We start from the raw sequence: 72,089 nt of genomic DNA, 5'->3' as shown, positions 1-72,089 counted from the left end.
TTCTTTGAGCGATAGTATGTACCACACCGATTCGGGTGGGAGGTACCTCTCATGTCGACTCAAAACCCTAAACCATTTTCAGTTGATTAGAGCGATGTCTCATTGACCACTGAGCACTAGTATGTACCACATCAATTTAGGTGGGAGGTAACTCTCATGTCGACTTAGAACTATAAACAAAGTATAAGTCGATTGGAGCGATGTCTTATCGACCACTGAGCAATAGTATGTACCACACCGATTCGGGTGGGAGGTACCTCTCATGTCGATTAAGAACCAAAAACGTATAATTGATTCCCTGAGCGATAGCATGTACTACACCGATTCGGGTGGGAGGTACCTTTCATGTTAATTTAGAACTATAAATGGAGTAAGTAAAATTCTACGGATTTAATTACCTACCCGAGGTGACGGAGTGTCAGCATAAGGAGGTATTGGATTAAACTTTAGCAAAACAAATGGAAATTAGCTCTTGAGAGCTCCTGTATCCTATTCAAGTGTGTTTAATTGTTAATCGTAAATTACTTGAACTTCATAACTTTATTTATTGTACAAATGTTATTGTTATTTAAATTATTCGCTTGCGTGCCTTTCTTGACCTCACTGGACGTCGGTTCACCCTATTAGTTTTGTTTTTCTTAACAGGGTCGGATTGAAAGTTGAGGAGAAAAGCCTACTTGATTGCTTTTAGTTAGAATCATGGGATGTAATTGACTAGTTGAATTATAGTGACTGTATATTTTAGGAATGTTGATGTACTTTTGAATGTAAGACTTGAAAGTTTATTTAAAGAAGCGACATTTCTCTATTTGAACTTGTATTATTGAGTATTATCTTTAAGTTTGGATTTGAATTGTACCGAATCCTGGCGAGAACTAAGCAGGTGTCTCGTTGATATCTTTTGGTTCGCCTTAGGGAGAAGTGGAGGTATCACAATATGAAGTACATCTCAAGTTCCAAATATTTCTTTTGTTAGTTAATGAAAAAGATACTTTAAATTATGTTCTGCAAAATATAGTGCTCTTATCAGATAGGCTATCTCAATTAGTTAATTTGATATATGCAGCAAGGTTTAGATGAACTTTTTTAGGTGATATGATAGACCTCATTGGACATTTATTAGTCTATCAACCTTCAACCAAAAGTATATAGTTTTGATTGATGTAAACTTTTTGTGTTTACTAAATTTAAACATATATAAAATATGTTTTTGATACATCCATGCACGCATGTGCACACAGACACACATATATATGTGTATATATAATACTTGAAGGTGAGCTATATAGTAAACAAACTCTACTGAGATAAAATTAAATAAACAAGGATGTATTTGGATGGTTGGTTTTAGGAATGTTAATTTCAGAAATTCCAACACGTAGGCTATCTTAATAAGTTAACTTGGTATATGCAGTAATGTTTAGATCAACTTCTTTTTATCATATGATAGACCTCATTCAATATTTTAATTTAAACAAGAATCATTAGAACAACATTTTAAACATTATCCAGAAGATATTATAGAAGAACCTGATGGAAAAGTTTTACTAAGATTTTTTTCATTTAGAGAAAGATCCTCAACTTCAAGTCATTCATGGATACCAGTCATTCATTTGAAAATATCTTTGCATTATATAGTCTGTTTAATAAATCTTTTTTATTTGGAATTGGATAACTAATCCATTGTAATACTTTATTAACATTTTGCATTCTTCTAATTCTAAAACTCTTTTTTGCATTTTTGTTTCTTTTAATTGTTAAACAGACTATATAATGCAAAGATATTTTCAAAATATTCTACTCTTTATATTCTGCTCTTTCATCTATATTCCATTCATAAATTGAATCTCCATCGTATTTAGTAGTATGAAATTTTGATCTTTCTTCATATTGAATATCTGAAGGACTAGGTTTTGGATAATAATTTCTAGTACTTACTATTTGCCAATCTTTTTTATTACTTCTAAGAGGTTTTCTTCTTCTTATTTTATTTATTTGATTATCTGCTTTCTCTTTAAATTGATTTTCAATAGGTGAAATTATATTTTCATTACTTTCTGAATAACTTGATTCTCCTGATGATATATATTTATTTATTACATTATCTAATGTACTTATTCTAGAATTTGAGTTTGAGTTTCTGTTGTTAAACTTTGCAATGTCTGAGATATTGAATAAATGTAAATAAAGCATTTTTAACAAATTTAAGATGTCCAACATGCACATGCTTGCGCATACACACACACACACATATATATATATATATATGTATATATATATATATATATGTGTGTGTGTGTGTGTGTGTGTATGTATATAATATTTGAATGTGAGCTACATGGTAAAAAAATTCTACCGAGATGAATTTAAATAAAGAAGAATGGTATTTGGATGGTTCATTTTGAGAATGTTTTAGGAATTTTTGAAAATTTTTTCAATGAATATCTATAGAAAAATTCCAAAGATGCAAAATTTTATGAAAATTTACACCAAGCCTATTTATTAGAATTTTGATGTTGAATTTAGTCAAAACTTTTTAGATGGTGATGAAATATATTATGAACTAGAAAAGATAGACTAGAGAGGTGGAAGAAAGGCAATCGGTAGAATAGAACAAGTATGCAAATAGAAGAAATAGATAGAACTACAAGAGTAGGGAGGAGATAAAATTATTGAGTGGAAGAGGAGGATTGTGAGGCTTGCATGGTGAGAGTTAGGGGAAGGATTTTAAGGACGAGAAAGATAAGGTTGCTAGATAAGATCACGGAAGCAGAATGGAGGAGATGGAGCTAGGGGGTTCCTCCACTTCTAATAAAATAAAATAAAATAATATATATATAGAGTATATATTGGATATTGTGATATTTTGTTATGGGAAAATGATGAATTGATATTAGTAATTTATTATGTAAAATGGTTATTTATTGTGTTAGTTTACTTAATTTTTTCAAATATAGTACGTTATTTATATATAAAAAAATAGCAATTAGCTTAGTTTTTTATGTAATATCAAATACTGAGATGACTCACAAGAAAACTAGGAATGCATGTCACTGCCACATTGGTATACATTTTAACATTTAATCTAAATGAAATCAATGTCTCAACCAATTGGATAGAACTTAATAAAACATACTATAAGTACATAAATATCAAATCTCTTAAGGCATGACTCTTTTTTATTTTTTTTACCAATACATAAAGCACATTGTCATGACTCCTGGCCATGATCATCAGGTTATGATTGATCAAGTTTTAAAGGGAGCATCAAGAGTACTATTTCAGCACTAATGCCAGAGATAGTTATTATAGAGCTACTGCCTAGCTGGTAGAAGTAGTTTTGGGAAGGAATAATTCTGTTAGAGATGTAGTTACTTGCGCAATCAATAAGTCAAGTAATTGTATAAGTAGGCAAGTGAATGTAGGAAGATGTAGCTGAAGTTGATTGTAATTCTTTTTTTTTCAATAATATTTTACCTCTCTAGTATCTTCCTTCAAATCCTCTCGTATCTGTTCTTCTCTTCCTTTCCTTTGTTTCAATTTTCTATGATTCTTCCTTTAATAGTTACAGCCACTACATTTGATAACAAAGTTTCCGATCCTTGGACTGGGAATCTTGATCAAAAAACATGGCAAAAGGAACAAGGATGACATATTTTAAGGAGCAGCTACGCAAACAGGAATCAAGAATACAGGCGATTCTTGACTCAACTGTTGAGGACAAGCAAGCCTTGAAGGACAAAATGGAGACAAATTATCAAGACGTGAAGGCACTTATGGAGGCTAATCAATCAGAAATGAAGGCATTCATGGCTAATATGAACCTTTATGAGGAGCATGCATTGTGATGGTGGAATATTAGGAAATCTTGGCTCTTCTGTAGAAAGGACTTCAGCGAATTAAAGTCAAGGATATCTCCAAAGAAAGAATGGATAATTTAGAAATTCTCCTAAGGAGAGAAGCATCACTTATCAATGGCTAATTCTAAGCTCGATTTTCTAGGTTTCAATAGGAATAACCCCAAGGAGTAGGTATGAAAATGTGATAAGTTCTTTCAGTTGTTTCGGATTCTAAGGAAAATCGAATGAACTTGACTGAATTACATCTTGAGAAAGGGCTAATCTCTAGTATCGAAACTTCAAAAGGGATAAAGGGGTGGTTTCTTGGAAAGAGTTCAAGATAGAAATATGCAGGAGATTTCATGAAGTGGGAGAGGAAGATGCAGTTGAGAAATTTAGTTAATTGCATCAGTCTTCTTCTGTATTGGCTTACCAATAGAGATTTGGGGAGTTAAGAGCTTTGGTGATGTTAAAGTGCCAGAATTGTCAAAATCTTACCACATGTCTTGTTTCTTGAATGGATTAAAAATACATGGACGAGATACCTTGCAATCTGCCTTTGAGATGGCTAGATGGCAAGAACATCTCCTGGGTATAATGTCCAAACAAAGTAAATCTGCCTTCAAGAGCACATTGCCTTCATTTTCTAGGTCAACTTTTGGTGGGAGTATAAGGTGGGCATCTAGTAGTTAGGATATTGCCAAGAAACCAGTTGCTCAGACTTTAGGGGAGGAACAAGAAATCAAATTCTCAGCGGACCTTCAAGAAGATCACTCTTGAGGAATTTCAGTATAGAAAAGACCACAACTTGTGCTTCATGTTTGGAGACAAGTTCACACCTGGTCATGTCTACAATAATAAAGAACTTCACTTATTGTTGGTTGAGGAAGAAGAGGCTGTTGAGAGCCCATTGGAGACTGAGGAAGAGAATATCATAGAGTATAAGGGTAGCGGTGCAATTCATGATGTTATGTTGACTTTACATTCTGTATCTGGAGAGTTATCTACCAATATTATCAAGTTGCTAGGACTTTATAGGAAGCATTAGCTATAAGTCCTTCTTGATGGTGGTAGCACTAACTATTTTATCAAGCCTATAATTGCATAATTGTACCCTGAAAACATCAAGAAGCATAAGCCTTTCAAGGTTAAGATAGTGGATGGGGTGGTTCTGCAATATGATCAGTGGATATCTGGAATGCAATGGGAGATTCAAGGGCACAAGTTTACACACAATACATTCATTCTAGAATTGGAGCCCTATGATATGATCATTGGGGTTGACTAGACGAAATCTTAGTCCCTTGACCTTTGATTTCAAGAAATTGCACTTGTCTTTTGAGAAAACAGGTAAATGGATAGTGCTCAAAGGAGATTCCCACACTACTTCGGTAAAATTGAGGCAAGGATCAGTTGCTCAGATGTACATCAGACACATGGTCAGGGAAGCTTTGCAATAGTCTTGTATGGTGAAAGTTCACAACTCACATATAACTTCTGTGCCACATTCTATTATTTAGTTATTGGCCAAGTATGAAAGACTTTTTGCTGAACCTAAAATCTTACGCCCATCAAGAATTCAAGACCACCAAATTTCCCTTAAACTAGATGCCAAACCATTTAAAATTGCGCCATACAGATATCTTCACTTATAGAAGATAGAAATTCACAGACAAGCGAAAGAGATTGTCTTTTGAAATTATACAAAAAAGCCACAGTCTTTTGCATCACTAACTCTTTTAGTCGAAGAGAAAGATGGGAGTTAAAGACTTTGCATTGAACATCAAAGATAAATCTCCCATAAGATTTACTGGATGAACTAGATGGTACAAAAGTCTTTTAAAAAATAGACTTAAGGTCAAGACGCCACCAAATAAAAATGTATCTTATTGACATTCAAAATCTGCATCTAGAACTCATTTTGGTTTATATGAATTTCTTGTTATGCCCTTAGGCTTGATAAATGCACTGCCACCTTTTAAGCTTTTGATGAATTATGTATTTGAGCCATACATCAAAAAATTTGTTCTTGTATTTTTTGATGATATCTTGATCTATAGCTTGATTATCAAACTCATTTGCACCATTTATCCATTATCCTTGAAACTTTTAGAACCCATTCTTTGTAAGCAAAGATGTTCATGTGGTCAAGACAAGGTAGAGCATTTGGGGCATAGAGTTACCAGTGCAAGTGTGTGTGCTGATCCAAATACGACTAATGCAATGATGACTTGGCCTTCTCCTACAAGTATAAAAACTCTTAGAGGTCTTCTTGGGTTGACTAGTTATTGTAGGAGGTTTGTGAAGCGGCATGGTGTATGTCAAAAACACTTACTGATTTATTGAAAAAGAGGCAATTCAGTTGCGTTTTTGCAGCAGAGATAGCATTTGAGAAACTTAAAGTTACTGATTTACTTAAAGTATGAGGACCAAAAAATGATTCTGTTAAAAAAGTTGAAGGACTATTTCAATCATTTCTTCTTTTGTTTCTTTCTTTAAATGTTATATCAATGAAAAAACAATGTTCTTGTGAACTATAGTTCGAAAAGATGAATACCTAACTCCCAACTAATCAAATGGTTGTAGAGATACATAGGGCTATTAAACATAACAAGTAGCTTAAAAGCTTGTTAGAACTCGACTCGATAAGGCTCGAGTTCGGCTCATTAGTTGTGGTAAATGAGCCTAGCTTAAGCTAGAAATGTGCTCGTTTAATTAACGAGCCGAGTTGGTATCTGGGTAGCGTGTTAGAACTCGTTAATAAAGGGCATATTTGTCATATTAGAAGTCAAAATATAACACTTGTGATTAGGGTTCTCACTTCTCACTTCTCCGCCTCTGTATAATTTTTCTTCTTCTTCTTTGATTTCGTGGTTTCGCCTCTGTGCCTCTCCATCACAACCAAATGGAGGTTCATTTCGTGGCTTCAATCTCATGATCCACCATCTCCTCCTCTCTGCCTCTCCGCCACACCCTACCTATCCATTAGCAATTTAGCACCATAAAGGCATTCATTTTTCATTATTGCATCTTTAGCTCAGTCTATTTGGTTACCTCCAGCTCCAGCCATCTCTGCTCCAGTCATCTCCAACAAAAATCGCCGCAAGCATTCAAGCAACCACTGACCAGTCCAATTTGACTGGTTTCTTCAAACCATCGTGAATTTTGGCAAGTAAAAATACCTATTATTACTTTGTTGGCAAATTGCTTTAATTCTTGATGAATTTCCAAAATCCAATGAAGCAGGTTGGATGGTACTTGCTTAACATATATATATATATATTTTATCTATAACAACCCCACCACCCACCAAAATTGAAAAACAAAAACACTCCCCTTCTTTCTCACTGTTGTCTACTCGTCTGGTTCAAAGGCTCATTTATTAGGATTTCTGAATTCTTCAACTTTGTTTCTTTATCTTAACATCAAAAATCCATTTCTGCTCTTCAGATAACTGATGCTGTAGTTGTTGCATGGATTCTTAATGCTACTTTATTTGTACTAAAATTGGATCATCAATCTTTTTGGAAGAATGATAGGTAAGCTGAGATTTCAATTAAATACCATGGCGGGAGGATATATAATCTAGTTCTTTAGGGGATTTCCACATGTTTGAATTGCATTGATATTAGTCATGTGAGTATGCTTGTGGTAATGTGTTTATTTGTTAATTGACTTAACATGCAGTGACTTAAACATTTTCGATGTTGACTGGTTCATCTCTTACCTTAGGAATGACACCAGCCACCTAAACTCAACACGAGGGCACAGAGAGATCTGCAAAACTCAACATCCCCGATTTTTATATGTAGCCATAGGAAGCAAGAATAATAGTAGTGATCAAATTCAATGTCAATAAAAAAAACACAAACTTGAAATTATTATAAAAACAATACGGTAGTTGCCAATATAGTAATGTAATGCTTTCTTTACTAGACTAGTAAATTTCTGATATGGTAATGTTTTGCTTTAGTCATCTAGTTTAGCTTTTTGTAGTACCCTTGATATATATTTTTTAGTGTCTAAGTAGCAATATCAATATACCATACCTTTGTTGTTATGTTCTTCTTTCTATCCTTTTTGTTAGACATCACGGATATTGTTAGACTTTATAGATATTGAAGTTTTGTTGATGTCTTCTTCTTTGAACTTCAAATTTTGGGGCACATGAACTTATCTAAGTTTTAAGGCTATGGCTAGTTAATTAAGTTTTTAAATTTTAATATAGAAAGACATAAATAAAGTTATTAATTAAGTTTTAAATTCATATAGTGTATACTCAACTACTGACACTATTAACAATATTTGTGATAGGCTGTTTGACATATATGAGTGCAATTAAACACCTATTTTATCTGTCTTCTTTTTCATTCTTTTTCTGCCATTTTTTCTTTCTATTTTGGATCATGCTAACAGCAACATTGATTGGTTTTTTTCCCTTTCAAAAAACAAGCACGTACAGTCCTCCATTTCATTCATACCAAGGATCATCATCAAGTCCTATTATGGAGGTTGAAAATGAAGTTGTCAATCAAGAACTTGAGATGGAGGAAAATACTGACAAGATGAGCTAAGAAGAGCTGGATTTAGATATGTTAGAGCAGCCGAATGAAGGAGCAGAAACAGGGCAAAAAGGTGATAATGAACGAGCAAAACCGTTTAAAAAAAAAACAAAAGAAAAAGAAGTCAACAATATGGGAGGATATGAAAATGGTAAAGCAGGCCGATGAAACAATGAAAGTGCCATGCAATCACTGCAAAGAATCATTTGCCAAAAGTGCATCTGGAGCCACTTCTTCACACAAGCGTCACCAAAAAATTGTCTACAAAAGATGTTAGCTCTTGGGGAAGAAAATAGAAAAAGGCAGCAAGTCTTATCCTTCACCGAAAGACCCTCGGATGATATAACTTCTATAAATAATTTTTTCTATGATCATGCCAAGGTCCGAGAGTTACCAGCTCATATGGTTCTTGTGCATGAATATCCTTTCTCTATGTTGGATCATGTTGTTTTTAACAAATTTATGAAAGCTGCATACCCTTTTTATAAAAAGATTAACCGACAAACAATAGAGGAAGATTGTGTGACTGCTTACATGCTTGAAATGAGACAGCTGAGAAATACATTAAAAGGTCAACATGGTTAGTATAACTACAAATTTGTGAAAATCTGATCAAAAAGTTTAATACATGGTTGTGACGGGGCATTTTGTTGATAGTGATTGGTATTACAAAAACGGGTTTTAAATTTTTATAATGTCCCACCTCTTCACACAGGAGTAATTATTGCTGATTCTTTAAGTAAGTGTTTTCTTGAGTGGGGGATTGAGAATAAGGTTTCTACTATAACCGTAGACAATGCTTCTTACAATGATGTATGCATTAGGAGAGTTAAAGAGGATTTTTCTCTTAGAAAAAGGTTAAGCATTGAAGGAAAAATTTTTCATGTTAGGTGTTGTGCATATACATTTAATTTGCTTATTCAAGATGGGCTGAATCAAATTATTGATGTGATTGATGTTGTTCGAGAGGGGATTAAGTATTTGAAAAATGCAGAGTCTCGCTTCAATGACTTTGCCAAAATAAAAAAAAAACAGCTTTAATTGCATTCTAAAAAACTTATTTTGGATTGCCCAACTAGGTGGAACAACACCTATTTGATGTTGGCTTCGGCTCTAGAGTTTAGAGATGTATTTCCAAGATATGGGGACATTGATCCGGGGTTTCACTATGTCCTAACTGAGTATGAGTGGATGAAAGTTGAAGAAATTTGTAAATTTTTGGGTATTTTTTATGAGATCATTAATATCATTTCTGGATCAGATTACCCAACTGTTAACCTTTTTCTTGTTGAGTTGTATAGGATTAAGGAACTATTAAATGAAAAAACTCTTGATTTTTCTGATCATATTAGATCTATGGCTGAAAGTATGGCACAAAAATTTGACAAGTATTGAGGAAAAAGTATTGTTTTGATGTCTTTGGGTGCTATTCTTGATCCGTGATATAAAATAGTCCTTGTTAATCATACTTTTCGAGTAATTTATGGCAAGGATACAACCCCTAGGTATATTGATGAAATTAGGCGCATTTTTTATGAACTCTATAATGAATATGTGGATGCTTACATCTCATCTCATGGTGAGGAACTACAAAGGGAAGTTGAAAAACGAAAACATGCAGAAATTACAAGTAAATCTACACAAGGGGCTGCTAAAAATCTTGGATTTAATGTTCTAATTGAAAAAGAAAAATTTCAAATGATTGTTAGTGAAATTGACAAGACTCCACTTGAAAAATCAGATTTAAATGTCTATTTGGAAGAGGGCAGGCATGTTTGTAATGCAAATGCAAATCTTGAAGTCTTGAATTGGTGGAAAGGGGAAAGGTGGAGGTTTCCTGTAATGTCAAGGATGGCAAGTGATGTACTCGCTATTCCAGTTACAACCACGGCCTCCGAATCTACTTTCAGTGCTGGTAGTAGAATAATCGATGATCGGCGTGCTTCTATGTCAGTTGAAATGGTGCAAATGTTGCTTTGTGGCAATGATTGGATCCTCAATTTTCATGGATAAAAAAAAAGTCTCGTGTAAATAAAATATATCTTTTACTACCGGTTTATTTGGTACCTCATTTTACTTTGTTAGGAGTTGTAACTTTCTTGTTTTCGTTTTGTAGGAACCACTTGATGTTCCCGAATCATCTACAATTGAAGAAATTGCTCTTCCAGACATCTGAAGGCTCTTTTCTGGGATATGTAATACTGTTTGTTGTTGAATTTTTTTGTGTAAAGATTAAACTTTCTTGTGATTGATTATGGAGCTGGATTTGTGAAGCTGGACCTTTCTACAAGTTTGTGAAGCTAGATAAATTTTTAGTTATCTAGCATTGTTTTATATAGTTATTTGGCTTTTGTTTATGTATTTGTTCGGTTGAATCAAATCCTTGGTCTTATGGATGTTGTCTCCGATGGAATTTGGTTGGAGTTTGTGTAGTTGTTTATTTTGATTCTTGGAGTTTGTGTTTTATGGATGTTATGGCCTTGTATGTTTGTCTCGGATGGAATTGGCATTGCATTTGGCATTCTTAGATGTCATGGCATTGTATTTGGCTTATATATTGTCTTAGACTCTCAGTTGAATCACTGTGAATTTGGTTAAGTTTTGTTGAGTCAAGTTTTGTTGAATTCTGGTTCTAGATAGGGTGTAGCATTTGTTTGCATTTGTTCACTATTTGACAGAAATTTCGAGTTCAAATTCGAACTCGTGTGAGTTAGATCTCGAGCTCGCTCGTTTGTGGTAAACGAGTCGAGTACGAGCTCGATCTCGAGTCCCATATCCCCTTGACGAGTCGTTCGAGTCCAATTTAAGGCTCGTTTTTGTAGTTGAGTGAGCTTAAGCTAGAATCGAGCTAAGTTCGAGTCGAGTTCACCAGCCCAATACTTGGCTCGACTCGACTTGATTAATAGCTCTAGAAATACAAAATCCATGAACAATTGTTTCATATTTTTAATTATTATTAAGTTTTGTCAAATATCTCACAACCCAAATTTAAACCAAAAACCTATAAACACTTCATGACAAGCATGAGTTTACAATAAATTACAATTTTGTTTAACAGTGTTATCGTTACTGTCCTATCTAGTAAGGGAAAGGGTAGGAATGGTTATGGTTCTAAAGAGTATAACATGTTACATTAATAACTTGTTTTGGTGGCTTTCATGACCACATAAATGTAATACACAAGCAAATCTAACATTGTATATTTCATCTCGCATGTGCGAGAGGACAAATTAAGTACATGTATGCATAGTCGTGTACCTAATTAATGAATTATATATAATCAAAGTTATCAATCTAAATTAAGTGATTAATGAACTTATCTTTTACATATATGGAAAAATTCACATAAATAAAGTATATACATTTTTTATACTATTTACATTTTTGAAACAAGTAATTCATGATAAGATTTATCTTATCAAGAAGAAAGATTCAATGAGTTTTTATCAATAATTAATGATGGGAAAGGTCACTTAAACCTCTATAAATAGGCTTTTAGTTCCTCTCTTCACAAGTTTATGCATTATTTCATGATTAGAACAAGCGTAAGTGAGAGTAGAAGAGAGCATAAGGTCTGTTTCAATTACGTATTCATGGTTGAAAATCTTAACCTTATACGCAGCATTGTTTTAATGAATTGTGATATTTTATCACTATTTATATCCATCTCAGCATAATAAATACATCTTCTTTATGAGATTTTACAAGTAGTTAACCATAAATTAGAACTTATATCGTAAATAGGGGTGTGCATTCGGTGCAAAATCGGTAATTCGGTGCACTGAATTCGGTGAATTCGGTTATTCTACCTATAGAAATCTAAACCGTTTTCAATTCCGAATTAGCCATAACCGAATTCATACCGTAACCGATTTCAAATTCGAAAACGGTAATGAATTCGGTTTAACAGAATTCATCTATTAAAAAAAGTAATAATTTATCTATTAATTTAAACTAGAATAAACCTTAGACTATACAATGATTGGTGATAATTTATGAATTTATAATTTATAATGATTAATAATAAGTAATATTAGTTAGTAGTTACAATGAATTTATAATTTACAGTGATTAATAATAAATAATATTAGTTACAAACTTACAAATTACAATAATTAGTGATAAGTTATATTAGTTACAAACTTATAATTTATTTCAAATCAAAATAAAAACTTATTTACTTACACATGTTATTGTGAAAGTCAATACATTAATACATTGATTTGCAATTCACATGCATTCACTTATACTGTTTAGTTGTCTTGTCTATACTTAAAACCTTAAGATTAGTAAATAGATAATATGAATTTTAACTTATTTGATAACTTATACCTAGAATCCTTAGTCTATGATTTAAGGAACACAATGATTAGTGATAATTTATGAATTCATAATTTACAATGATTAATAATAAGTAATATTAGTTACAAACTTACAAATTACAATGATTAGTGATAAGTTATATTAGTTACAAACTTATAATTTATTTCAAATCAAAATAAAACTTATTTACTTATATATGTTATTGTGAAAGTCAATAAACTAATACATTGATTTGCAATTTATATGCATTCACTTACATTGCTAACTGTTTAGTTGTCTTATCTATACTTAAAGGCTAAAGCCTTAAGAATTAAGATTAGTGAATAGATAATATGAATTTTTATGTTAAATATGTAGAGTACACACTAATACTTGCAAGTTACAGATTACGCATTCAAATATTCAATAATTCAAACATGAATGATATATCAAATTACCAATATCTAAATTCTAATTATGAATTATGTTTATTGTTTAATATTTAGTATTATACATATATGTATTAATTATTATCTAATTCTAGTCATGTTACTCATGTATAAAATAATAAGTATTATAGTTATCTTATATTGTTATGTATTACTATATATTTGTATTATTATAGTCATATGACAATTAACAAATACTAAAAGAATATATTGTACATTATTAAATATTATTATTATTATAAGTACATGATATGATGATAATACCATATACTAATTATTATTAATAGCATTTACCTATATAATATAATAAAGTATTAGTAGTATATACTAATACTAAATAGCATTTATCTATATATTATATAATTTTATATATCAATTTGGTAATTCGAATGCGGTAATGCGGTACCTGATTTCAATTACCGAATTTGAATGTGAAATCGATTATTATTAAATTCATTATCTCATTACCTATTTTATACCATATTAGAATTCGATGAATTCAGCATGTACTGAATTTGTACCAAATTACCAAATACTCGATTTCAAATTACCGAATTAAATTTAAAATCGATTATGAATTCGATAAGAACCGAATTTACTTACCCTAATCGTCGATGGTATGCCCTGTCCCTTCCGGAAACTGGACCTTACCACTTCCATAGCACTTTTTAGCATTTTTGCCTTATTCCCTCATTTATTGTCCATTCTAAACTTTCCCTCACCCGTATATTTCTCTACACCTCCACGCGTCGCACAAGCCATTATCAGTCCCACAAGAAGTCTGCACTTTTTAGAACCAGAAAGAAAGAGTAGTTACTTTCCCTCCCTTGTCTTGATGTCTGCAGAGTTCTCAAACAGGGGGACTCTTTCTCAAACGCTCTTGACTTGCCCAACCAAAGATGTACTTACAATCATAATGGTTGATAAAAATGTTATCTTTCCGCGCGTAGCTCCACTCGCTGTAACAACCAGCAAGAATCTTTAAACCCGACAAAACATTATGGTACTACTAATTAGTCCATTATCAATTTAAGAAGTTTGCCCCTTAGCTATTAATCTTTGTGAATTAATTATTATACAGAGTGTAATTATTTATTGGGGAATAAATCCCAGATGGAAAAAGGACTTCTTTTTTTAGTACTAAAGCAAGTAGGCCATTGTTCTTGTCCCAAAAAAATCAGTACACTTGTGGGCTCTCTACTGCATGTAGTTGGAGTCCCAATGCAAGAATCTTAAATGGGTCACTGAGGAAACCCAACTTCTTGCGCTGCTTCCACCTAGGCATCTTCTCAAACTCAAACAGGTTAGTTGTTCCCATAAAATTTGATGCCGATTCGTCAGTTCCATAACATGAATCTAGTTGATTTCAGTTTAATTATATGCATCTAAGTTTGTTAAATGGATAGTTGCTTTTTTTATTTTTATACCCTTAAATTTCTTGGAAATTCGTAGACTCAGATGGATTTGGTTGATGGACTAAACTCATGGACTAAACTCTTAGTACTTGAATGTGTGAATGAATTAATTTTGGATCATTATTCTTGTGCAAGTGTTTCAACATTTAGATACTTTTAAGTTCACCTGTTTATTTTATGTTGGATTGATCAGGTACAAGTAAACTGATCCTGGTCATGATTTGAGGGTAATCATGTCAAGTACTTTGAATTGATTTTAACTTCTCTAATTTGGTCAATCACAGTAAGGGATTTTGAATTTGAATTCTTTGGCCTCTAAAAAGGGAGTAAGGTGTTGTAATATTTCACAAATTGCAAGACATCGGCATCGAGTAAGCGCTCGGGCTTAAGTAAAGATGAGCAGCTCTCCTTTAATGAAGTCTCAGATTCTACTGCAAATTTCTTCTGCATGCAATTGATAAAATGCAATCCTTTGTCCTGTGGTATTCATGTAATCATTATATAAGTCATCATTTTCTGTTTTAATGATTGGTAATCAGTTTCCCATGATGAGAAGGTTTGATCTAATGATGAAATCTCTTGTTTTAATGATATTTTAGCCATTTGTCAAAGTTTTCCTGGAAATATGTTCTGATATTATCTCATGGAATGTAGAAAAAAGGGTGAAAATAAGAGATTTTTTGGTGCAATCTTAGTTTACTCTCAGATGGCTGGATGTGAGCGGACAGCAGTGACTGGTGATATGAGATCAGGGAATATGATTTTTGAGCCTATCCTGGAGGATGGAGTTTTCCGTTTCGATTGTTCCACAGATGACAGAAATGCTGCATTTCCAAGTGTTTCTTTTGTCAACCCTGTGGATAGAGAGACACCAATATCTAGTGATCATAGAGTTCCATCATATATTCCTACTTTTGTTTGTGTTCTTGGACAGCAGATTGTTAAGATTGAGGTAAGTTACGTATTGCAAATCTTCTGTAAGTTTGCCTTTCCATCCGTGCTCTTTCATTTGATAATTACGTCATTATCCAAAAAAATCAAGAATGACCTAAGTGAATCTTTTCATGATTTAGTTTCCATATGGTACATCTTTCTACGGAACAGGAGAGGTTAGTGGTCAGCTTGAACGAACAGGAAAGCGGGTATGTCAATTTATTTGGTTTTCTTCAGGCTATATTTTTAAATGCACCCTAGATGAAAATTAATCCATGACTTCTAGGTATTTTCGTGGAACACTGATGCATGGGGTTATGGAGCTGGAACCACCTCCTTGTACCAATCACATCCTTGGGTGCTTGCTGTCCTTCCCGATGGAGGGGCAATTGGGGTACTTGCAGATACGACAAGGCGTTGTGAGGTAGTTTCCATTTCTGATGTACTTTCTATATCTATTAATGGATCTCAATTTGATGGCATAGACCTGTTGTTTTAACAGATTGATTTGCGCAAAGAATCTAATGTGAAGTTTATCGCTCAACCCTCTTATCCCATTATCACATTCGGACCATTTGCTTCACCAATTGATGTTCTGATATCCTTCTCCCATGCAATTGGTATTTTTTCTCACTTATCTCACTTTTGTCTTTCTTGCTTAACTCAAAATTTAGGTGGCAATTAATGCTGAATCAATCAACTTGTTTTCCCTTTATCATAATGGATGACGTCAGGAGAGGGATTAATGGATGACCATGCAATAAAAAAAAAGCAATACTCCAAATTTTGTCCAATTTATGATCACCTTACATCCCTCGTGTAGCGCTTCTTTCCTGTAAATTAGTATTTAGGACTGCATTGCCAGATCAGGAACAAATCTGATGCTTAAAATGGCATACCTTAATGTGCTGCGGCCAACTTGAAGTTTTTAAGCATTAGTAGATAGCACCAATATGATTACCAATACATCAGATTTATCTGGTCACAAAACAAAGATTAAAATATGGGGATGAACTTGACACTCCTAGTTGACTAGAATTCGAAAAAGTTCCTCCTTTTTACTAGAGAAATTGCATCAATTTTTTAGTACACTTTCAAATTTATCTTGGTCTTCCTTCTCATGCTCTCTTTTGTTTCTAGACTTGTAGACATTTTTCCATGAATATAATTAAATCTTTCTATCTGATACCTGTGATCTGTGTTCCTTCTTTTAATCTCTTTGTGTTGCAAAATCTTGATATCTGTAATCTGCACTGCATCACTGTGGTTCAGTGACAATGCAACTGAAGCTATAAAATGATAGTGTGTTAGGTGCAATTTGAGGGCCTATTGTAGAATTAACTATGTTGTCCCACCTGATTGATGTTCAGCTGTTGAAGGAGTGATTATCATAGAAAGTTCTGTAGTAATATTTAGCTCTAAAATCTTTTAGTGAATGGTTTGTGATGCTTTCCATCATATAGGAGTTCCTTGGATTTATAATGTGTTACTATTTCTAAATCTCCTGTAAATGCCACCTTTGGATTTGCCTTAACATGCCTAGACTTTTTTCATGATTCCACTTTATTTATCTTATCATATTCTCCTTCTTATTCCTGAAGTATTAGTAATTCAAGTATGCATTTTGCTCATAGGCACTGTATTTATGCCCCCAAAATGGTCGTTGGGTTATCACCAATGCCGTTGGAGCTATGCCTCAGATGCAAGAGTTCGTGAGGTTTGTTTATTTTACTCTTTCCTAAACTACATGGTTTACCTGTTTGTTGTTGTACAATGTTCTTATTTAGCACTTTCATATACATCTATTTATGTTTGTTTTAGGTATTTAATCAGTGGTTTCCTTATGAAGCTTTATAATCAGTGCAGTGCAAGTTCACATCTGCAGATTTCTTTGCTTTAATCAAATTGGAAGTTGTTATTATTGTGCGAGTTAAATAGTTGCAGACAGCTTCTGAACTCTACGGTCCTGTCCTCCTGAACTTTGTGCTCCTTGTTTTTTTCCCTTTACAATACACTGCAGATCGCAAGGACATTCCGGGAGAAAAATATTCCTTGTGACGTAATTTGGATGGATATAGACTATATGGATGGTTTTCGCTGTTTCACTTTTGACAAGGCAAGTCCTCCTTCTTTGCTTGTTACAAACGATGGATTCACTGTTTGTTGTTTACATTCCTTCTTGGTCAACTATAACTTTCTAATGCTGCTGTGACTCTGAGATCTATAACTTTCTGGACAGTGGATTATAAGATATTCATTAGTGATAAATCTTATGCTGCGTCACTTTTTTCTTTCGCCTTCAGCTTTGCTAAATTTCTTTGTTGTTCTGGGGATTTAATAAACACAGAGTTGGCAATATTTGTAGAACTTCCGCAGTCTAAAGATAGCCAAAACACAGATACCTATGGGCAGATGGACTTGTATCTTCTGTGATCTTACAGAAGAGAATAAAAACATAGAAATGAGTAATGCAAACAGTTGTAATTATGCTTCATCATCCTGACATGCATAGGCTCATTATTTTGTTATCAAATTTTATTGGAGTCTACCTCGTCCTGCTTCCTAAGTTTGAATTATGTGGACTATTTTTATTTTGGTTCAGGAGCAATTCCCTGATCCCAAATGTCTGGTTGACAGTCTTCATCAGAATGGTTTCAAAGCGATCTGGATGCTTGATCCAGGGATTAAATTTGAAAAAGGTTATTTTGTCTATGATAGTGGTTCAGAAAAAGATATTTGGATTCAGACTGCAGATGGGAAGCCTTTTGTAGGTAAATATATGAATTTCACCTTTGTTCTTCTTGAAGCTTTTGTGCCTTTGTTTGGTCTTCCGACTATTTTATATTTTTACATGCTACATCTGCTTTTAGGTGAAGTATGGCCTGGCCCTTGTGTATTTCCAGATTTCACTCAGTCAAAAGCCCGCTCATGGTGGGCTAATCTTGTTAGAGATTTCACCGCCAATGGTGTAGATGGTATTTGGAATGATATGAATGAACCAGCTATTTTCAAGGTGAGGTTTGTGATCTCTCAGTATGTCCTCTCATCTTTTGCTTGCCTAATAATTTCTCATTGCAGACTGTAACAAAGACAATGCCTGAGAACAACATTCACAGGGGAGATGATGAACTCGGAGGTTGCCAGATTCACTCACATTATCACAATGTATGATTCCTCGTTCTCCTTATTTTGCTCTATGTTACATGAGAGAACTATGCTTCAGAGTCTTATTTAATGTGCTACAGCTGACATATTTTAACAGTTGGATAATCTTTTGAATCTGTTTGCTTTTTGTTGTCGGCTACTGGTTATTCTGATGTGTTTGGTTATACTTGTCATGCATTTTAGGTTTATGGCATGCTGATGGCAAGGTCCACATATGAAGGCATGAAATTAGCTGATCAAAATAGACGTCCATTTGTTCTTACCAGAGCTGGATTTGTAGGTAGTCAAAGATATGCTGCTACATGGACAGGAGACAATGTTTCCACCTGGGAACACCTTGACATGAGCATCTCCATGGTTCTTCAATTGGTAATTGACAGAAAAATAATCAGGCTTTGGATTCTATGTCTGATAAATTTATTCCACACGCCTGTTTCTTTGTTTGTAAGCACTGTCTGGCTATTGATACATATTTAACCTGTCAACAAAAAAGAAACATAGCATTTATCTTAGTAAACATTCTAAATGACATTTTCTGAATCAATTCTTGTCATGCATTCGATCCACTCGATAGCCCATCTCTTAGCAGGGTTTGGCTGGTCACTGATCTCCCTAGAAATATCAAGCTGCCTAGAGATTTCATGGTGGCAAAATGCATTGCACTTTGCTTTGCCTTCTGAGTAAAGGTTTTCGAGTTTTTGCTTAAAAGGAATCCAATAACCCAACTAAAGAGCTGGTAAACTTGTACATTTGATGCCAGGGTAATAGATCTTAATATATGGAAATTCATTGTCTCACCCTACCATTCTATTTTCATACTAGCTAAGTAGAATTAGACTTATGCATGCACATATGCATAATCTTGCAACTTATTGGTCAACTTAATCCATTCGCCTAGAATATGTGTTCTTATATTTCATTTCCAGTTTAGTGTGAGCTGCATTCTGATTTTTAAAATATATAAACCATCTAAGCCAGACAACCTTTAGATCTGCCCCAAGATGTCACTTCTACTAGTTATAATTTCAAATGACCTTGTATGTTGGAGATTTAACATAAGTTTGTTATTCTTCTAAATGATACTGTTCCATTTCTTTTTATTAGATGAAAGCTCATCTTTTTTTTTTTAAACTTGTGTCATGGAGTAGTTCTATCTTCAAATGTTCTCTTGTTCGCTATAGATAAGAAAATATGTACCATTCAATGCTGCTGCTCTTATGAATACTCATCCTTGAAATAATAACATGCGTTCAATACAGATACTATGTTAAATAATTCATCAATAGCTGGCTTTATGAATGTATAGGTAATACTTAGTTCCCTTCTCAAACTCAGACTATTGTTTTCTCCTTTCTGATTATGGAGTAAAGTTCAAAAAATGTACTGCCTTTCTCTTTGTTCTGAATTACCTGATGTTGATTGAAGTTAGATTTTATGGTTTTGCATATCTGTTTAAACCCATTGTGTTTTTATATTTCTTTTCGGTCAAAAGTGGTGATGTTTACTTGTCTTATCATGTTTAACTGCTATACCTAAGGCAACTTAAAATACAGGGGCTCAGTGGTCAGCCACTTTCAGGGCCAGATATTGGTGGATTTGCTGGTAATGCAACGCCGAAACTCTTTGGAAGGTGGATGGGTATTGGGTCCTTGTTTCCATTCTGTCGTGGGCATTCTGAGGCTGATACCAACGATCACGAACCTTGGTCTTTTGGTGAGGAGGTTTGTCCTTGCTTGATATCTCCAGAACTCTAGTTACTTTAGCAAGGTTTATGTGTGAGTATTCATTCAATTTTTAGGGCATTTGTGCATTTTTCAGTGCCCTTTGGTCTTTTGGTGAAGTTTGTCCTTGCTTGATATCTTCAGTACTCAATTTACCTTGGCAAGGTTTAGTGTGAGTCTTCATTCAATTTTTAGGGCATTTTATGCATTTTTCAGTGCCCTATGAATGAATATGTTGTCAAATTTACCATTATTTTCTTCTCATTTGAAGCAGCCGCCTTGCTTCTTAGAATGATACTATTGAATCTCTGCCAAAATAAGAATTTTCCTTTATTCTGTTGTGAAATAATGGCTCCATTTACTCTTTTAAGACTTCAAGACCATGATTTATTCATTCTGGTATACTTAGATCTTTCTACAGGGCATTTTTTAATATTTGTTGGATTAGCCCAGGCCCAATTTCTTATATTTATTACTGAAAGCACTGATCTTTTCCATATGGTTGTAGACACTTTGAATAGGTGTTGTTCCAAAACTGTAAGAATCTTATCATTTTTCAATTGGACATGGATTGCTACCCTGGCTGCAGTAAATATACTAAGCATATATTGTGTAAGAAAAAGATGAAAGATAACCAGCATGATAAAAGTAGAAGCTGATTAATGACAGACCTGGTGGTGACCGTGTGAAGTTATATTGAAGACATGATAGAGTCTTATTCTTTTGAGGAGTATCCTTCTGTATTCTGGCGGGAGGTGAAATATATTGGGAGCAAAGACCCGATTAGAAAAGAAAAAGGATGCATATACTCAATCTGTTTCTCAGTCCAGTTAGGTTTTGACTCTTTTTTACCGAGGAGTTAAACTTACATGCGGAGAATGGGTTTTGAACCTATACAAACACTACTTGCTTGCCAATCCTGAATTCAGTTTGTTTTTGTGATCTTGAGTTTCGGAATCTCTAATACTTACCGTGTATTCTGGTGAACTTTTTACTCTCACAGTGTGAAGAAGTTTGCCGTCTAGCACTAAAGAGAAGATACCGCCTTTTGCCACACATATACACCTTGTTTTATGTGGCTCATACAAAGGGTGTACCTGTGGCAACTCCCATTCTTTTTGCCGGTAAATTCTTGTTATCATCAGTTATTTCGTCCTCATGTTAGTAAAATATTTATTCTCCAAAGTCTTCTGAATCATAAATTCTTGCATTCTATGTGCAGATCCAGAAGACCCCAAGCTAAGAACCCGTGAAGATTCATTTATGCTGGGGCCTCTTCTCATATTAGCCAGGTTTTCTTTTAATCTTCAGAGTTGCTGTACCATGTGGTTGTACAATTGTCTTTACTTTCTGCTAGTCATTGTGTTTCTCGTACTTGGCTTAGTGTATAATTGTATATCCAGAACTCTGGAAATTAGTGACTGAAGGGACTTATTGGGTGTGTGGAGCTAAGAACTACGAAAACTTCTAATGCTTTCATATCATGCATAAGAGCTTGCTTAGTCAAAAAGAAGAAACGGATTGGGAATTATGGGAAAATAGGTTTTGCCTTTGGTAAGGTTGTAAATTAAGCATGCGGTCAGTGAAATAAGGATAAGAGCTGCAACCAGCCTTGGCAATGCTAGAGTTTAAAGGTGGACTTGACTGGTCAGGAAATTAAAATGGAACTACTAATGAATTTGTTACCACTTGGGTTAGGTTGACCCTTCAGGTTTCTTCTTTTTGGAAATCCTGTTTAATTATGCTTATCCCTCTAATAATATCTAGCTGAGGCATGCCTTTCTTTCAGTACTCAAAGTTTACTTTTCTAGGAGGACTGCACTAATATTAATTGTCGATTATTTATCATCCTTTATCTTCTCTTCTTTAATTGTTTGTCTTTATTTGTAATGTTGATCAATTACACTGTTCTTTAGCTTAATTGTAAAAAAATTTGTAACGTTGAAGTTGATCGTATGCAGCACTCAGCGTGACCAGGAATTGGATCAAACACAGCTGAGGTTGCCTAAAGGCATTTGGTTGAGTTTTGACTTCGAAGATTCACATCCGGTATTTGTTGTTTATCATCTGAAACATGTCTGGCCTTTTTGATAGTCTGTGATGCTTTGACTCACCACTTGTTTCATTACTTTATGATTTTATTAGGACTTACCAGCGTTGTATCTAAAAGGTGGATCAATCATCCCTGTTGGTCCTCCATATCAACATGTTGGCGAAGCTAATCTTACAGATGACTTGTGCCTTCTTGTCGCCTTAGATGAACATGGTAATTTGCAATTCGTGAAAAAGATTTTGCAAAATACAAATATTAAGAAGTAATTATTTGATTGGTCTATTTTGTTATGCTTTTGTATATAGTGGTATGCTTGAGATTCAAACTTCTCTTGATTTACCACCTCAAACAAGAGATGCCTCAACATGGATTTTTAATACTGTCCATGCCTAAGTTTCATGTTCTTTATGGAGTTGGAAACTTTGTGAAGTTGAGCAATTTTCTCATTTTGTATCTCCATGTTGGGTGTCCTGCCAGACTATCCAGCTATTTAGTTGATCCTTGAAGCAGCTTAGATTTTTTTCTCCCTGTTCCTTGGATAAGATAGTTCTTTTAATTGCAGAGCATTGACTTTTCAAAACCTGGGTTTTTGGAACATATAAAAATTTGGAGATGGATTTATTTCAGGGTTACCTGTGGCAAATGCAGTTGTTTATGTATTGCTTCCATTACAAATTCTTAAGAGTGCATAAAATTTGGTTATGCTAAGTAGTTTTATGTCCCCCAGGTTTGTCAAAAAAGTAATATAAAGTAGTTTAGCTCAATTGTAAGGGAGGCAATACTTCGGTTCACTTAATTTTGTAGACAATGACTGAACACTGTTCAAATGGATTGTATTTCCATCCGCTATAGAACAGTCAAGATTTTACCTTTCTCCCATAAAGATTTTTTTTGACAATTTTTATTCTTATGCAAGAGATCATTGGCAAATAACATGTGGTTGTTTCTTTGCATTGTTACATGCACTTGCAGTCCCCACAATAATAAGAGAACTTTTATGGTCTGATTATCCTTTGATCTGATTTTCTTTCTCTTTGAAGTTTCTTATCCTATCCTCCGAAATTTTTGATGGAGAAAGAAATATCATGTTTTACTAGTGAGAAAGGCACACCCTCTGTGTTAAAACTAAAGGAAAAATTTGATTAAAAAAAAGTATAGAAGTTATTGGGAATTATAATGAGTTAATGGTTTATCCTTGGTAGATTTTTAGTAATAAACATTTAATGAGGCATAAATGAAAGTTTAATACTCAAATCCCCTTACTCTAGCTTTATTTAAAGATATTGCACTTCATTACTACTTTAATAAAGCATGAAAATCACTCCCAGTGTAGCACTTTTTATACTTTTTTCCAATGCCCTTTTGGCTAGTATAACTTCCCACAACTTCCTAATGTCAAATTGGTCATTCTGTCATTTTCTTCTCAATTTTGGTTTTTAATTGTCTCTCCAAATCGCAGACACTTAGGTTGTGCATGTATTCTTGGCACTAAAATATGGAAATTTATTGAATCTGATGGTAATGTGGATTTCTCCTATGAAGGAAGTAAACTGTTGCTCCTCTAATGAAACTGAGAATTGACATTGAAGCAGAAGTTGATGAAAACTTGACAAGCCTAGAATATTTAAAATATGAAACTAGCACATAAAGGATTGGTGAAGGATGATTTGCCAACCATGCAACAAGGAATTGAATTCCACTAGTGCTTTTCTGAAGGTTTTATTGAAAGAATCTGAAATTTGAGGTTTTGTGGCTTAAGCATTATATGTGGTGGCAATCTTTCAGGAGCTATATCTTCTTCTGGTCAACCTTATAAATCTTCTTAGGTTAATAGAATATAACTCTCTCTTAATATTGGATGCTATGACAAGTGGAATATGCAGCATCCACGTGGTACTAAGATCTAGTTTTTGAAACTTTCAGGTAAAGCTGAAGGTGTCCTTTTTGAGGATGCTGGAGATGGCTATGAGTATAGTAGAGGGGAATATCTTTTAACAACATATGTTGCCGAACTCCAGTCATCAGTTGTCACAGTTAGTGTTTCCAAAACTGATGGCTTGTGGAAAAGGCCAAATCGTCACTTACAAGTGAAGTTATTGCTTGGCAGAGGTTCTATGGTGTGTATCCTGCCTGTTGAACTCAATGTTACTATGTCATGTTGCTAGGATCTCTTCAATCTGGAATGCTTTTAGAAAATTTATTGTGTATTTGCACGTTCAAGCAGCTTGAAGCGTGGGGCACCGATGGAGAAACTATGCAAATTATGTTGCCTTCAGAAAATGAAGTGTCAAATATGGTGTTAGCAAGTGAAAAACGGCACAAAAGTCACATGGGTAATGTTTTAATTTTTCGTACAAAATGCACAAGTTTGGTGTTCTTTTTTCTTTATATTTATTCATTCATATTGAGGAGTAGTTTTATGGCTTGGACTGCTTGTTTATGTTGTATGATGGATGCATGTAATTCTGTTTATACATTACCAAGCTATTTTACAACCTTAGTCTTATATTTCATAAAAGAATTAAAGCAGATTAAAATGACCAAATGTACCACAATAGTCATATTAGCTTGTCACTGACACTCATGCTGGTGCTTATACATCATTCCAAGCTTTTGATGACTGGATAGCTGCTAGCATGGCCAAAAAATTATGATTCTGCTAATTGCAAGCCTATTTTGACATTTGATGTTATTATGATTGCTGAGCTTAGGTTTTGAAATTTACGATCCCCTATAATGAGTGCAATTAACACCTTTACCATTAAGACAACCTTTTTGGTCTCCTCCACCTCTACACTCTTGTCCTTTTTGAAACCGCCTCCTTTAGTGTAAGAATCTTTGACTAAGTATGACTTGAATATCTGGCTGACATCATCCACCATGGAAAATGCTCAAATGGAAGGCACTTGAAACACAAAAAAGTGCCTCCTCAAAAGCTGGCAGCTTTGCACCACCTTAACCGTGAGTTCATACTTTGTCTGTAGGAAATACAAGAAATCAAATGCTTGACATTTTTCATTTTTTTTCCTTTTGGCATCATTTTCAGACATAGATGAATAAGCATGACAACCTTTAATTCTGTATGGACCTTCTTAAAGACCATGCAGTACTCTGTCTGATGTTACTGTCTGTAAAAACAGACACATGGGAAACTTTTTAACCTTTGAATACTTCAGTCAGGAAGTTCTACATAACTTTTGCACCATCACCCTTCCCCCCCTCCCTCCTGGGCGGGGCCAAAAAAAAAAAGAAGCATGCAAACAAATATGAAAATTCTTAAGTTGATACGTATGTGCAGTAACGCACTTGCACATCTATATGACAAAGGTAATCAAGATGTATACATATCATGACCAAATCATTACAAGTAATTGTGCATTTGTTAATTACTTTCTGTGATGAAGTGGGTTGTCAGGGTATTGTCATATCTGATGTGTCTCTTTCATTTAACATAATAACAATGAGATATCTTATGCCACTTTTCCATTTTGTGGTCTGAGAAGCTGAAATTAATGTTTGCTACACTCTGATTGGCCTGATAGGTGTTGACGCGTAAATTTAAAAATGTTGTGAATATCTTCCACTGCCATGTGATTTCTGAATTGGTTGTTAAATTTGCAGAGAGTGCTAAAAGGATACCAGATGCGGATAATGTTCCTGGCCACAAAGGTGCAGAGCTATCAAGGACTCCTATTGTTCTGCAAAGTGGAGACTGGGTTCTTAAAGTTGTTCCTTGGATTGGTGGTAGAATTATTTCAATGGAGCATGGTCCTTCAGGTAGGAATGCCATAGCTTCTTGTATTGCAAAAACAGTAAGTGTTAGAAGCCAGGTAGGAAACAACTCTATTAACTCGGATCTGCCGTGCCTATCCATATTGCTCGACTTCAGAGATAATATCCATGAGTTGTTAGGGTGTAAAAATTCAGCCATCTTATTTTGCTTGGGCTTCATGACAGGAACTCAGTGGCTTCACAGTAGGGTTGAGATTAGTGGCTATGAAGAGTATAGTGGCACTGAATACCGATCTGCTGGATGTACTGAGGAGTACTCTGTCATTGAGTGAGTTAATGAATAATTGTGCAACTGCATTTATAGTTGTACATGCTGTCATCTATAAAGGTTGTTTCTAGTTTTCCAGTATAATTAAATCCAACAAACTCCATTAGGATGTGATGAAGATTAGGTTATGTGGCAAAGCCTTTTTACAGTTTGATCGCACAGCAAACAACTGGCTTGAATTGAATCAATCATGTAGGTCAATTTGGTAAAAGCAGAACATAGTAGCCAATGATAATCATTTGCTTTCTTAAGAGAGTAAAAATATAGCTTTATTGGAAACGACAGTTTGACCATTTGCTGATTAAAGAGCCAAAGTTGTCATTGACATGTTGATGATGCAAGAAAAAGGAAACATTGTCTCAAGGGGAATGACATTGCTGCTAGTGTTGTATTCGCTCCAAGTTTACCTCAAAGCTGAACTCTAAGATAATTATTTCTCCTCCTGATTTGCAGTTTTGTGTGAATTTGTTTGGTAGTTTAGTTTGAATACAAATTCATGATAGTATCTTTTGTGAGGTATTACTTGAATCTCATGTTACATAAGAAATTGCAAAGATTCTATGACGCTTTGTACTTTATCCTATTCAAAGTTTGTGTTTGTACTGGAAACTGTTTTTGCAAAGCATAGTTTACACCGTATCAATGAATGCTATGCAATACTGGAGTCATGTTATTTTATGTAGTTATTTTCAAAAATGAATTGAACTACCAGTTATTGCATAAATGATTTATGGAAATATTGTTCTTTTACAGGCGGGATCTGGAGCAGTCTGGGGAAATTGAATCTCTTAAGCTAGAAGGTGACATCGGTGGTGGATTAGTTCTTCAGAGGGAGATATCCTTCTCAAAAGATGACCCTAAAGTTTTCCGAATTGAGTCTGGAATTGTAGCTCGGAAAGTTGGTGCTGGATCGGGAGGATACTCAAGGTTAGATCTGCTTCACCTATTATTGCTGGGAAGGTGTCCTTTAATTGCATGAGATGAACCTCTTGATGAAATTTACAAAATTTCTTCTGGTCTAATTCTTTAGATAACTTATCTAAAAATAAAAAATTCTACCCATCTATAAAATAGATGGGGTATATCTCGCTGAAGTGGAAAACAATGTATTTATTATGATCTAAACTATAAATATGAATGTTGATTCATATCAATTAATTTATACAAGAGGGACTTGTGCAAATTAATCATGTGCCAGGAACCAGATTTGAACTGGTGACATGAGGATTTTCAGTCCTCTGCTCTACCAGCTGAGCTATCCCAACTAGTCCCAACGTAGCATCCTCATCTTATGAGAAAAAGGGGGGCTATATCAATTAAAAGAAGGAAAGGGGATTACAAAGTTTTGTCTACGTGAATTTGTCTTATTGTTAATAGTATCAATTGATTTTTTTAAAGTCGAAATAGAGTAAAGTATTTTATTTTTTTATTAATTCTTTCTTGATTTGCTTTATTAATGGATTTATCCATAATTTTTTTGTTGATTCAAAAAAATGTTGTGTATTGAGTCTGGTAATATTAATGATAAGTAAAAATATATCTATGTATGTTCTTTCAACAAAAATTTTCATAAAAGAATCGAATTTAGAGAATAGTCAGGCATTTCTTTTTTTTTTTTTAATATTTGCAAAATGTGTTTTGGCAATTCTAATCTTTTAGTATTACAATTTCTTTTATCAGGACTTATATATTCTTGGCGTTGGGGTTTTTTCTCTTTTATAATTCTTTCTATTTGATTTATGATTGTGCTTCAGGCTCCTTGAATGTAATAATATCTCGATTGTTAGGTTCTGAATAGAGAATACAAGGAAAGAAATTCTGTGCACAGCTTGGGGTGCTTAATAATGGTTTAAATAGACCACATCCAGATCTAGTTAATGACTACTTGGAACTTAGATCATTATGAAGACTTGATGGTATCCCTTAAATTGACTAATCTTTGAGAATTTAATTAATAACCAAAAGATCAGGGTTCAGTATGAGATTGACCGGAATTAAGGCCATGTAGACACCAAAGTTTAACAAAAAGATACACTTCAGATCTTGTAATGGAGTATGTAGTTTCGAATGCAAAGTGAATTACTTTATCAGGGCTTGGCTTGGCATGCTGCAAGCTCTATACAAAAGTGGGGATGCCTTTTGTAACTGAATTCCTAGAGGGAAGGGCAAAAGGGCACATGATGTGTATTGGCCTCTGAAGCTTCTTCTTGATATCTCTTTTCAAGAAGTGCTATGCAAAATGTCTGTCACTAATTGCATGCTAATTTGAGTATCCTTGAAGCATTGTGATTTGTGAGATGGTCATTAGTAATCTATTCTGATGGAAAATTTTGAAATGTGATTTAAGATAACCAAGCAGTTTCATGGAATGTGTTTACTACTGTTAATGTTTTGGATAGTGAGCAATAAACTTCAGTACTCTAAGCAGCCTCTAGTTTCATTTTTCAGGGGATGCATATAGGGGTAGTGATTGTCCTATTCTGGCAATTGTGTTCTCTGATACTGTTGATTTAACAAATTACCAATTCACCAAGCCAAAACCAATTTTAAACACCATAGTGCCTAGTTGTCTATGAACTTTTAATGCTTGTGGTGCATACTTTCTGCATTATGTGAGTTTTGTTGAAGTATTTGGCAATCTTCTTGTTTGATCGACTTAAAAAGCAATCCAAAATGAAACTTGAAGCTCTCAACCTTTTAGCTTTCACAATGCATTTTTCTTTCTCTTTGTTTTCTAAAATTGTTTGGGCACTGGGGAAGGGTGGTACAGGTGCACTGTGTTTCAGTAGTTTAAAAGTGCTATTTTCGTGCTTGCAACTTTCTTTCCTTTCCCTCTGTCTCCTCTTTGTGCTTACCTTTTCGTATTCTTTTCCAATCACTTATAGCATCTGCAATTACTTTTCTGTAGGCTTGTATGCTTGCGAGTGCATCCTAGCTTTTCATTGTTCCATCCAACTGAATCATATGTGGAGTTTACCTCCATCGATGGGTCCAAGCATGAAATCTGGCCAGAGTCTGGGGAGCAGTATTTTGAGGGGGATCTTCTCCCAAATGGTAAGAACTTCTGTCCTCTCTGTTACATTCAATGCTTAAATATCAAAAAGGTCAAAATATACAGCTTCGTAGTAGCAATACCAAAAGTATCCATGTGACTTTTCATGTGGATCTTTTTCTTCTTGTTTCATTGTTGCTTGTATCTTCAAAACTTAGATTTGCATTCTTTGATACTGAGTTGCCTGATTTACACTCTCCAAGATTTCCTTCTTTCACGCCAGCCAACTTTTGCTCATCAACACATGCAAATCGAACTAGAAAATGAACCATCTCAAGTTTAGATGGTGTTATGATTGTTTATCAGTGGATAGAATTGGTAAACGTGAGACGCCTTTAGGTGGCTGTTCACGTATCAACATACAAAATCTCAAAGCAAGTTTTCACCAAGGAATAAATGTTGAGACTTTCATGTCATTTTGGTTATCATTACACATAGTGGTATTGGTTCAAGTTTCTTCTGTTCCCTTTTTGTATTCTGATCATTTATCATCTCAAGTCAAAGAAGTAATTCTTACCAAGTGAAGACCAGGGAAAGTAGAGAATAGGGGAAACTCTATGTCAGGATGATCCGAGGTCTGACTGGGTATTTAGTTGTGTTTTCATTTGGCTAATTTGTGTGTCAGGAAAGAAATATGTCTGCATTCTAATGAACTTACTGATAAAGGAGCTGAATTTTCAATTTTAATATCATTCTGAATGGGGCTTCAAAGGTGTTATTTCTTGATTAAAGTTATACAGGAAGTTTCACTTTGATTAATACGAGGATCTTATACAATTTCTTCATCAAAAGAAGCATGCTCTTTGAGTGAGCAACTGTAGCTAGATTGATTAGGCTATTCAGTTTAGTGGAAATACAATATCAGAGCTGCATCTATAGCTATCGAAATTCCTGTAATACTGCTTATAAATCAAGTTTTTCATCAAACCATTTTGGACCAATTTTGCAGGAGAAACCTGTAGAGAAAATATCAAGCTTCTTCTGACCTGTATTCTGTCACGCTTGGTCTATGTCTGATCTGTCTCTATATCATGGTGTGCAGGAGAATGGATGCTTGTAGATAAATGCCTCCGCTTGGCATTAGTCAACCGGTTCAACAAGAATGAAGTCTTCAAGTGTCTCGTACATTGGGGTACTGGAACTGTTAATCTAGAGCTTTGGTCTGAGCAAAGGCCTGTTTCAAATCAATCACCTCTTCAAATAGCTCATGAATACGAGGTGATAAGCATATCCTAAGCGTGAATTGGAACTGGAAAGCCGTCGAGAATTATTAACCTATGTCTCCAATTGTGCACCGTTGTTGTTGTCTTCAAGCTCTACTTGGTCCTCCTTGTAATATAGAGGTCACTTTTCGTGGGTTGAGAATTGGGAATTTTCTCCCCTCAGCATTCAGCTGTTGGCTGGAATGATCAGTAGCCTTAAAACATGTAGGATGCAACAATAAGTCCAGTTTATCAATCATTCAGTTGAGGAAATAATTGTGAGAATCTAATCAAATTGAAATGCATTGGACAGATTCAGATACAATCTTCAATCCCTAGTCCCTACCTAAGGTAGAAATTGCCCGCGTTGGAGGTCTTGCAAGTGCCTGATATTACGATTAACGTGAAGCGCGCAAATTAAGTTAAAAACAACTTTGGTTAGATCTGATTAGTTAAATGATTGCGTTTGAGTCTGCAAGAAATGGAGTCAATGATAGGTATTTTTTTTTTTTTTTAAAGGGATAGCTTTTGCGTATAATTGTTTACTCAATTAAATGGCAAACGAGCAAGCAATTTGTGAGTAGTTCAATCACAATTCTATTGGAGCTCAAGCTACTCAAATATGGTCATCAAATCGAGCTCGAGCCTTTAAGTATTTGGTGCCCAAAGTTTGGGTTGGCTAACATGACATTTATATTTATGACTTTTGATGTAAAAGATATTTTTATTTGTAAAGTGCATTCAGGATGTATTATATTTATTGATAAGGTACTAAACAGGTTTGACGTATCTTCCATAAATAAAATTTACTAGAGAATAGAGCGCATATCACGTCTAAATTAACAATTTCTTATTAACAAAAAAAAAGAGTTCAACACACTTTCATATGTTAAATCTGATTTTTGACCGACAAAATTCTGGCTACCTCCCCGAGGACTTCTTACTTGGGCATTGCAGCCTCCAACCACCACCAGGGTGACTTCCTTTAAGGGCCGTTTCAGAGTTTTGCAACACAGTTTAGTTTCGTTTCTTATCTCTAAGCGTACTCAGATGAAAAGTATGAAAAGTTATGAAAAAAACTTCTTCTTCTATTAATGAAGAGATTGTTGTACAAGATAAGTTTGGCACATTACTCTCTCTCTCTCTCTCTTCATTCACTAGACATGAGAGAAAATTTTACAAGACAATTGGTTTCTTCGATAAGTTGAGTTGCCAAAGTTGAATTGAAAGTTGAAAGTTGAATTCCCTACCTATTTATATAGGTTGGCGGACTTCAATACCGGACTTTACTTGGTGTTTTCCACGGACGGACTTGTTCTAGCTTTAATCCCGCGGACCTAAACAAAATATTTTGGATTTCGGGAGTGACGTAAGTACTTACGTCTTATTCCATACTTTAACCGCTTAAGACCGTGTCCTTATTTTCTTTTTTCTCCTTGGTACAAGCTGAATATGTGTTATTTTTTTGCTTTCTCGTCCTGCATAAAGTTTTGATAGCTTTGTTGTTGGATTTTATTCAACAGCTTTCAGGCAAGTACATGATATTACAACTAACATGGAGCGCGAAATTAAGTTAAAAACAACTTTGGTTAGATCTGATTAGTTAAATCATTGCATTTGAGTTTGCAAGAAATAGAGTCAATGATAGATTTTTTTTCCCCCTAAAGGATAGCTTTTGCGTATAATTGTTTATTCAATTAAAAGGGGTGACAAACGAGCAAGTAATTTGGGAGCAACAATTGGATTCATGCTTGAGCTGCTTGAATATGGTCATCGAATTGAACTCGAGTCTTAAGGTATCCTGCATGAAAGCTCGTCGAGCTTTTCAAGTTTCATATTCTATTATTTTTTCATAATTGTTAAATTACTTAAAAATCTATTTTTTTAAAAAAAAATTATGTCTTACTATTCGAACTTGAGCATAAACTCAATCTCAATTTGCTTCTTGAGCGCATTCGAGTTTGAATTTGAGCTCCCTATACTTTACACGAGCCCAAGTTCGTCTTTCGATATTGAAAATTGATTGACTGCCTAAGGTACCCATTGGATGTACCCTTACAATGAGAAGAGGGAGAGGGGGTATCATAAGCAAGGTGTCTTCAAACCAGTCTCGAGCATGAAAGTCTTATGTTTGATAACACTTTTATTTTTTACAACACTGAAAATTGTCTCTAGTTATATCCATATCTTACATATATAAAGCACGAATAGCTTGTGAACAGTGCCGATGGACCGGTTATGCCGTTATTTGTGCGATCTTGAGGGGCGTTTTGGTCTTTTGTTGATGGGTGTCAGTGGCTCTGCTGGCATTTTGCTTCCGTCCGCTGGCTCTCTTCGATTGTAACTTTGCAGGTCCACGTGGCTTTCAATTTTGGTAGTCAACAATTGCTATTAGTTAGTGGGCGGTTGCGTCAGCAATATTCTTTCTTTTCTCTTAGCTTCTATTCTTCTTCTTAGTTTCTTTGGCAGCTTAAGAAATGTCTTGAAAAGTTTCTTTCTTAAAAAAAAATGCAATTTAAGAAATGGATTATAATTTTTGAACTTTTACAGTAGGTCCAATTTTTTTTCTTTTGAGCATGAAAAAAATGATTCAATAAATACAAATTATCAAAACCAAAATCATCAAAATCTCCAAAAAAAAAAAAAATAGACAGCCTAAAAAAGGGAAGAAAGAAAGAAAAATAAGAAAATATGTATATTCACCCTTGCAAGTTAAACTTGTTCAATATTGAGACTTAAGAAATGGATTATAATTTTTGAACTTTTACAGTAGGTCCAATTTTTTTTCTTTTGAGTATGAAAAAAGATTCAATAAATACAAATTATCAAAACCAAAATCATCAAAATCTCAAAAAAAAAAAAAAGGAAACAGACAGCCTAAAAAAGGGAAGAAAGAAGGAAAATAAGAAAATATGTATATTCACCCTTGCAAGTTAAACTTGTTCAATATTGAGAGTCCTATGCTCATTTTCAATAGATGATATCTTGTCCAAAAAAACCACTGTCGCTCCCTCCACTCTTGAACACTTTTAATCTATCAATCAAATAATCATCTGAATTGCAACAAAAAGAATAGGATCCAATATGAAACCCTGATTAGGAGACATGGTAGTATATATAAACCGAGGTCATGGAGGGATAGAGTTGAATAAAAATTATGTGTCATGAATATAGACCTATTAGTGTAAAACAAAAAAGCCACTGAATATACAAAAAATATTAATTCAATTTTACATTGGTTTGAAAATATTTTTAAATATGTTTGAATGCTCATTCAAGTCTAGCAAACAAAAGAAAATGACAAACCCGTTTTATAATTGCTTTTCTTTATTTCTTTCTTCTAAAAGATTGTTAAATGTGAAGTACTAGCAAATAGAAAGTGTCAAAAAAAATGGAAATTGTCAAATTGCTTGTCTTAGAGAAGCAACGCAACTAATAAGCAAGGCTACACATTACATGTATAGTCATATGCCTTTTAGTTCTACCTAATATTAGGTACTACTTACTGATTAATGCTATATTAAGAATGTAAGATAACCTGATTTCAAAACCATATTTATTTGTGTAATTAGGAAAAAACATACACTCACACACATGACTATTATATCTAACAAATAAAAAAAAAACACACAAACATAACAGCAAAATAATTAATGAGTCTCAGCTACCTGACGCCATGCGTCAGGGCTAAAAAACTAGTGTTATATGAAAACGACTTGATCTGCAATAGATTGGGACTTTAACTAAATTTGATTATGTGGTTGTAAATTGCCAATGAAATCAGACTTGCATATAGGCTTACTCAACATCTATAACAATACGAAAACATGGGAATCTCACGTATCAAATAATTGATGCTTGCACGAAATTAAAGATGAAGTGCATGAGCATTAAGTAGAGAACCAAATAATTGATGACTACCCAAAATTGAAGAAGAAATGTGACAGGTGCCGAACCTGTGCAATAATAATAAATAAAGCCTAACTACCACCTAAAGCAGTCAATAGTCAATTCGAGTACTGGAGCAGGGACTCTAGGTGTGCAATGGGTTACTTGATTCACCCTGTTCCCGAAGAGTTTGCTTAATCCGATATACCTGAATTAATTATTTAACTGAAGTCCCTAACTAGTAGACAGTGGTAAGCAGGGTCGTCTCCTCAGGGACTGGAGAGATATTTGTTTCCTTTTGAAGTCAAGATTAATGGGGGGTTTTGGTATCGAATGCCAACTAAACAAATTAACTGCAGAAAAGAATTAATTAAAAGAAATAAATGAGAGAAACTCTAGCCAAGGGTATACTTCAGAAATGGTTCATGCACTGATCATTGATTCATGGATAATTCCAACATTTACCAATAGATTGGTTATAGTTGTCTCGCACGCGCTAAACAACCAACCCTTCCGTAATTTATCGATAGCTAAGGTACGACCGTTAGCTATTTCTCTAACCCAAAAACAACCCTAGGTACGACCGTAGGATTCAATTTCCAGATTGCATTAATAATTAGAAAGACCCAATCCTAACCAATAAACACGCTACGAGGGTTTATCTAAGCTAAATCATATATTCCCCTGACATAAATCCAATTATATCAGTTGCTACTGGGATAGAGGTAACGAACAATTACGGATTCAATTACCCCTATATAGCAAAATAGCCTATATGAATAATTAACTATTGCGCACTAATCAATCATACACAAGGCTATAGCGATTAAAAGCAAGGAACATGTAAATACCAATAAATGAAGAAAATAATTAAAAACGGTTTAGATCTCACAGTAAACGTTGAACCAATTCGTCAGTTGATTCCTCGGCTAGAATTAGGGGTTTAGTTCCCCATTAGTGGAGAGTAGGCCGCGCGTGGAAAATCGGGCGAAGTCACCGTATCTGACCTTTTGGTCAAGAGCAAAAGACAAGAGCAAGGGATCCGAGTTTCCTGCAAATGTGCAGCCCAATCGTACAAGAGTCAACAACGGCGGCTTCCTTTTTGCTTTCTTTCTTTCCTCACAAAAACAACATACGAGAGGTTGCTTTGCTTGGTTTTGTTTCAATCAATTCACACAAGATAGAAAAAGCAAGATACAAAGTCAACAATTGCGGCCCTCTTGTCTCTTTTCCTGATTGCTAAGTAGAAGACATACGGGAGAAAAGGTTTCTCAATTGTTTTCTTCTACAATTCGGTCAAGGCTAATAGAAAAATTCACAGGAATCACCAAAGTCCACAAGAGTGGTTAATGTCTGCTGCTCTCTCTTCCCCTCTGCCAAGATGCGGCGCACAGTGTCCTTTCCCAAAAAAACAAAGAAAACTCTCCCTGGAACCTAAGCCGCGCGAGAGAGATAAAATACCATCCCCCCACAATAGTTGAAAAACTGTTACTTCTTCAAAATTGCAGCCAGACTCCCTAGAAAAATATTAAAACAAAATCTATTACAATTAGGTATCTTCAGCTTCTCAAACGGGCCCCACGTCCGAGGAATCTTCTAAAAGTTGGATTTAAGCACTTTTCAGCAACCGTTCCTGCAATTAGCACCAAAACAAAATATCAGTAGAATCCACCCAATTAACGAAAATACATAGTCAATAAACTATGCAATAATGCCCAAAATACCCACTAAAATGCAACCTATCAATCTCCCCACACCTGAACTATGCTTGCCCTCAAGCATAATTAACTCAGAAGTATAATCAAGATGCTAAGCGAATCACAGCAGTTCATACCAAGAATGCCATTCCAAGATCCCCAATAACCTTATCGAAATCAGAATATACCAAATCAGCACTACTCGCTTCACTCCAAAGTGTATATGAAATGTGCACAAGATGGCTCTTAAAACAACACAATAGAATGACACTACCATAAGCTTGCTCATATATCATATCTCCACCACTTACTCATGAATTTAAATGCAGCAATCAAGGGACTTCAAAAGGTTGTAATGGGGCTAGGGTGAGAAGGTAGGATAAAAAGGAGTAAAAAGGGTGCAAAAGTATAAAGAAAGTGCTCAGAAATTCATTACACAGATTCTTGCACATTGGGAACTTCAAGGCATCTCAACCATTACACAAGTGAAGCAAATTAGCACTTGCCCCAACCTTCGACTTTTCTTTTCATCTTTTGTTCATTCATCTACTTCCCTTTTGTCATCCTCCTTTTTTCTCTTTTTTTTTTCAACCAGCACCCCAGAAATCATTTGTACTTGTTGATTTCCTGCACTTTGTCTTCTTTTCACATTGTCCTCTTTTCTTCTCTTTTTTTTCCTTCTTTTTTTTTTTTTTGACAAACATAAATGAGTGTAATGCCCTTCGAATAATACTCCAAGAGTCTGTATAATGAAATCAAAGCACTTCTTCACACGAGGTTCAAAAAGAAAGTCTAACAAGAGGTTGCACGGCTAGGAGCTGGGGTTTCAAGCAAAGAATAGGATGTAAAGCTCAACTTGGCTCCCTAATGGTAATATAATCCAAGGGTGAGGTTTGAGAAAGTCCAAAACGGCTCATTCCTAGGTGCCCTATCATTTCAATGCATTAAATTCATTTAAATGTGATTTTGACATGCACAACCGAGCAAGTTCTAGAATGACAAACCATGTGCACTAACCACTCAAAGAAACGAAAAATTAGGCTCAAAAATCGCACGAGTGGTCAAATTTATGTCAAGTTCAGCATATTCATCAATCAATTCATTATCGAGGAAAATATAACACCCCATGGCATGAACTTGCTACGTACACTCATATCTTAATTGCATTCATCACAGTTTAAAGAAGGGACTACTAAGGCAAGGGAAAAAAAAATTTAAACAGACAACTAAAAACACAACCACAGCATAATTAACCCTCCCCCTCACCTAAACCTGACATTGCCCTCAATGTAAGCAAAGTAAGACCAAATTAGAGGTATTGGGGCAACAACACTTCCCTTAAAACGGAGGAGGGCAGAAATGAATCACGGCTGCGGAGGAAAAGGCGGGCGGAAGCCCACGTGATGGAGATACTGCGCTATATTCTGGGCCACCCCGCCCATTTGCCGCTCCATCCGATCCATACGAGTGTCCATGTGCTGCATCTGGAATCGGAGGGCTGCAAGCTGGCTATCGACGGAGGAAGATGGTGGAGGCGCCGAAGAGGATGGTCCGGGGGCACCCGTGGACGGACCACCGGCCTCCGGAGCAGCGGATTTGGAAGTTTTGCGCTTCGGAGGGACGGAGATTGGCCCCGGAGGAGCAAACTGGAAAGCACCATTCACCTGTCGCACAAGACCCATTTTCTCCAAACAAACCAAATCAAGAGGCTCCATAATACAAGCACGATGCAAGTTATGATTATTCAAGTCCAAAACCCCAAGATTTACAGCTAACTGAGTGATAAAGGAGCCTAAGATTAATGGTTTATTTTTCTTACTTAGCACAGTGCGGAGGTGGAGGGCAAACCAGCTACCTAGATTGACCCTAGTCCGAGTGACCATGCACCATACGAAAAAGAACTCGGGCTTAGTCAGAGTACCCGAGCTATCCTTCCTACCTGAGAAACTATAGGCCATGAATCTATGTAAATAGCGGTAGGCGGCACTCTTAAGATAAGAAGCCTTAGACTGACTGGGGTCATAGCATTGCTGGTCAACTGACAAGCCACTCCAATAATCGAGGTAATGAGAGAAAAATGGCTCTATATACTCGCACGCACTGTGCATATACTCCTCACTCTGGGAGTAAGGAATATCAATAAACCCAAGAGCCAAATTAAACTCAGTGATAGATTGGTTGAACTCTCTACCCATTAATCGATACCTCACAACCCCAGGAGTGGTAACGGAGAATTCCTCAGGAATATTAAATTCAAAGGTAGCATAGAATTCCTACGTGAGTTCAGTAAAAGCAGGTTGATTTATAGAAGCATAGCGGGCCCAACCTACATTAGTCAAGTACTGTGCGACCTCATCCCTCAGGTTTAGCAAATCAAGTGTAGGGCCATGAAGGTATTTACAAGGAATTATTTTCCTTGTGCAAGCCGAAGCATACCGCTCCTTGTCGGCAGCCCGGGTGAAGGTCAAATGACCGCCAAAATGGGTCGGAGAGGAGATATGAACCTCCCTATTCCGTCCAAGGCGGGTACGAGGCCCTCCAGGCCCAGTCGATGGGGCAGGTCCCTCTAAGGGGACCGTAGGCTGAGGAGATGAAGTGGAAGGCTTATTCTTGCTTTTGGTTTTCGGTTTAGTCATTGGGGGTTGGAAAAGAAGGCAAAGTCAAGGTGAAGTCGGATAAAACGGAGCGGTGGTTAATGAATAAAGCAAAGGGTCCCCAAACACAGCTCCAAGCCCCAACAATTGAACAAATAGCAACCAAATAGCCCAAGAATCAATTAAGTAGATAAACAATAAAAATTGCACCCAAAAACTAATTAAACACGGAAACCACGAAAACTTCCCCAAATTCTACCAAACAATCTCAAAAATTACTTAATTAAACAACCGCAGCAAAATTCCCCCAAAAACTATTAAAGAAACAACCAGAGTGAAAACTTTCCACCAACATCTCTGATTGAGCACCAAATTTTACCAATAGACCACAATCAACCACAGATATATCACAGCACCCAAAATCAAGCAAGAAATTGAAAATCTGGCCTCAGCTAAGAAATTAAAATCTGGCATCAGCTAAGAAAGTAAAAATCTGGCCTCAGCTAATTAGTGACAGAAAATTAAAGAAAGAAATCACCGGAGGTTTGGAGGAGGCAGTGGTTGCGAAGTAAAGAGTAGGGGAGATCCTGTGCTGCTGGCTCAGATGGGGCGCGCGGCAACCTCTCGTGTTGGAGTGGCTGCTCTGTACGCGCGGAGGAGGCAGCGGCCTTGGTCAGGTTGCGCGCTGGAGCGAGTCGCGCGCAGGGGCGGTGTCGCGCGAGGTTTTGGGCTGGAGATGCTGATGCTGCGCGCGGCAACTGCTGCTTCGCGCGCCTGCTGCTGGCTGGATCTGGACCAGCGCAGGGGGACGCGCGCGGTTTGGTTCTGGCTGCGCACTGGCGCGCGGCAGACGAGGCTGGGCTTCGCGCGGCGCTGGTGCTGTTGGGCAGCGCGCAGGTGCGGAAGCTGCTGGTGGCGCGAGACGCGGCTGGGCAGCGGCGTGGTGGGCGGCGATCCAGCAGCGTTCGAAGTGGCGGAAGGCGGCCAAGGAGAAAAGAAGAAAGAAGAAGAAGAGGAAAAAGAAAGAAAAAGAAGAAGAAAGAAGAAAGAAAGAAAAGAAAGGAAGAAAAGAAGAAGTAGGTCTACGGAAGTTTTTTTTTTTTTTTTTTTTAACGTGACCACCTGGCGTGGGCACGCTCAATTGCTATGAAGTCCGCAGAACCTGATCGAAAATTTCTTCTCCTCAGGCGTGACCACCTGGCGTGGGCACGCTCAATTGCTATGTAGTCCGCAAATTTTGAACGAAAATTTCCTCCGTCAGGCGTGACCACCTGGCGTGGGCACGTCTAACTACTATGGAGTTCGCAGAACCTGAGCGAAAATTCCTTTTCCTCAGGCGTGGCCACCTGGCGTGGGCACGCCTAACCACTAATCTCCTGCCGCAAAACATCAAACCATCAATTGACACTAATACATAACTAAAACTTCAAAAATGCATAAAAACTAAAACAAATAGTCTTGGGTTGCCTCCCAAGTAGTGCCTTTCTTTTATGTCTTTGGCTAGACATGGCCAAAACCCTCAAGCATAATAAAGTGGATCTTGGAGGTGTTCAACTTCCACTTCTTCAACATAGAAACCCTCATAATAAGGTTTGAGACGATGGCCATTCACCACGAACTTTTTCTCCGTTTTCAAACTTTGGATTTCTACTGCACCATAATGGAACACATTAGAAACGACAAATGGACCAATCCAACGAGAACGCAACTTACCGGGAAAAAGTTTAAGCCTTGAGTGATACAAGAGGACCTTTTGCCCCACTACAAAAGTTCTCCTAGAAACCTGCTGATCATGAAAGATTTTACTCTTTTCTTTATAGATCGTGGCATTCTCATACGCCTCATTTCTTATTTCTTCCAACTCTTGTAGCTGCAATTTCCTTTGGACCCCTGCTTCATCTACTCCCATGTTACATTGCTTCACTGTCCAAAACGCCTTGTGTTCGAACTCCACGGGGAGATGGCAAGCCTTACCGAAGACAAGTCTATACGGAGACATCCCAATCGGCGTCTTATACGCGGTTCTATAAGCCCATAGTGCGTCTTCTAACTTTAAACTCCAATCCTTCCTATCCGGGCGCACCATCTTCTCCAAGATCGACTTTATTTCCCTGTTTGACACTTCGGCCTGACCGTTCGCCTGCGGGTGATACGGTGTGGATACCTTATGCAGTACACCGTATTTTCGAAACAAAGCCGTGATAGTCTTGTTGCAAAAATGTGTCCCTCTATCACTAACCACAGCTCTTGGCATTTCAAAACGGACAAAGATATTAGATTTTAAGAAATCTGCAACCACTCTAGAATCGTTAGTACGGGTGGCTTTAGCTTCCACCCATTTAGAAACATAATCTACAGCGAGTAAAATGTATAGGAAACCAAAAGATGAGGGAAAAGGACCCATAAAATCTATCCCCCAAACATCAAAAATTTCAACAAATAACATGGGGGTTTGAAGCATTTGGTCCCTACGAAACATATTCCCTACCCTTTGACACCTATCACAGGATTTACAGAATAAATAAGCATCTTTGAACAGGGTAGGCCAATAAAAGCCACTCTCTAACACTTTGCGAGCTGTTCGCTTGGGCCCAAAATGCCCTCCACATGCAAATGAATGGCAAAAATTTAGAATGGAGTGAAATTCACCTGCACTTACACACCTCCTGAGCACTTGATCCGAACATTGCCTCCAAAGGTACGGGTCGTCCCAAATGTAATATTTGGCATCACTCTTTAACTTATCTCTCTTAGCCTTCGGCCACCCTGCAGGCAGTTGATTAGTCACTAAAAAGTTTACTAGATCGGCATACCAGGGTACAGACGCGTTCGCAGCAAGTAGTTGTTCCTCTGAAAATGCCTCCCTCAATGGTGGCTCCTCCTTATGAGCAAGTAGGCGGCTCAAGTGATCAGCAACCAAGTTTTCTGCCCCACTTTTATCTTTAATCTCCAAGTTAAACTCTTGAAGAAGCAGGATCCATCTGATGAGCCTTGGTTTAGCATCCTTCTTCGTCATCAAGTATCTCAAGGCTGCATGATCAGAGAAAACTGTTATTTTTGCACCTAACAAATAAGGTCTAAATTTTTCTAATGCAAAAACCACAGCTAGCAATTCTTTCTCTGTTGTAGAGTAGTTGAGCTGAGCTCCATTTAACGCCTTCGATGCATAGTAGATTGCATGTGCAGCTCTACCAATCCGTTGCCCCAGCACCGCCCCCACTGCGTAGTCACTTGCGTCACACATTATCTCAAACGGGAGGCTCCAGTCTGGAGTATAGCTGACACGTTTTCTCCCACCGCCACTCGTTCATCTCCCCTTAGCTTCCTCTTGTGGGTGCACAAGTCCTTCAAAAATTTGGCATATTTCGGTATCTGCTTGATTGCATCCAGTAGGGGGATGTTAATCTCTACTTTCCTGAATACATCCAAAAGTTCCTTTTCCTTCTCTACTTTCCTTGTCTTTTCCAACCTGCAAGGAAAAGGGGGTAAGTTAGAGCTAATAGTGACTGGAGAGGTGGAGGTTACCTTAGGATCTTCACGAACACGTCCTTCCTCCTCAATTTCCTTTTCTATATCCTCCTCGCTTTTGCTTTTTGAATTCTTCACTTTAGGTTCTTCCAGCTCCTTGCCACTCCTCAGCGTCATGGCACTTACATTCCTGGGATTTACCTCGGGTTGCGATGGCAGCTTCCCATAAACGTGAGATTCCAAGCGGTTGATGGTAGTTGCCAGTTGACTTATTCGAACATCTTGGTCCTTCTTGTCAGCTTTGGTGTCCTGCTGGAGCTGCTCGGTTTTCGCGGCCAAGGATCTGATCTCCTGTTGAAGCTGTGTAGTAGTTGCGGCCAGGTTGGTAGTAGTCGTGGCCAGGTTCTTGACTAGGTCCTCCAAGGAGCTTCCTGTATTGGAGGATGAGGGTTGAGGTTTTGGTTGCCAAGGCTGGTAGAATCCTGGTGGACGATTCGGGAATGAACCTTGTTGCCTGTTCCCATAACTGAGATTGGGATGGTCTCTCCAATCGGGGTTGTATGTGTTGGAATACGGGTCATACTGCCTGCGGGGCGCGGGCACGCCTCCGGCCATATTTACCTGTTCCGCCCCGTCCTCTTGCAGAATGGGGCACGAATCCGTGCAGTGGTCCATGCTAGTACAGATTCCACACACCTTCGCTCGCGGTGTGTCTCTCATGGCCAATTGCCTGACGACCGACGTCAACTCTGACAGTTGCTACTGGACGGATGACGTCTCTGCCTCATTGACTCTACGGGTAGGATTGCTCTCACGGAAGCCGAACTGCTGAGAATTTTCTGCCATGGCTTCAATAAGGTCCCACGCTTCCCTCGGTGTCTTGTTCGCCAGGGCTCCTCTACTCGCAGCGTCAATAATACTCCTGTCAGTTGACTGGAGTCCTTCATAGAAGTACTGAATCAGCAGTTGTTCACTAATTTGATGCTGTGGGCATCTCTTGCACAACCTGTTGAACCTTTCCCAATAGTCATACAAGGACTCCCCGGAGTACTGCTTGATGCTGCATATCTCCTTTCTCAAACTCGCAGCCCGGGATGCAGGGAAAAATTTTTCTAGGAATTTCTTCTTCAATTGTGCCCACGTGGTGATACTACCTGCAGGTAGGTAGTATAACCAATCCTTCGCTGCATCCTTGAGAAAGAATGGGAAAGCTCTAAGTCTTATTTGCTCCTTAGTGACCGCAGGAGGTTTCATACTAGAGCAAACTACTTCGAACTCCTTGACATGTTTGTGGGGTTCCTCGCCAGAAAGGCCATGGAACGATGGTAGGAGTTGAATCAATCCCGATTTCAGCTCGAAGGAGGTATTCTCAGCCAGAGTTGGGAACGTGATGCACAAGGGCTGATGAGTCAGCTCCGGGGTAGCCAGCTCCCTCAATGTCTGGGTGTTGGCCATGCTAAATTCGTCTCTTACTGACTCGTTTGCAGAAAATAAGTGCCCTTCTTTTCGTCTCTTGGTCTCTTGCCGTCGCCTACGCGCTGCCTTCTCAACCTCAGGATCGTATACCAAGTCACCTGTACGAAAAGAACGGGGCATAAACTAGCAAAAATACCAAGAAAAAGAAGAATAAAATAAAACAAAATAAACACTGAATTCAAAAAGAAGCAAATACTTCAAACGCCAGTCCCCGGCAACGGCGCCAAAAATTGACAGGTGCCGAACCTGTGCAATAATAATAAATAAAGCCTAACTACCACCTAAAGCAGTCAATAGTCAATTCGAGTACTGGAGCAGGGACTCTAGGTGTGCAATGGGTTACTTGATTCACCCTGTTCCTGAAGAGTTTGCTTAATCCGATATACCTGAATTAATTATTTAACTGAAGTCCCTAACTAGTAGACAGTGGTAAGCAGGGTCGTCTCCTCAGGGACTGGAGAGATATTTGTTTCCTTTTGAAGTCAAGATTAATGGGGGGTTTTGGTATCGAATGCCAACTAAACAAATTAACTGTAGAAAAGAATTAATTAAAAGAAATAAATGAGAGAAACTCTAGCCAAGGGTATACTTCAGAAATGGTTCATGCACTGATCATTGATTCATGGATAATTCCAACATTTACCAATAGATTGGTTATAGTTGTCTCGCACGCGCTAAACAACCAACCCTTCCGTAATTTATCGATAGCTAAGGTACGACCGTTAGCTATTTCTCTAACCCAAAAACAACCCTAGGTACGACCGTAGGATTCAATTTCCAGATTGCATTAATAATTAGAAAGACCCAATCCTAACCAATAAACACGCTACGAGGGTTTATCTAAGCTAAATCATATATTCCCCTGACATAAATCCAATTATACCAGTTGCTACTGGGATAGAGGTAACGAACAATTACGGATTCAATTACCCCTATATAGCAAAATAACCTATATGAATAATTAACTATTGCGCACTAATCAATCATACACAAGGCTATAGCGATTAAAAGCAAGGAACATGTAAATACCAATAAATGAAGAAAATAATTAAAAACGGTTTAGATCTCACAGTAAACGTTGAACCAATTCGTCAGTTGATCCCTCGGCTAGAATTAGGGGTTTAGTTCCCCATTAGTGGAGAGTAGGCCGCGCGTGGAAAATCGGGCGAAGTCACCGTATCTGACCTTTTGGTCAAGAGCAAAAGACAAGAGCAAGGGATCCGAGTTTCCTGCAAATGTGCAGCCCAATCGTACAAGAGTCAACAACGGCGGCTTCCTTTTTGCTTTCTTTCTTTCCTCACAAAAACAACATACGAGAGGTTGCTTTGCTTGGTTTTGTTTCAATCAATTCACACAAGATAGAAAAAGCAAGATACAAAGTCAACAATTGCGGCCCTCTTGTCTCTTTTCCTGACTGCTAAGTAGAAGACATACGGGAGAAAAGGTTTCTCAATTGTTTTCTTCTACAATTCGGTCAAGGCTAATAGAAAAATTCACAGGAATCACCAAAGTCCACAAGAGTGGTTAATGTCTGCTGCTCTCTCTTCCCCTCTGCCAAGATGCGGCGCACAGTGTCCTTTCCCAAAAAAACAAAGAAAACTCTCCCTGGAACCTAAGCCGCGCGAGAGAGATAAAATACCATCCCCCCACAATAGCTGAAAAACTGTTACTTCTTCAAAATTGCAGCCAGACTCCCTAGAAAAATATTAAAACAAAATCTATTACAATTAGGTATCTTCAGCTTCTCAAACGGGCCCCACGTCCGAGGAATCTTCTAAAAGTTGGATTTAAGCACTTTTCAACAACCGTTCCTGCAATTAGCACCAAAACAAAATATCAGTAGAATCCACCCAATTAACGAAAATACATAGTCAATAAACTATGCAATAATGCCCAAAATACCCACTAAAATGTAACCTATCAATCTGCAAGATTAAACGGTTCAAAAAAGAAAAAAGAAAAAACGAGTACCTACCTAATTTGTTTACTCAATATTTATGTGCACTAAAACATAAAATGAAAAGGTCAATCTTCCTTTTTAAAAAAAAAATATTTATTCCCTAGTCCCAGAAGGGGTGAAATTTAAGAAATGGGAAAAGAAAGAGGAATTTGAACCCAAGAAATCCAAGTATTGGGTCAATCTTCGTATTGTTGTCATATTTGTAAATTAATAATAATAATAATAGAATGGACTGGTTTGGGTAATCATTAAATCTTATGTTGGAACAAATATCTTAACTTCACAGTAAATTATGCCCAAAATTCGGATCACTTTAATTAAATTGCAGCAATTGATTAATTATTTTAATTTTCTGTTAACCTTGATCTTTTTTTGCACTAAACGGAAAATATATGTAAATTGGTTAAATTTTTACTTTCCATTGGTAGGACAAATTTTGCAAAACATTTAAAAATTTTACAAATCATTTAAGAGGGCAAATTTTTTAGAGTATTGCCCAAAAATGAAAATTTAAAAAAATATGCTACAATATGGGGCATTTCTCAATATATGTTCCTCGTGTGGGTCAAATTATTAGTTTTAACTTTTTTTTTCTAAAAAAAAAGGGGTACCCGTGCCAATATTTATAAATTGACCAATTTATAAAAAGAGCTCGGCGTGTTGTATTAAATTTTTCTTTTTAATCTGCTGTGCGACACAACAACTTAATATGCTTAATTTTTTACCTCTTTTTTTTTTAACTTTTTGGAAGACCTTTTGCAACTAATTATTTAGCAAATTTAAACTATCTAAAATCATCAGAAATATGTGATTTAAATTATGAAACTAATTTTGTTATTTGTTTTAATATTTAATTCTCAATCAAGTTAATTATGTAACTTTAATTATCTAAGTTTAAGTAAGTATTATGAGTGTCTAATTTAAGTTAGAGTTGTGCATAAGAAATAAAATAGTAGTTTAATTGTAGAATAAAATTTTTTGGCAAATAATGCAATTATACTAAATAAAAAAAATGTGTTGAACCTAAAACCTTACGTCCTTACCCCCGTCAAGAATTCAAGACCACCAAATTCCCCTTAAATTAGATGCCAAACCATTCAAATTTGCTCCATACACATATCTTCATTTAGAGAAGACTAAAATTCACAGACACGTGAAAAATATTATCTTATAGAATTATAGAGAAATGCCAGAGTCTTTTGGATCACCAGCTCTTCTAGTCAAATTCGCATTGACCAATGACAATTAAGCAGTTCAACCATCAAGGACAAATTTCCCATGTGATATTCTAGATGAACAAAATGGTGCAAATGTCTTTTAAGAAATAGACTTAAGGTCAAGATACCACCAAATAAAAACGGATCCTGCTGGCATTCAAAAAACTGCATCGAGAACTCATTCTGGTTTATATGAATTTCTTGTTATGTCCTTTGGCTTGAAAAATGCACTTGCCCCCTTTCAAACTTTTGATGAATTCTGTATTTCAGCCATACATCAAAAATTTGTTTTGTATTTTTTGATGATATCTTGATCGACAACCGGATTATCAAACTCATTCGCATCATTTTTCTATTGTCCTTGAAACTTTTAGAACACACTCTCTCTAAGCAAAGATGTATAAATCTTCATTTGGCCAAGACAAGGTACAGTATTCCGGGCATATAGTTACTAGTCCAGGTGTGCGTGTTGATCCAGATAAGATTGAGGCAGCATATAGTGACTAATGCAGGTGTGCGTGTTGATCCAGATAAAATTAAGGCAATGCCGACTTTGCCTCCTCCTACTAGTATAAAAGCTCTAAGAGGTTTTCTTAGGTGGACTAGTTATTATAGGAGGTTTGTAGAGGGGCATGGTGTATGGCAAAAACACATTGATTTATTTGAAAGTAAAGCTATTCATTTGGGATTTTGCAGCAGATATAGCATTTCAGAAGCTTAAAGTTACTAAATGATTCTATTAAAAAAATTGAAGGACTAGCTATTTCAATCATTTCTTCTTTTGTTTCTTTCTTTAAATGTTACATCAGTGAACAAACAATGTTCCTGTGAACTATAGTTTGAATAGATGAATACCTAACTCCTAACTAATCAAATGGTTGTAGAGATACAAAATCCATGAACAATTGATTTATACTTTTAATGATTCTTAAGTTTTATCAAATATCTCACAAATCCAAATTTAAACCAAAAACCTGTAAACACCACATGACAAGCAAGAGTTTACAATAAATTACAGTTTCGTTTAACAGGGTTAAGGTTACTGCCCTTTTTAGTAAGGGAAAGGGTAGGAATGGTTATAGTTCTGAATAGTGTAACATGTTAGATTAATTACTTGTTGACCATATAAATGTAATAGGCAAATAAATATAACATTATATATTGTATCGTACATGTATGAGAGGACAAATTAAGTACATATACAGATAGTCATGAACCTAATTAATGAATTACATATAACTGAAGTCATGAATCTAAATTAAGTGATTAATGAACTTATCTTTTACATATATGGAAAACTTCATATAAATAAATTATATACATTTTTTACTATGTAAGTACATTTTTTGAAACAAGTGATTCATGATAAGAGTTATCTTATCAAGGAGCAAGATTCAATGAGCTTTATCAATAATCAATGATGAGAATGGTCATTTGTACCTCTATATATAGGCTTTTGAATCAACCAAGTTTGTGCATTATTCCATCATTAGAGCAAACATAGTGAGTGTAGGAGAGAGCATATGGTCTGTTTCAATTTTGTATTTATAATTTATAATTCATGGTTGAAAATCCTAATCTTATATGCAACATTGTTTCAATAAAATTGTGATATTTCGTCACTATTTTTATCCATCTCCACATAATAAGTACATCTTGTTTATGAGATTTTACAAGTAGTTAACCATAAATTAGAACTTCCCCTGTCCCTTCCGGAAACTGGACTGTACCACTTCTATGGCACTTTCTAGGGTGAATTCTTAGTTTATGATGAAAAAACAAAGAAGTTCTACAATTGGGGCGGTTTTTGAAGGTTGTTCTACAAATGGGGGGTCTTCGCATTCTGGGAATGCGAGCTCAGTGAGGAATATAGTGAATATAGTGAATCAGTGAATGATATTAGTTCTTTTACCACTAATTTGGGTTGCAAATAATGTTTGGTCCTGTACAGTGGTTAATGCTCCGGCATTTCTTAAGCTTGGATTCTTTAAATTCTCATGGTCTTCATTTTTTTTTCAATTTCCAACTTCAGGTATTGACTACTCAAACCTGGATTTTTTTGGAATATTCTCGATTTTTCATTTCTTTCTCAGTTATTAGTACGTAGATTACTGTAGCTGAACTCCTACAAATTTATGTGAATGGGTTGCCCATTTTTTAGAAAATTTTTATATTATTTCTTAAACACTGTTGTCCAACCAAAATTTTACTTTTCCAACATATTATCTCTCTATAGTATGTCACTAAAATACGACACCATTATTCTTAAATAAGGTTTCCAAATATACTAAATTTCAATTTAAACGTAAGTCTTGTCGATGCTTACATGTCTGGTCTTTCTATTTATTGCAGTAATAAGGGAGGTGTCCAAAATAAAGGAAAGGGAGGTGTCCAATGGTTCAAGGAAAGGGAAGCTCGCATTCCGTGAATGCGAGAGCTTTGTAGAGCTCGCATTTCGCGAATGCGAGCTTTGTAGAGCTCGCGTTTCGCGAATGCGAACGCCCCCCTGCGGAATATCTCACCAAAATCACCCTTTTTGTAGAATTTTTTTAAAATTCATCACAAAATTGGAAATTTCTCCACTTTCTAGCATTTTTGCCTGGTTCCCTCCTTTGTTGTCCATTCTAAACTTCCCTCACCCATATATAGTGTAGTCATTGTGTCTAGAGTCTTGAATAAGGTGAATAATGTTAAATTTAAACATGTTATTCTAGGACTTGAGTGCCTTGGACAAATTTTAACAAATATGATGTTGTGTTTATTGTACAAGTAAGAACATACGACAATTGAGGACATCCATTGACAAAACTATTTTTTAGAGACTTTGGTGTATTTAACATCATTGAATATGGGGTTGAAAACCATAATCTAAAATCACTTGCAACGAAAACCCTACCTTGATTCTAATAGTACCACTACATGAAAAGGTTAAAGGGATAATAATAAGTTGTTAAGTAATTGTGAGCATTAGGTACTATTATATACATTTCCACCCTACTAGTGTACTTTATTATAAGAGGTTGAGTATATGTTGAAATTATACTCGTAATGAAGTGTAAATTGTGACGACTCCACCTCACCCTAGGGCGAACCCTAGGGTTTAGTGGACCGTCTGCCTGACTCTCATCAGGATTCACTCACTTATATTAACTTCAGAGATATCATTAATTTAGATTAACTACTGACAATCCAATCACGCTTACATTTCCCCAGCCAAAACAAGAGTTATCTTAACTATATCAATTAATATGTACATTCCTCAAAATAATAAGTCTGCATGACTTTACTTCAAATACAAAAGATTCACTAGCGTAGAATTTCAAGTTTCGAACTTATACTACCAGCTTCTCACACACCTGTCTTCCACTCCTGTAAGGAAAACAACTAGAAAGGTTGAGCTGATGCCCAGTGAGGTTCCAAGTGAATCCATCCATCCCAAAATAACCATAGCAATCACAAATCAATCATAAAGCATGAAAGGATATATATATATCAATTAGCTATCTAAAACAAGTAATACATTCAATATGAAAGGATACGATACTGATACAGGCTATAGAGGTTGCTTCCACTCCTGTAAGGAAAACAACTAGAAAGGTTGAGCTGATGCCCAGTGAGGTTCCAAGTGAACCCATCCATCCCAAAATAACCATAGCAATCACAAATCAATCATAAAGCATGATATATATATATATATATATATATATATATATATAGATCAATTAGCTATCTAAAACAAGTAACACATTCAATGTGAAAGGATATGATACTGATACAGGCTATAGAGGTTGCTCTTGTCCGATTCTAGACGCAACACTTGCTCCTGTTTAATGATTCAGTGTCATTTCCCAAGTAATAGTACCCAACATTCTCCTTCCAGTGTTCGGTGATCACTTCGATGGGTCATACTTGAGTATACCAATAAACGGTACCCAAGGACTATCAGCCTACTTGACCGAGCATGTTGCTGGCTCGAATAGGTAGACCGTTGTTGGGCTTTGGGCCCAAAACAGTCGTGCACAATTAACAGTAGCAGTTAAACAATTGATGGTTCCAAAAGTAAGTAGATCGAGTACAATAAAGTACACACTCACCTTTTATCAGTGAATAATATCCATCAATTCACCAAGCAACAAGCCACAACCGTACTTTAACATTTAATCATGAATATATACAAGGAACATTCACCCAATCAAGTGGACAGCTATGCCTCGACTTCAGGGTTTCCTTCTAATTCACCACCGACTTTTGAGACATACCCAAGCTACAATTACTCGACCTTTCGACAAAACTAACTTTCTGTCCAAACGACTAAATTATCTTAGTCAAAATAAGTGAAATAACACATAAAATTATTTTTGAAAGGGTTATCAAACATGGAGGTAAAAAGGTATATAGTTTTTGCAACCAAATTCTTGAAAATAAGGTTGGAAAGCTTGCCCTCACTCTCTACTTCTTGTGATAGAAATTTGTCATCAAGATTATTTCAAAATTTCTCCAAAAACTAGTGAATTTATTCATGCATGTCTTGATTAAAACATTAAAAGTTCAATAAACCAATGTGTGCAAGCTTACAGCCAATATTTTAGTGTTAAATCTCGAAAGAAAATGGTGATTATGGTGACTCTCGGGCTCCAAGCAGAAACTCCAGCATTACCACTCCAATTCCCTTATAACTTTTGGATTTAGCACACCAAAATTTGACAATAACTTTTAACAAAGTATCTCACATGATTGTATAGTAAAATAGCAACAAATTTTCGAATTATGGACTGAAGTTTAGCCTTGGTTCAAGGCTGGAAGTTTCCTCCAAAACAGGTTACATGCAAGTGCATGGATTTTTAACCCAAAACCCAACTTTCTTTCAGGCATAAATCATGCAATATATCATGAAGTAACTATAAAGCATGTATCTCCTTGAAAAACTTCAACAAAAATGGAAGCCACAAGCTGGAAAACACAGCTTCACCCTATGGTTCAGACAAGAAAATTTCCAGCAAGTCTCTCTTCACTTTTCTCACCAAAACTGCACCCCACTTACTCACTTTCAACCATAAATCACACAATGATAGGCTTGTAACATAATATAAGGTATTAATCAGGCATTCCAGCAAAACTCAGCAAAGAAATTTGCATCTAAGAGCACAAAACTCAAGCCTCTTCTACGGTTCCAAAGCTGGAAAAATTTCCAACAAGAAGGCAGTTTGCGAAATGAACTTTCCTCCAACAAAACTCTTTATTTTTCACTCAAACCCAACATGCATGTAAAGATTGATGAGTTATAAAGTATATTGAACAAAAATCTGAAATTTTTTAGCCAAAAGTCAGCGAGAAACTGGAAAAATTCTCTCTCTCCCTCACTCGGCCAGTCAAGCAAGATTTGCAGCCGTTCAAGCTTTTTCCATCTAAGTTATCAACTTCCTACTAAATCCAAAGGCAAATATACTATATATATCATGCAAAGCAAGAATAAGACATATATCATACATTCTTAGTAAAATCTTCTCCAAAATTTCGATTGAAAAGCTGTGGAACAAGATTGTCCATAATATGCTTAACACACGGCTAATTTCAGCGGCCACATGCTCACATGCATTCTATTATTTCACCAAGATTCATCTATCAAAAGGGATTCAAGGATTTTCTAGCAACTTGCAGCAAAACAGGAGCCAAAATCTGGAAAAAAAAATAGTCATCTCTAGTTCGGTCCAAGCTGGGAAATTTCCAGCTATGAAACAGTTTCCACTTCCAGTTTCTACTTCAATCCAACCTCAAACCAAACATGCATCCAAATCCCTCTAAAGTATATAGAAAGGTTGAAGTTTCTAGCCATTTTACCTTTTTTTCTGCTACAACTCAAGGTGGAAGTTAGCTCACCTTCCTACTTTCTCCTCGGCTGGAAATGGAGGCAAGACAAAGTGTTTCTCTCAGCTGCAAATGGAGACAAGGCACTGTGGTTTCTCTTGGCTGACGTGGAGCAAGACAAGGAGATTCTCTCAACTCTTTCTCTCTTGTTTCTCGCGGTTGGAAATGGAGCAAGACACAATGTTTGTTTGGAGCAAGACTCAAGAAAATTTGACCAAAGAGTTCTTTGTTTTTTTTTTGTCATGCAATGATCTACACTTGGCAGTTGGCACTAACATTTCACGATTTGTTAAGCATGCATAAGTCAAGAACTAATCTAACAATTATCCCATACTTTTTTGTTATTGTTTTATGCCCCTACTAATTTCTTATTCTAGCTAGTGTTAATTTTTATAAGGATTGATCCTACACTAATTTAGGATATATTCAACTTGTTTAAACACAAGAAACAAGTAAACACATAAATTAAATAATAACAAGCAATCGCAACACATTCAATTCTAGATAAAACATAAATTGCGCAATTAATTTCGGGCTCTTATATAAATGCTTTCATTTTGATTGGTCCTATAAAGTTTGAAAGTGCCTTCACCTATATGACCATAGAAGTGGCGCCGTTTTTTAACAAAAGTTTGAATTTACTTTTGTTTATGATCATGAATCTAGGATGGAGCACATGATCAGTAAAAGTGCTAAAATTCTTTGTGAATTGATTAATATTTATAACGCCATGTGTGTGGTTTTTTTAGCCTAATTTACAATCCATGGTTTAATACTACATATAACCTTGATCTGGTTAGATTTGATGATATATTGACAATAAAAAGAAAGTTTAAATCAAATGATACTTTCTTTTATGCATGGTATTTGCTTGTGTTAGTTTGATATTTCATTTATAAAAATGTGGGGGATTGTTGGATTAGGTTATAATGAAACATGTAAATGTATAATTGTGGCTCAAATGTACAAATAAAACAAGAAATGTACAAATGAGTCAAGAGAATGTACAAAAGAAACATGGAATTAAAGTGACAAAATGGACTCAGTAATAATGGATCTGCGGATGGATTTGGCTTAAACAAAGCTGGATTCAAGCTGCAGAATGTGTCCAGAATTCTCAGTATAGGATCCGCGGACGGATCCGCAGGTGAGAAGAGTGGATCCGCGGATCCTGGCAACGTTCAGAAACTTCTAAACTTCTGTTTGGCACCTTTTCATATACGAAGTTAGTAAAAATTTCCGCACTTTAGTATGCTTGTGTACCCAACACCAACCACGTCAGATCAGCTCTAAGTATTACAAAATATCACAAAAATGATCAGATTTGTAGAAAGGGGAAAAGAAATTTAAGAAAAGTGTACCACACTATCAACTCAATAATATAAGTTCTACTGTTATGCATGCAGTTGGATCTGTATGATAGAGGAGAAAAATATGGGATCAACACTCAAATTCTCCCTATCTTCGTGTACTACGATCCGTGTAATGAGTTTGAGTTTAAATTAAAACTTCAAATCAAGTACAAGGATGCATTGCGAGTTCCATGAGAGAAAGCAGTTATTTAGATGTTTACTTTTTGATTTTGTGTCAATAAAAACACTTGACATTTTTGTAATACGGTGGATGAATAATGTCACTAGAATTATTAAAGGTTGATACTTCGCTACTTAATATGATTTGTTAGTGGATATTGAAAAATCAAAATTTATGCAATTTTTCTTCATGGGATTATAGTAAAGCAAGATACTTTATGTATATATTTCAAAATATCAAAAAATTTATACACTTCAAAAAATTTTTTACAATTTTTACGGTAAGTTACAGTAAAATTTTAAATAAACATCCAAAATACTCGTATACCAAACGGGGCAAGGAATCACCTTTATGTCTGCTCACGGACAATTTAGCGTAGCACTTGAGCAAATACCCTTCAAGAACCTCAAATCTCAAATGAGTCGGAGGAAGTCTGAGGAAACCCACCAAATTATGGCATTGCTTCCATCTAGGCATTTTCTCAAATAGGTTAGTTGCATGCGCCTAATTTGATATCATTTCATCAGTTTAGTCACATGGTACAAGCTTATTTTAGTTTAATTACATGCATCTAAGTTAGTTATATGAGTTGTTGTATTTTCTCAAATAGGTTATAGGAGTTGTTGCATTTTCTCAAATAGGTTGTATTTTCTTTTTTATTCCCTAAAGTTTCTTGTAGTTTTTATTGATTTCTTGAAGGGCTATAGACTCAGAGATAAATTTGGTCGATGGACTGAATTCTTAGTACTTGAATATGTGGATGATGTAGGGGCATTATTCTTCTGTAAGTTTTTCAACATTGAGAAACTTTTGTTAACCTGTTTAATTTATTTTGGATTAATCAGGTACAAATAAACTGATCCTGGTCGTGCAGTGGGATTTTTTGCATACACGGTAGAAGTACTATCTTTTTGAGTTTGAATTCTTTGGCCCATACTTAGGGACTAAAGTGTTGTAATATTTCACAAATTGTGAGAAATGGGCATGCAGTAAGCACTAAGGCTTAAGTAACTCCCCTTGAATGAAGTCTCAGACTCTGCTGCAAATTTCTTCTGCATGCAATTGACTAAGTTTAGTTGTTTGTCATGTGAAATTCATGCAATTGGTATTCAAGTAGTCATGTCTGTTTGAGTGATTCGTAATCAGTTTTGCATGATGAGGGTTTGATCTGGTGATTAAACCTGCTATTTTTACTAGTATTTTAGTCATGTATCAAAGATTTCCTGGGATGTAGAAAGAAGGGTGAAAATTAGAGATTTTACTGATGCAATCTTGGTTTACTCTCAGATGGCTGGAAGTGAAGGGACAGCAGTAACTGGTGATATGAGATCGGGGAATATGATTTTTGAGCCGATCCTGGAGGATGGAGTTTTCCGTTTTGATTGCTCCACAAATGACAGAAATGCCGCATTTCCAAGAGTTTCTTTTGTCAATCCTGTGGATAGAGAGACACCAACATTTAATGGTCATAGAGTTCCATCATATATTCCTACTTTTGAATGTGTTCTTGGACAACAGATTGTTAATATTGAGGTAAATTACATATTGCAAAGCTTCTGTAAGTTTGCCTTTTCATCAGTACTCTCATGTGATAATCATGTCAATTATCCCAAAAACATCAAGGATGACCCCAGTGAATCTTTCCGTGATTTAGTTTCCACATGGTACGTCTTTCTATGGAACAGGAGAGGTTAGTGGTCAGCTTGAATGAACAGGAAAGCGGGTATGTCAATTCATTTGGTTTGCTTCAGGCTAAGTTTTTATATGTAGTATAGAAGAAAATTAATTCCATGACTTCTAGGTATTTACGTGGAACACTATTGCATGGGGTTATGGACCTGGAACCACCTCCTTGTACCAATCACATCCTTGGGTGCTTGCTGTTCTTCGCAATGGAGGAGCAATTGGGGTACTTGCGGATACCACGAGGCGCTGTGAGGTAGTTTCAGTTTCTGATGTATTTTCTATATCCATTCATGGTTCTCAAGTGATGACCTAGACTTGCTGTTTCACCAGATTGACTTGCGCAAAGAATTGAACATGAAGTTTATCGCTCAAACTTCTTATCCCATTATAACATTTGGACCATTTTCTTCACCAACTGATGTTCTGATTTCCTTGTCCCACGCAATTGGTAATTTGCTCACTTACCTCACTTGGTCTTTCTTGCATAACTCAAAATTTAGGTGACAACCAATTCTGAATAAATCGTCTTGTTTTCCCTGTATCTGTTCCCTCATCTGACATCATCCTTTTTTAGTTCTGTATTATATAATGAATGATGCATGGGAAATGTTTCTTAATTTAGCAAAGAAGTACTCGCAGATAACTTCCCTTTTTCCACTTTCTATTCATTATCTTGATGGCGTCACTCCTATATCTATGTACCTAAGAAATTTTTGTTTGATTGGAATGTTTAAGTATCAGATTTGTCCAATTTATGACCACCTTACATCCCTGATGCAGTAGCTTTTTCCTGTAAATTAGTATTTAGGACTGTGTTGCCATATCAGGAACAAATCTGATGCTTAAAATGGCATACCTTTAATGTGCTGCTGCCAACTAGAGGCCTTTAAGCATTAATAAATATCACGTAGAACAGATGCATCTTGTTACAAAAGAAATGAAGATTAAAACATGGGGATGAACTTGAGACTCTCAGTTGACTAAAATTCAAAAATGTTCATCTTTTAGAGAAATTGCCTCATTTTAAGTACGCTTTCAAACATATCTTGATCTTCTTTCTCATGCTTTTTTCCCTTAGGTTTGTAGAAAATTTTCCATGAATATAATCTAAATCTTTCCTTCTGATACAAGTGATAAGTTTTTTTTTTTTTTAAATAATCTTTTTGTGTCATTGTATGTTTTTTTTTTCCCTCAAGTTTTGCAAAATCTATCTGTAACCTGCACTGTGTCACTGTGATTCTGTGACAATGCAGCTGTGGCTATATAATGATAGTGTGTGAGGTGCAATTTGAGGGCATATGGTAAGAATAAACTATGTTTTCCCACCTGATTGATGTTCAGTGGTTCAAGGAGTGATTATCATATATTCATAAAAAGCTGTCTGTAGTAATATTTCTTTTTAGCTTTAAAATCTTCTGGATCGTTTTTTATGCTTTCCATTTATAGGGTTCTTTGAATTTATAATGTGTTGTGATTTCTAAGTCTTCTGTAAATGCCACCTTTGGATTTGGCTTAGTACTTAACATGCTTAGACTTCTGCATATTCCACGTTATTTATCTTATCAAACTCTCCTTCTTACTCCTGAAGCATTAGTAATTCAAGTATGAATTTTGCTCATAGGCACTGTATTTATGCCCCCAAAATGGTCTTTGGGTTATCACCAATGCCGTTGGAGCTATGCCTCAGATGCAAGAGTTCGCGAGGTTAGTTTATTTTACTCTTTCCTAAACTACCTAGTTTACCTGTTTGTTCTTATATAGCACTTTTTTGTACCTGTTTGTTCTTATTTAGCACTTTTCTGTATGTGCATTTAGTTTATTTTACTCTCTAACACATGACATACATGACCATCCCTCCCTCTACCTCTAACGCAAAATTTGGACAGGATGACCAAAAAGCTACAATTTTATTAGTTGAGTGATATTTTTGGCTAAAATAATAGTTTAGTAACCGAAAGATGTAAAGTCAATAGTGTAGTGACATTTTTTTGCCATTTGTTTTTTAATCTATGGTTTCCTTGGCAAGCTTTATAATCAATGAGGTGCAAATTTATGTCTGTGGATTTCTTTGTTTTAATCAAATTTGAAGATATCATTCTTGGGCAAGTTAAATATTTGAAGACGGTCCCTTTTGAACTCTATGATCCTGTCCTTCTAAACTTTATGGTCCTTGTTTTTTCTTTACAATACAATGCAGATTGCAAGGACATTCCGGGAGAAAAATATTCCTTGTGATGTAATTTGGATGGATATAGACTACATGGATGGTTTTTGCTGCTTCACTTTTGACAGGGCAAGTCCTCCTTCCTTGCTTGTCACAATGGATGAATTCACTGTTTATTATTTACATTCTTTCATGGTCAACTATAACTTTCTATTACTGCTGTAATTACAGGATGTATAACTTTCTGGACAGAGGATTATAAGATATTCAATGGTGATAAATTTAGCCACTGCTTAGCCTTTGTGCTGCATGACTTTCTTCTGTCACCTTACAGTTTGCTAATTTCTCTGTTGTTCTTGGAATTTAATAATCACAGAAAATAATGTGGATGCTATTCGGCAATATTTGTAGCTCTTCTGCAGCCTAAAGATAGTCAAAACACAGAGTTATGGGGCAGATGGACTTTTGTCTTCTGTAGTCTTACAGAAGAGAGTAAAATCATAGAAATTAGTAATGCAAAAAGGCGTACTTATGCTTCATCATGCTGACATGCATAGACTCTTTATTGGTTACTTTATTTTAGTTGGGTCTATCGCATACTGCTTCCTGAGATTGAGCTCTGTGGGCTATTTTGATTTTGGTTCAGGAGCAATTCCCTGATCCCAAATGTCTGGTTGACGATCTTCATCAAAATGGTTTCAAAGCAATCTGGATGCTTGATCCAGGGATTAAACTTGAAAAAGGTTATTTTGTCTATTATAGTGGTTCAGAAAAAGATATTTGGGTTCAGACTGCAGATGGGAAGCCTTTTGTAGGTAAAAATATGAATTTCACCTTGGTTCTTCTTAAAGCTTTTCTACCTTTGTTTGGTTTCCCAATTATTTTATCTTTTTACATGCTGTGTCTACATTTAGGGGAAGTGTGGCCTGGCCCTTGTGTATTTCCAGATTTCACTCAGTCAAAAGCCCGCTCATGGTGGGCTAATCTTGTTAGAGATTTCGCTTGCAATGGTGTAGATGGCATATGGAATGATATGAATGAACCAAATGTTTTCCAGGTGAAGTTTATGACCTCTCAGCATGTCTTTCTCTTCTTTTCCTTGCCGAATAATTTCTCATTGCAGTCCGTAACAAAGACAATGCCTGAGAACAACATTCACAGGGGAGATGATGAACTCGGAGGTTGCCAGATTCACTCACATTATCACAATGTATGATTCCTTGTTCTACTCTTCTTGCTCCATGTGACATCAGAGAACCATGCTTCAGAGTCTTAATTTTTTTAATGTGCTACAGTTGACATATTTATCAAATTGGATAATCTGTTGTATTTATTTTGCTTTTCTTTGTTGTCAGTGACTGGTTATTCTGAAGTGTTTGGTTATACTCTTTACGCATTTTAGGTTTATGGCATGCTGATGGCAAGGTCCACATATGAAGGCATGAAATTAGCTGAGCAGGATAGACGTCCATTTGTTCTTACCAGAGCTGGATTTGTAGGTAGTCAAAGATATGCTGTTACATGGACAGGAGACAATCTGTCCACATGGGAACACCTTCACTTGAGCATCTCTATGGTTCTTCAATTGGTAATTGGCTGAGAAAAATAATCATGCTTTGGATTCTTTGTCTGATTAGTTTATTCCACATGCCTATTTCTTTGTATTAAGCAGTGTTAGCTATTGATACAAATTTACCATCAACAAAAAGGAAACTAGAGAGAAACATTGTCTTCATCTTAGTAAACATTCTAAATGACGTACTTTGAATCAATTTTTGTCATGCATTTGATCCACTAAATAGCCTATCTCTTAGCAGGGTTAGGCTTGTCACTGATCTCCCTAGAGACTTAAAGACCCTAGAGATTTTATTTCGGCAAAATGCATTGCATTTTGCTTTCCCTTCTGAGCAAAGGTTCCTGAGTATTTACTTAAAAGGAATCCAATAACCCAACTAAAGAGCTGGTAAACTTGTACATTTGATACCTAGGTAATAGATGTTAATACCTGGAAAATCATTGTTTGACTGCCCTACAATTCTATTTTTGTACTAGCTTAGTAGAAATAGACATATGCATGCAGCTGCAGAATCCTGTAACTCAGTGGTCAACTTTATGCATTCTCCAAGAATATGTGTTCCTATATTTCGTTTCCAATTTAGGGGAAGCTGGATTTTGATTTGTAAAATTTATAAATCATCTGAGCTTGACTGCCTTAGAACTGCACTAAGATGTCATTCCTACTAGTTATGGTTTCAAATAATCTTGTATGTTGGAGATTTAGCATAAATTTGTCATTCTTTCAAATGGCACTGCTTCATTTTGTGTTGCTAAATGAGAGCTTGTATCTACTTGTGTCATGGGGTGGTTCTATCTTCAAATGTTCTATTGTTCGCTAGATAGAAAAAGTAAGTTCCATTGAATAGTGCTGCTCCTTGTATGAATACTCATCCTTGAAATAATAACATGCTTGAAATACTGATACTGTTTTGAATAATTCTTCATTAGGTTGCATTATGAATGTATAGGTAATACTTAGTTCCGTTCTCAAACTCCTTATCCTTTGTGATTAGAGGGTAAAGTTCAAAAGTATTACTGTTTTTCTCCTTGTTCTGAATTAGCTGAATGTTGATTGAAGTTAGATTTTATGGTTTCCATATGTGTTTAAACCAATTGTGTTTTTATATTTCTTTTCAGTCAAAAGTGGTGATATATATTATTTGTCTTATCATGTTTAACTGCTGTACCTAAGGTAACTTAAAATTCAGGGGCTCAGTGGTCAGCCATTTTCAGGGCCAGATATTGGTGGATTTGGTGGTAATGCAACACCAAAACTTTTCAGAAGGTGGATGGGTGTTGGGTCCTTGTTTCCATTCTGCCGTGGACATTCTGAGGACGACACCAATGATCACGAACCTTGGTCTTTTGGTGAAGAGGTTTATCCTTGCTTAATATCTTCAGAACTCTGTTTACTTTGGCAAGGTCTATGTGTGAGATTCATTCAATTTTTAGGGCATTGATGCATTTTTCAGTGCCCCATGAATGTATTTGTTGTTGACATTTACCATTAATGTTTTGTCATTTGAAGCATTTGACATCTGGCTTGCTACTTAAAATGATACTACTGAATTTCTGTCAAAATAAAGAATTCTTTTATTCTGATTTTTATTTGTGAATAAGGGCTCCACTAACTCTTTTAAGACTTCAATACAATAATTTATTTATTCAGGTAGACTTAGATCTTTCTGCATGGGCATTTCACAATATTTGTTGTATTATCCCTGGCCAAATTTCTTACAATTTTTTCTTAAAGCACTGATCTTTTCCATAGTGTTTGTAGACACTTTGAATAGGTAGTGTTCCAAAACCCTAGGAATTATGTCTTTTTTCAATTGGAATGAATTGCTACCCTGGCTGCAGTAATCTATTAAGTATATATTTGGTAAGAAATAGATGAAGATACCCAGCATAATAAAAGTAGAAGCTGATTAATGACAGATCTGGTGGTGACCATGTGAAGTTATTTTGAAGGCATGATGGACTCTTATACCTTTGAGGAGTATCCTTCTGTGTTCGGAGGTGAAATATATTGAGAGCAAAGACTGCTTAGAAAAGAAAAAGGATGCATATACTCAATCTGTTCCTTTGTCTAGTCAGATTTTTCGAGTCTTTCACTGAGAAGTTAACTTGTATCTGTGCAGAATGGATTTTGAATCTATACAACAATCCTCAATTGAGTTAGTTTTCTTAATCTTGATTTTAGGAATCTTCAATATTTACCATGTATTTTGGTGAATTTTGTACTGTTGTAGTGTGAAGAAGTTTGCCATCTAGCATTAAAGAGAAGATACCGCCTTTTGCCCCATATATACACCTTGTTTTATATAGCTCATACGAAGGGTATACCTGTGGCAACTCCCATCCTTTTTGCTGGTAAATCATTGTCATCATCAATTATTTCTTCCTTGTATTAGTGAATGTTTTTTCCCTGAATCTTATGAGTTATAAATTCTAGCATTCCAAGTGCAGATCCAAAAGGCCCCAAGCTAAGAACCTGTGAAGATTCATTTATGTTGGGCCCTCTTCTCATATGTGCAAGGTTTTCTTTTAATTACTTCGAGTTGCTGTACTATGTGGTTGTACAATTATCTTTACATTCTGGTAGTCATTGTGCTTCTCGTACTTGGCTCAGCACATAATAGTAAACCGATATCTGACTCTGGAAATTAGTGACTGAAGGAACTTATTGGTTGTGTTGAGATAAGAACTATCAGAACCTCTAATGAACCATGCTCTGCATAACAGCTTGCTCGGTCAAAAAGAAGAAATGGATTGGGAATTATGGGAAAATAGGTTTTGCCTTTGGTGAGGTTGCAGATTCAGCATGTAGTCAATGAAATATGGATAAGAGCTGCAACCAGCCTTGGCAACACTAGACTTTGGAGGTAGACTTGGCTGGTCATCAAATTACATTGAACTATTAGTGAATTCATAACCAAATGGGCTAAGTTGATCCTTCAGGTTCTTTTTGGAAATAATATTTAACCATGCTCATCCCTCTAATAATATCTACCTGAGGACTGCCTCTCTTTCAGTGCTCAAAGTTTACTTCTTTAAGAGAAGGACTGCATTAATAATTGTTCTATATTCATCGTCCTTTACCTTCTCTTCTTTAATTGTTTTTCTTTATTTGTAATGTTTGTCAATTACACTGTTCTTTAGCTCAATAGTAAACGAATTTCTAACGTTGAAGTTGATTTCATGCAGCACTCAACATGATAAGGAATTAGATCATACACAACCAAGGTTACCTAAAGGCATTTGGTTGAGTTTTGACTTCGAAGAGTCACATCCGGTATTTGTTGCTTGTCATCTGAAACATGCTTGGCCTTTTGCTGCTCTGTGATGCTTTGACTCAACACTTGTTTCATTCCTTCATGGTATTATTAGGACTTACCGGCATTGTATCTAAAAGGTGGATCAATCATCCCTGTTGGTCTTCCATATCAACATGTTGGCGAAGCTAATCCTACAGATGACTTGTGCCTTTTTGTCGCCTTAGATGAACATGGTAATTTGCAACGTGTGAAAAAGATTTTGCCAAATACAATTCTTAAGAACTAATTATTTAGTTGGTCTATTTTATTATGCTCTTATAGATAGTGGTATACTTGAATTTCAAAATTTCTTGATTTGCCACCTCAAACAAGAGTTGCTTTGACATGGACTTTTTATGCTGTCCATGTCTCAGTTTCACATTCTTCGTAAAGTTGGAAACTTTGAAAAGTAGAGCAGTTTCTCATTTTGTTCTCCTTCCTGGGTATTCTGCCAGACTATCCAGCTATTTAGAATGAGCTGTGAAGCAGCTTAGATTTCTTTTCTATTCCTTCAATATGATAGTTCTTTTTAATTGCAGAGAATTGGTTCTTCAAAACCTAGGTTTTTGAGATTATTGCATGTTAAAAATTGGAGATGGATTTATTTTACTGTTACCTGTGGCAGATGTAATTATTTGTCTATTGATTCCATTACAGATTCTTAGAGTCCACAATATTTGGTTAAGATAAGTAGTTCTATGTCCCTTAGATTTGTCAGAATAAAGTAGTTTAGCTCAATTGCAGAGGAGGCAATATTTGGGTTCATTTATTTTTGTAGACAAGGACTGAACACTGTGCAAATTGATTGAATTTGTGTCCACTATAAAACAGGCAAGATTCTATCTTTCTCCCATTAAAATTTTTTTTTTGACAATTTTTATTCTTATGGGAGAGCTTATTGGTGAAGAACATACGTTAAGGACACACTGCAGCATCTTCTAGTTGTGTGGTTGTTCCTTTGCATTGTCTCATGCACTTGTAGTCTTCATGATAATAAGGCAACATTTTATGGTCTAATTATCCTCTGACCTGATTTTCTTTTTCTCCTTGAAGGTTCTTACTGTATCCACCAAAATTTTCGATTGAGAAAGAAATATCATGTTTTACTAGTAAGAAAGGCACACCCTGTGTGCAAAAACTAAAGGAAACTTTTGATTAAAAAAAGCAAAAAGTATGGAAGTCATTGGGACTTATTATGAGATAATGTTTAATGCTTGGTAGATTTGTAGTACTAAACATTGACTGAGACAAAAGTGAAAATCTAAATAATGACACACAATTTAACACTAAATGCCCCTTACCCCTGCTTTATGTATAGTGAAGATATTGCACATCATTACTACTTAATAAAGGATGAAAATCGCTCCGGGTGTAACACTTATTCATACTTTTTGCCAATGCCATTATGGCTAGTATAACTTCCACAACTTCCTAATGCCAACTTGCACATGGCTTCCAATTTTCTCTCTCATTTTCATTTTCTTCTCAATTTCTTTTTCTTTCCTGTAATTGTTTCTCCAAATTGCAGACACGTATTTTGTGCATGTATCACTGGCATTAAATTATGAAAATTTATTGCATCTGATGGTAATGTGGATTTCTCCTATGAAGGAAGTAAACTGTTGCTCCTCTATTGAAATTGAGAATTGACATTGAAGCAGAAGGTGGTGAAACCTTGACAACCCTAGAATCTTTACAAGTTGAACTAAATGACTGGTCAATCTAGACCTAGCACATAAAGGATTGGTGAAGGATGATTTGCCAACTACTTAACAAGGAATGGAATCCCATTTTTGCTTTTCTGAAGGTTTTAATCAAAGAATCTGAAAAATGAGGTTTTATAGCTCAAGCACTATCTGTGGTGGCGATCTTTCAGGAGCTATATCTTCTTCTGGTCATCCATTTCAATCTTCTTAGATTAATCAAACATAATACTGTCTGTAATATTGGATGCTGTGACAAGTGGAATTTGCAGCATCCACGTTGAACTGAGACCTACTCTTTGAAAATTTCAGGTAAAGCAGAAGGTGTCCTCTTTGAGGATGCTGGAGATGGCCATGAGTATACTAAAGGTGGATATCTTTCGACAACATATGTTGCTGAACTCTGGTCATCAGTTGTCACAGTTCGTGTTTCCAAAACCGATGGCTTGTGGAAAAGGCCAAACCGCCGCTTACAAGTGAAGTTATTGCTTGGTAAATGTGCTCTGGTGCGTATCCTTCCTGTTGAACTCAAATTTGCCATGTCATGTTGCTAGGATCTCTTCAATCTTGAATACTTTTAGAAAATTCATTGTGTATTTGCGTGTTCAAGCAGCTTGAAGTATGGGGTACCGATGGAGAAGCTATCCAAATTATGTTGCCTTGACAAAGTGAAGTGTCAAATATGGTATTAGCAAGTGAAAAACAGCACAAAAATTGCATGGGTAATATCCTAATTCTTTCTTCTTTATATTTATTCATTCATATATTGTCATGAGTAGTTTTATGGCTTGGACTGCTTGTTTATCATCTATGATAAATGCATTCACTGAGCTATTTGACAACCTTAATCTTATATTCCATAAAAGAAGTAAAGGAGATTAAAATGACCAAATGTACCATAATATTCCTATTAGTTTATCACTAACACACATGCTGGTGCTTATACATCATTCCAAGCTTGTGACAAAGGGATAGCTGCTAGCATGGCCAAACAATTTGCTGAATGATTCTACTAATTGCTAGCCTATTTTGACATTTGACGTTTGCATGATTGTCCAGCTTAGGGTTTGAACTTTATGATCCTCTGCTATGAGCGGAATTGCCACCTTTACCATTAAGACAATCTCTTGGTCTCCTCTACCTCTAAACTCTTCCCCTTTTAAAACCACCTTCTTTAGAATGAGAATCTCTGACTAAGTTTGACTTGTGTACCTGATTAACATCATCAACCATGGAAAAAACTCAGATGGAAGTACAAGAAACACAAAAAGTGTCTCCTCAAAAGCTGACAGCTTTGCACCACCCATATTATAAGTTCATAATTGGTCTGTAGGAAATACGAGAAATCAAATGATTGACATTTTTTTCGTCAGTTTTAGATATAGGTTTTTTTTTCCAGTTTCAGACATAGATGAATAGGCATGACAACCTTTAATTCTGTATGGACCTCCTTTAAGATCAGATAGTATTCTGTCTGATGTTATTCTCCATAAAAACAGTTTCTTTGCTTATTTCCAGATCATACACATGGGAAACATGTTAACCTTTGAATACAACAGTCAGGCAGTTCTACATGGTTTTGCCAAAAACAAAGAAAGAAACAAAAGCATGCAAACAAATTTGAGAATTAATAAGTAGATATGTATGTGCTGTAACACACTTGCATGTCTATATGACATGGGTAATCAAGATCTATGCATATCATGTGCAAATCATTACAAGTCATTATGCATGTTAATTACTTTCTGTGATGAGGTAGGTTGTCTGGGAATTGTCGTATCTAATGAGATATTTAATGCCACTTTTTCATATTTTGGTATGAGAAGCCGGAATTAATGTTTGCTACATTCTGATTGGCCTGATAGGTATTGAAACATAAATTTTTAAATGTAGTTGTGAATATCTTCTACTGCGATGTGATTTCTGAATTCGTTGTTAAATTTGCAGAGTGCTAAAAAGATACCAGATGCGGACACAAAGGTGTAGAGGTATCAAGGACTCCTATTGTTATGAAAAGTGGAGAGTGGGTTCTTAAAGTTGTTCCTTGGATTGGTGGTAGAATTATTTCAATGGAGCATGTTAGTAGGAATGCCATATCTTCTTGGATTGCTGAAACACTTGGTCCTAGGAGCTAACTTGGATCTGCTGTGCATTTTTATATTGCTCAACTTCAGGGAGAATATCCGTGAATTGTTAATGTCTGCCATCTTGTTTTGCTTAGGCTTCATGACAGGAACTCAGTGACTTCATTGCAGGTTGAGGTTAGCGTCTATGAAGAATATAGTGGCACTTATTACCAATCTGCAGGATGTCAGGTACCGAGGAGTACTATGTTATTGAGTGAGTTAAATGAGTAATTTTGCAACTGCATTTATAGTTTCAGATGCTGTCATCTATGAAGGTTGTTTTCCAGTTTTCCAGTGTAACCATATCCAACAAACTCCATTAGGCAATGTCGAATATTAGGTTATGTGGCAAAGCCTTTTTGCATACAAATGGCTTGAATTGAATCAAGCAAAGAGGTCAATCTACTAAAAAAGGCAAAAGCAAATCATAGCAGCCAATGCTAATCATTTGCCTTATTAAGGGTAAAAATATAGCTTCATTGGAAACGATAATTTAAACATATGCTCAATACAAAGCCAGAGTTGTCTTTGACATGTTATTGGTGCAATAAAAAGGAATATTGTCTCAAGAGGGGGATGATGTAATCTCAAAAACATCAAGAAGGGCTTCAGCATCTTAAATAAGGAGTTTTCGAGTCAGTTTCAAGCGTAAAAGTCCTATTTATGATAACACTGAAATTCCTTATAAGACTGAAAAATGTTGAGTTGTATCCATATATTATATGAAAACGACTTGATCTGCAATAGGCTCAGATTTTAACTGGGTTTGAGCTTCAAAAAGAAAAAAAAAAAAGTTGAAATAAGTTGAAAGTTTTTTTTTTTTTTTTTTCTGGATTCTACGGAAACTCCAAACATCACAACAAGTGGGATTTTTTTTTGGGGAAAGGGGCAAGGTAGAACTTGAAAATCGAATAAGGGATTTCATGCAAACTTTGCTAATGTACCTTTTTGGAATAGATCTTGGGGAAATCTGACATAAAGTCTTGGCTATTAATCAAATATGGTTCGCTCAGGAGGGAAAAAAAAATCTAGAAATCTGAATAGGTGAGCAAAATCGGTCTTCCTAGATTGTAATGAATTAAAACTGTTTTTGCTTGTTAAAGTTCAAGTTGCTTTTTCGCATTTACTAGTTTTTTGGGCCTCACCCTTTGGACGAGCACGCCCAGGCTCTATTTTTAATAGAATCAAAGAGAAAAACATGTAATATTAGCAACATATTGATTATAAACTCTCTTTATCCATAGTACATCGAGCTATTTGAAATCGAAATCACTAACTAGCAAGCACATGATCGGTTACTTCAAGAATCAGCTGTTCAAAGTTCAAGGTTCCAGTGCTAATCAAATTCTAGTACTGAACAAGTATCACTTGTTCTCTGCTGCCTCAAATTGCACTCTGTCACAAAAAAAAGGTTATTAGATTATTCAAGATACAGTCGTTAACTTGCACAAATTTTATGTTCAACTATCTCGCAAAAAAGGGGGGAAAAAAGGCATCTTAATTGTGATTCAATCAACTGACAGCCCTTCTGTATTTCAAACCAAAACTATGCAAATCCACAATTTTAAAACAAGAAACTCTAACTTGGGCACTTGAGACACAAAATGTTCAAGTCATTGGTTCGGCAGTTCCAATGTTTCTACGCATGCTCTTTACTGCGTCATTCTTTTCAAATGGGCTATTGTTTGCTGTTGAATTACACTTGAGAAGTATGTAATATATACTACAATCGTGTTTGCTGTTGTAATTTGCACAAGATACTCACCATTTGAAAAAGATCCACATTCTTTTTGGCCTATTTGAAGCAAAACAATTATGCAAAAATTCGTGGCAAAACTAACAATATTTTGTATGATGCCAGACAGCCAAGATTCAAATTCCACCCCCGCCCCCTTCCCCCCCCAATTAAATTTCATTAACTTTCATTCTTGGCTATAGAAAGTATTGAAAAAGACTTGGTGGATAAGACTGGGCCTTGTTTGGCAAGCAAATTTTTGACCAAGTCTGTCTGTTACAAGTTTTTTAATAACTTTAACTACAGTAATTTCAAAAAACTTTTTAAAGTTTTTAAATTATATTCTTAAAAATATTTAAAAATTTACACACTTCAAAAATTTTTTCTACAACTTCTACAGTAAGTTACAGTAAAGTTTTAGACAAACATGCAAAAAACTCATTTGCCAAACGGGGCCATCGATTCAATTCCAATGCTTACAGCTACCGTTTTTGATTTACGATGGCCTTGTTTGGCAAACAAGTTTTTGACCAAGTTTGTCTGCTACAGGTTTTTTAACAACTTGAACTACAGTAATCTCAAAAAACTTTTCAAAATTTTTAAGCTATATACTTTAAAACATTCAAAAATTTATGCACTTCAAAAATTTTTTCTTCAACTTCTACAGTAAGGTAGAATAAAGTTTTAGAAAAGTGTTAGACAAACATTCAAAAACAAACCGGGGCTATGTTCCCATGAGGTTTTTTGTCCAACATCTTATGTTAGCATTCATTGCTGTTAATCAATCCTTCAATTTTTCATTTAAAACGTCATATCCTTAGAACTTGTGTTTGGGATAAATATCTGATGATATCATATATTATACAGCTAAAATCATATTTCATCCAAAATGGTGCCAACTTGAAGAGTATTGTCCTCTCGACATCTCAATTCTTAACACAAAATACTGCACAACTATCAACATAACTTTTCACCATAAGAAAGAAATTATCAATTGATGGAAGTTTCATGCCTAAGATAACTCTACATGACATGTCTAAGATAATCCAAAATCCAGATGATAGTTATATGCATGTGAAGTATGAAGCCATAGGTTGATAATATCAGTTTCGAAACTGAAAACCAAATAAGCTTTAGCATGAAAAAAAAATTCAGATTTCAGAAACATAGCGCATTAAATTACACAAATTGGCAAATTTAATTACCAATTTTGATGGTCAAGTAAGAATCACTGAATCACCAAAGGCAGCTGAAGCACATGCACTTGGAGATTTTTCAAACCCTGCGTAGATCATACCAAAATACTTTAGCAAATAAATTGGTCAGAACACAAATCATGGGATTAAACATTCAATCAATTACATACAGGTACATGGGATTAAAGATTCATTTAATCACACACAGGTAAACCTTCAGCATGTGTTTAGATGGTCATTTTTAGGCATATTTTCTTAAAGCTGCATAATTCCATAGGCAATTCATATCTCTGGCAAAACTGTCTTCGTAGACAAACTTCGATATTATACTGAAAAAGATGTACTTTTCCAAACCCCAAACTCACAAAAGATGGTAGCCAGGAAGAGAAAGGGATCGAGCAGTATTGAAGAGTGGCAAAAGATTTTAACCACCAAGAACATGAGATGGTAGAGGAGGAAGAAGGCAAGGAGTGGGCGTATACCAAGCACTTGTGAAGGAAGAGGCTGCCTCCTACGCTTATGCGCAAGCGAAGGCTGCCAAGTGTCAAATAATCAACTAACGCTTACTGGGAAAGATGCCCAAATGCTTAAAATTTCCTGGGGCTTGCACCAATATACCTACCGGCTAGAACCTAAGAACAATCAAGCGAAAGTATGCGTAATATTCAAAACAAACAGCTAACATGCACAGTAATTAGTAGACAAAAATCTTCAATCTTACAACCAAGAAGCTACAAGAATAACAAAAAAACAAAATATAAGTACTCTTAATCAACTACATCAGTGAAATTCATATTCAGCAGAAGATAATTGTAACAAAAGCAAAAAGCGATATTAGCAAACAAGGAATCAAATTTCAGTGTTCAAAATGAAGATTAGATATACACAAATACCTCGTCAATAGTATACAGTGAAACCTCTATAAAACCTTTTGTTTTATGCTGGATCATCCACCGATTGGATTATCAGAGAAAGCCCATCTATCCCCTCCCTACATACCTTGCAAATAAACGGGCATAAATGGAAAAGACAGAAATTCAGGTAACCTTTGGTCCACTGCAGCAAAGAGAATGCAGTGGCGGAGCAGCATGCAATTTTGGAAAATTATTTTTTAGGTTTAGGTAATTTAGAAAATTTTAAAGTTGCATTTTATTTGACCTGACTAAATTTTATTAAATTCTCTTTTCTATATGGCTAATTGCTCATATTATTGTTGAAAAAAAAGTCAGAACAATGTTGCTCTGACAATGCAGCGGTACAAAACTATGCCTACTGGGCTGACTAAGCCCGATAGGCAAGAGATTTTTTTTTTTTTTTTTTTTTTTTTTAAGTTTGGCTGTAAGGCTGAAGTCAGCCCGGCAGCTACTGGAAATTTTGGACAAAAGCTGCAGGCTGTTGGCTGATAGCCCGGCAGCCAGCTTAAATTTCTTTTTTTAATTAAAAACTTTTGCTGGTCATAGTTGGGGTTCACCTGCACCATTAGCCCAAAAAAGCTGCAGGGAATCTCTTTTCGGTCAACGGAGTTCACTTGCTCTTTTCCTTTTTTTTTTTCTTTTTTTTTGCGGATGGAATAATGCAAGTTTTGCTTTGGCTGATCTTGTCATATGAGGATCAGCTTATTTGATGTATCTTTGTTGTGTCAATTATCAAATTATTTATTTGTCACATTTTTTTATAGTAAAAGTAACAAAGTCTATCATTTTGTACCATGAAGATCTACTAGCCAGACTCTTAATTGGTTTGAACGATCTAACTCAAGGATTTCAATATGTGTTTGGATAAAATAAAATGTTGATAAAATTTTGTGTCTAATCTATAATTTGCGTGTGCATTTATTGTGCATGAATTCTTAACATGAGATCTTTGAGTTTTCACATTTCAATATGCTATTTAATATTATTTTAAACTTCTATTATTTGAACGAGTATCATTATTTTTAAATTTCACCATTTCACATTATCAAATTGTTCTTCTTTTCTATTGTTTGTTTTTTCATTTTTATATTGCACAATTTTATATTTATAAAATTATAGTTTACATTAAAAATTACTTTTATACTTAACTACCCACTATCGTATTTATTTTTACCTTTATTCTTATAACAACCCACTGCCAAATAATAATTTATTTGTATATTTTATTTAGGTAAATATC

General features: G+C 35.7%; 1 protein-coding gene, 1 long non-coding RNA gene, 2 other non-coding genes and 1 pseudogene across 5 annotated transcripts; 3 read left to right on the top strand and 2 right to left on the bottom strand.

Annotated features, from left to right (window-relative positions):
- The first annotated feature begins 14,231 nt into the window (after positions 1–14,231).
- LOC113706761 (uncharacterized) lies at positions 14,232–31,078 on the top strand. 2 transcript variants are annotated; one of them, XM_027228746.2, is made up of 23 exons: positions 14,232–14,455; positions 15,263–15,519; positions 15,641–15,709; positions 15,787–15,924; positions 16,003–16,120; positions 17,135–17,217; positions 17,521–17,616; positions 18,103–18,271; positions 18,371–18,513; positions 18,579–18,665; positions 18,849–19,034; positions 20,219–20,386; positions 21,390–21,510; positions 21,609–21,678; positions 22,348–22,435; positions 22,532–22,652; positions 24,363–24,556; positions 24,664–24,772; positions 26,061–26,216; positions 26,397–26,499; positions 27,253–27,426; positions 29,408–29,553; positions 30,594–31,078. In XM_027228746.2, the coding sequence occupies exons 2-23, from the start codon at positions 15,274–15,276 to the stop codon at positions 30,785–30,787; spliced, it is 2,979 nt and encodes a 992-aa protein (XP_027084547.1). In that variant the 5' UTR covers positions 14,232–14,455; positions 15,263–15,273; the 3' UTR covers positions 30,788–31,078. The 2 variants fall into 2 exon arrangements, with proteins under 2 accessions (XP_027084547.1, XP_027084548.1); XM_027228747.2 differs by having other exon boundaries at positions 14,301–14,455; positions 15,222–15,519.
- TRNAF-GAA (transfer RNA phenylalanine (anticodon GAA)) lies at positions 27,692–27,764 on the bottom strand. The gene has a single exon. It is a non-coding gene; the product is annotated as a tRNA-Phe (tRNA).
- A 12,298-nt stretch (positions 31,079–43,376) lies between the features above and the next one.
- On the top strand, positions 43,377–43,483 carry LOC113707517 (small nucleolar RNA R71). Its single transcript, XR_003452245.1, has one exon. It is a non-coding gene; the product is annotated as a small nucleolar RNA R71 (small nucleolar RNA).
- An 11,301-nt stretch (positions 43,484–54,784) lies between these two features.
- LOC113705488 (uncharacterized) lies at positions 54,785–67,257 on the top strand (annotated as a pseudogene).
- Positions 67,258–68,205: 948 nt separating this feature from the next.
- Positions 68,206–71,262, bottom strand: LOC113706319 (uncharacterized). The gene is made up of 3 exons (XR_003451991.2): positions 70,829–71,262; positions 69,945–70,021; positions 68,206–68,399 (listed from the first exon to the last, which is right to left on the bottom strand). It is a non-coding gene; the product is annotated as an uncharacterized lncRNA (long non-coding RNA).
- Positions 71,263–72,089: the final 827 nt, after the last annotated feature.

The sequence above is a fragment of the Coffea arabica genome, chromosome 8c (assembly GCF_036785885.1).
Source record: "Coffea arabica cultivar ET-39 chromosome 8c, Coffea Arabica ET-39 HiFi, whole genome shotgun sequence".
NCBI lineage: Eukaryota > Viridiplantae > Streptophyta > Magnoliopsida > Gentianales > Rubiaceae > Coffea > Coffea arabica.
Note: the sequence above shows the minus strand (reverse complement) of the source record. Positions and strands in the feature narration are given on the sequence as shown.

What these genes read in the sequence shown, in the direction of transcription:
- LOC113706761 (XM_027228746.2), top strand. Translation starts at nt 15,274, where the DNA reads ATGGCTGGATGTGAGCGGACAGCAGTGACTGGTGATATGAGATCAGGG. An exon ending in TTGAACGAACAGGAAAGCGG is followed by an intron (nt 15,710 to 15,786) that starts GTATGTCAATTT and finishes CATGACTTCTAG; the next exon opens with GTATTTTCGTGGAACACTGA. An exon ending in GGGGGATCTTCTCCCAAATG is followed by an intron (nt 29,554 to 30,593) that starts GTAAGAACTTCT and finishes CATGGTGTGCAG; the next exon opens with GAGAATGGATGCTTGTAGAT.